This window comes from Oculina patagonica, chromosome 6, assembly GCF_052425735.1.
Source record: "Oculina patagonica isolate OP01 chromosome 6, crgOcupat, whole genome shotgun sequence".
NCBI lineage: Eukaryota > Metazoa > Cnidaria > Anthozoa > Scleractinia > Oculinidae > Oculina > Oculina patagonica.
In genome coordinates, this window is record NC_135763.1 from 29,146,141 (window position 1) to 29,216,651 (window position 70,511).

At 37.3% G+C, this 70,511-nt stretch overlaps 8 protein-coding genes and 1 long non-coding RNA gene across 11 annotated transcripts in view; 2 read left to right on the forward strand and 7 right to left on the reverse strand.

Annotated features, from left to right (window-relative positions):
- Positions 1–8,516, forward strand: part of LOC144658237 (galanin receptor type 1-like) — a 10,274-nt gene extending 1,758 nt beyond the window's left edge. Inside the window, exon 2 of one of the 2 annotated variants that reach the window (XM_078518631.1) lies at positions 6,284–8,516. In XM_078518631.1, coding sequence (XP_078374757.1) covers positions 6,338–7,393 — 1,056 coding nt within the window. In that variant the 5' untranslated portion in view covers positions 6,284–6,337 and the 3' untranslated portion in view covers positions 7,394–8,516. Of the gene's footprint in view, positions 1–6,269 lie in introns of both variants that reach the window. The other variant, XM_078518630.1, reaches the window with a different exon arrangement.
- Positions 8,517–14,716: 6,200 nt separating this feature from the next.
- Positions 14,717–18,173, forward strand: LOC144657743 (galanin receptor type 1-like). 2 transcript variants are annotated; one of them, XM_078518089.1, is made up of 2 exons: positions 14,717–14,995; positions 16,923–18,173. In XM_078518089.1, the coding sequence occupies exon 2, from the start codon at positions 16,977–16,979 to the stop codon at positions 18,012–18,014; it is 1,038 nt and encodes a 345-aa protein (XP_078374215.1). In that variant the 5' UTR covers positions 14,717–14,995; positions 16,923–16,976; the 3' UTR covers positions 18,015–18,173. The 2 variants fall into 2 exon arrangements, with proteins under 2 accessions (XP_078374215.1, XP_078374214.1); XM_078518088.1 differs by having other exon boundaries at positions 16,956–18,173.
- Positions 18,174–22,458: 4,285 nt separating this feature from the next.
- Positions 22,459–23,867, reverse strand: LOC144658771 (galanin receptor type 1-like). The gene has a single exon (XM_078519237.1). It carries the CDS (start codon positions 23,865–23,867, stop codon positions 22,842–22,844), a length of 1,026 nt encoding a protein of 341 aa, XP_078375363.1. The 3' UTR covers positions 22,459–22,841.
- Positions 23,868–31,664: 7,797 nt separating this feature from the next.
- Positions 31,665–37,105, reverse strand: LOC144657660 (matrilysin-like). Its single transcript, XM_078518016.1, has 6 exons — positions 36,865–37,105; positions 35,342–35,724; positions 34,416–34,729; positions 33,004–33,018; positions 32,546–32,656; positions 31,665–31,766 (listed from the first exon to the last, which is right to left on the reverse strand). The coding sequence occupies exons 1-5, from the start codon at positions 36,937–36,939 to the stop codon at positions 32,550–32,552; spliced, it is 894 nt and encodes a 297-aa protein (XP_078374142.1). The 5' UTR covers positions 36,940–37,105; the 3' UTR covers positions 31,665–31,766; positions 32,546–32,549.
- Positions 37,106–40,992: 3,887 nt separating this feature from the next.
- On the reverse strand, positions 40,993–43,345 carry LOC144656823 (uncharacterized). The gene is made up of 2 exons (XR_013571397.1): positions 43,153–43,345; positions 40,993–41,299 (listed from the first exon to the last, which is right to left on the reverse strand). It is a non-coding gene; the product is annotated as an uncharacterized LOC144656823 (long non-coding RNA).
- Positions 43,346–51,826: 8,481 nt separating this feature from the next.
- Positions 51,827–54,279, reverse strand: LOC144658321 (collagenase 3-like). The gene is made up of 4 exons (XM_078518735.1): positions 53,979–54,279; positions 53,278–53,654; positions 52,227–52,561; positions 51,827–51,969 (listed from the first exon to the last, which is right to left on the reverse strand). The coding sequence occupies exons 1-4, from the start codon at positions 54,072–54,074 to the stop codon at positions 51,965–51,967; spliced, it is 813 nt and encodes a 270-aa protein (XP_078374861.1). The 5' UTR covers positions 54,075–54,279; the 3' UTR covers positions 51,827–51,964.
- A 1,517-nt stretch (positions 54,280–55,796) lies between these two features.
- LOC144656941 (collagenase 3-like) lies at positions 55,797–60,734 on the reverse strand. The gene is made up of 4 exons (XM_078517199.1): positions 60,631–60,734; positions 58,782–59,158; positions 57,873–58,210; positions 55,797–57,301 (listed from the first exon to the last, which is right to left on the reverse strand). The coding sequence occupies exons 1-4, from the start codon at positions 60,721–60,723 to the stop codon at positions 57,279–57,281; spliced, it is 831 nt and encodes a 276-aa protein (XP_078373325.1). The 5' UTR covers positions 60,724–60,734; the 3' UTR covers positions 55,797–57,278.
- A 3,421-nt stretch (positions 60,735–64,155) lies between these two features.
- LOC144657994 (uncharacterized) lies at positions 64,156–66,617 on the reverse strand. The gene is made up of 3 exons (XM_078518325.1): positions 66,531–66,617; positions 65,335–65,705; positions 64,156–64,477 (listed from the first exon to the last, which is right to left on the reverse strand). Exons 1-3 carry the CDS (start codon positions 66,615–66,617, stop codon positions 64,156–64,158), a joined length of 780 nt encoding a protein of 259 aa, XP_078374451.1.
- Positions 66,618–69,876: 3,259 nt separating this feature from the next.
- Positions 69,877–70,511, reverse strand: part of LOC144656096 (collagenase 3-like) — a 2,284-nt gene continuing 1,649 nt past the window's right edge. The window contains exons 3-4 of the mRNA XM_078516322.1: positions 70,367–70,511; positions 69,877–69,947 (exon numbers count right to left, since the gene is read on the reverse strand). The exon at positions 70,367–70,511 is cut by the window's right edge and continues 180 nt beyond it. Of these exons, the coding sequence (XP_078372448.1) occupies positions 70,451–70,511 (61 nt within the window). The 3' untranslated portion in view covers positions 69,877–69,947; positions 70,367–70,450. The remainder of the gene's footprint in view (positions 69,948–70,366) is intronic.

The window sequence follows — 70,511 nt, forward strand, 5'->3', positions numbered from 1 at the left end:
GAACGAGCATTTGAAATAATAATTTATTATTTTTCTTGTAAATTTAAAGGATTATTTAAAAAAATAGCAAAATTTCAATGCCTCAGTAAGTCAGATAATATCTTAAATTTTCATCTACGATTTGTTGTTTGATTTGAAATGCTAAACACAGAAGTTATTGTATGCTGTAGATAAGCCGCTATTTATTTAACAAATGTATTAGTACAACTGGCAGTGGACAGCGGGCCAATCAACATATATGACAATTTTTAATCAGTCGCTCTGTCAGTTCTTATACATCACACAGTATTTGAAACGGGTTCATGACCCATTCAAGGATGGTGCGCAAAGCGTGGTATTTAGCCAATTCTTGAAAATACATATTATCATTTGCGAAAACAAAAACCACTGATGGAAGAAATCGCAACCCAACGAAACGTTAGCGATATTCTATGGAGCACTAGCTAAAACTTAGAAACAAAATAGATTTATTTTGTATTTATTTTTTTTGAAAACATATACCTTGATCACCGTTTGGAAGCTTTCTAAGACTTCTAAAAGTTATCAATTTGTGGTAGCACTAGGTGAAAAAAGTGTTCTCTTTAGTACTATTCACTGAAATAATTGCAAAGAGCTCAGGTTAGTTTTAATACTTTGCACAAATTAAACTCTTACGCTTTTATAGATATCTTAAGAATGGTATTGGAGACAAACTATACGGAAACAAGAACATTGAGAAGCTTGAGAAGCTTAAAATCGGGCGCTTTGCCTTGAAAGGCAGGGTTCAGTACAGCAGAAACCACGAAGCAGTTACTTAAGTTAAGCACTCAGTCCGACTGTGTTTGTGTAAGTCACAGGGCTTGCATGAGCTGTATTAGTGTGCATAATATAATATCTAGAACGTTGTCGAGATTGCATTATTACTTAAAGACATGATGGTTTCAATTTATAAATGTATCTCACACAATACAAATAAACGATTGAAGTAGACGAATAGACAATGTAAAGTTTTAAGACTTAGCAAAGTGCAGTGTATTGGTAATACTGTAAGGTGCGGTTTCACCTGAAGGTCGTGTGCTTTTCGGTATTTTCCAGGCATTGCACTTTGATGGGACAGTACTACAACTGTTTACCGGGAAACTACTATTGTCAAGAAAATGATCACAACTTGTTGATGAATGATTGAACATTTGTTTCATACCATTACTGTAATAGCAATTGATGAAGGCTTTTAGTCCTGAACCAAAGTATAAGGACTGGGAAATACTGAAACCCATTATCAGCCACCTTAAACGGAAATATCTTGTTGGTGTTTCAAGGAATCCAAGGAAACTTCACTCATCCCATGTATCTATGTATTGCGGTATTTTGTAATTTTTTGAGTGATTTTTGGGGATGTTTGGCAGGTGATAGTTTTTTTAGTAAAATTAGTAAAATTAGTAAAATTTAGACAACTAAGAAATATTGAAAATTTAATGTGAATTTAACATTGGAATTTGAAGTTAGAAATTGGCAGACGGACACCAAACAGCCCCGTGACATCCGGGAGTGTTTTTGCATGGGGGTCAACTGTGTGATGATGTTTCCATTTTTTTCTTCAATCCCCACTGATAAAGAACTGTTGTTGGTGTTATGTTGGTGTTATCACATGTCAAGCCTTTAACAAGGTATGAAAGAACACAAGGATTTAAATTATTCTGGTGCTCAATTTTTGCGTAACTAAAATTAATGTTACTCAAATTCCTGATGGATTCTGTCTTAAACTGTTACGAGCTTAGTATTTCCAAATTATTGCATGTCAATGTAAGGCAAGACAAGACATGCCTTGGTTCTTATGTAATTCTCTTAAAAACATATAAGATATTGACTATAATTTTGTCTGTGCTATGGCAATTCACAGTGGGGTGGTCTTGATGTGTCTTTAACTTGTAGACTGGACTGGACTAGTAAAACGCGGACTAGTAAAACGCGGACTTGTAAAACGCCTCTAGACACTTCGAATTCCTTGGCCACAATCATCTTACGGCTCTCTTCAATACATAATGTCTCAAAAAAACAGTAACCTGACAGAAAGAAGTCAGAAGCAAATAAGGTCGAAAGACCGAATTTGAACATATAACGGCAAATGTTCTAATGTCACGAACGTAGGAGTCGTGTAGGCCCGTCACCTTTATTTACCACATACTGCCCCCAAATTAAAACAGTACCCTCAGAAAGAAGTCAGAAGCAAATAAGGTCGAAAGACCGAATTTAAACATTTAACGGCAAATATTCTAATGTCACGAACGTAGGAGTCGTGTAGGCCCGTCACCTTTATTTACGATTGACTGTTGATTTCTGGACGGGCCCCGTTCTACCTCGTGCGAGCAATAAAAACGACTGCACTCAACAGACTTCAAGTAGTGGAAAGAAAGAAACATATGCACATAACTCATAGCATCAATCCCGTTGTTTTAGTAGGGGTTTGCAGAACGAACATGTGCTATACTGCAAAAACATCTCCACGCTAAAACAGACCATAGAGTGCTCAAAAAAGCTAGAAATATGCCGTCGAAGAAACACACAAGAGCTTCAAACACAAATTGTTTCGCTCGCTAAACCGTTTAGTTTTATCCGATTTACAAGCGCTTGTTTTACAAGTCCGCGCTCTACAAGTCCGTGCTTAATAAGCCCTCGTTTTACAAGTCCGCGTTTTACAAGTCCGCGTTTTACTAGTCCGCGTTTTACTAGTCCGCCTTTTACAAGTCCGCGTTTTACCTGAGTCCGCGTTTTACTAGTCCGCGTTTTACAATTCCGCGTTTTACTAGTCCGCGTTTTACTAGTCCAGTCCAGTCCTCAAAATACAGTATGCCAAAACTCCCCGCCCTCTAAAGATAAGTCCTTGACGGTTCTTGTCGTTTTTCGGTGCCTATATATTCATCTTCGGCATCTTTCTCATCCACCTCTCGTTCTGTCCTGTGTCTGTCATCACACGAAAGAAAAGCTGATTCTCAAAAAATCTGCCACAAAAGGAAATTGACAAAAACAATATGAAAACCATATATCGAAAGTTTCTTATTCTAAAATTTTATCATACGTCTTAATTCAGAGCTACAAAGAAGTTCCTCCTTTTGAGTTATTGATACTGTTCTTACAGTACCTCTTTCCACTAGCGAAATTTTACAAAATTCCTTCGCGGCGAAAAGGTAGCGCGAATCCAGAACAGACTCCAATCGAGAGTGGGTTAATTCTAGATTACTATTAATTAGCTATTACAACATTCATTTTTAAAATAGTTTCCCAAGCCGACTAAGCTAACTAAACGTCGAGTGTATCTTTCAGTAAACAAAACATGCCGTTGTGACGCCGGAAATCCAGCTCACGCATACTATACCCCGTGACTCACGCAAACCTCCGACATACGTGCTACTACAGTCATTCCTTTCTAAACATTTTTTTTTTGACCACCACCGTACCTTTCTACCCAAAAAACTCATGAAACCGCCCGGTTTTAACCTGTTTTAACCTTTCAAAAATTAGAGCGTTCGAAACTAAATAAGATCCGTAATCACAAACAACATACAGCCGTTTACCAGCACTCTTTAAAACTCCTGAAACCCTTCAAAATCAGGCAAAATAAATCTTTGAAATAACCTTTATCAAAGTTTCTAATTTTTTATTCAGTTCTATAAAATGCCTTTCATACACTACTGTCAAACAAAAATTTCAATTTCCTCAAAGTTTCAAGACAAAAGAATAACAAATATTTCGTGCACAATGTAATTTGATTAAGCCAATATTATCACGTCTAAAAATACTTCAAGCAATTCAGTGAAAACCCGTTTTTTTTTTTTCGTATCAACGAAAACCACTTTCGAATAATAAATACATGAAAATAACAATAAGATCAAAAGGAAGAAAGGAACCTTTCTAATTATTTGAAGACTTTCAAAGCCGTGATATTATGCATCCAATCCGCGATAAAATTTAATTACAACAAAATCCAAGTTCTCATTTTGAATTCCATTTTTTTCAGTTGATACCTTTATCCAACTTGTGAAAAATTCCATTCAAGTTCCTATTAATACTGTACATTCCCAATGTTTTGCTCAGGTCTTCAGAAGCGTCTTACTAACCAAATCTAAAATAATTCCAAAACATGCTGTACAAACATTCTACTCTTTGTGACAAACGACTTGACGACCAATTGTTCAGAAATGAAAATCGACACAGTTCTTGCTAAATAAAAAAAAAGTTTTACGGCGGAGTCAGGCTCAAAAAATATACCGCAAGATCACACCCCCATTCATAGTCAGAAACCAGTAAACCATCTAGTTTGCTAAAAAAAAACACACTGCGTGACATCAATGACGTTACCTTTTTCATTTACAAAAATAACTTTAACTTGTCAAAGTAAGTGCAATTTCACAATGGTGAATATCAGTACAGTATGGGGCCCAGTTCTCGGCCACTTTGTGTTTAACGCGTTTTTTCACAGTCCAGTTGAATCAAAAGAAAAAGGTATTTCCTTCAAACGATAGACTGATTCATGTGCTTTAAGTATCTTGAGTTTGATCGTTCAATTCGATATAGAAAGCTCACACGTCGAGTTTACGCGGAGGTAGGTGAATTTGCATTCCCAAAAAAGTTGTTTGTTTACGGCTCCAAATTCATGGATGTAGTTAAATTCGTATTTTATCCAAAAGCCCCCACCATACGAGCTAATTTTTGGCATGTGAAACGTAGAATAATTCACCTTTCTGCTTTAGTTAACTTTTCGTTGAACCGTTGTATTTTTTGGTCTTAATTTACTTCGAAATTTTTTCTTGCGACGTTTGCGTATTTGCCAGTTCTCGGCCACCCTGCTCGCTATCACAGCTTAGCGCTTGGTTTTTAATATAATTTCATCTGCTGCTGCCAGAATGAAAGAAATAAATGTTTTAAAAATAAAGTTCAATCTTATCTCTAAGTTTTGAGCTGACTCTTGTCTTGTCTATTATTTCTACAACACCTAAATCTTTCAAGACCTTTTCACTGCAAAATAAACCATCTAAATGCACGGGTCACACAATGCGGTTTGGCCAGAACCTGCACATAGGCAACTAGGCGCGTTAAAATCCTTCTTTTCTAAAGTAAAACAAAGCATCATAAAAATAATTTGGGATCGATATAGTATAAATAGGTTTACAGAGTGATTTTATGACTGTGAAAATTAATTGAGCATTTTTTACAGATAATTACGGACAAGCTTTTTAGTGGCCGAGAACTGGGCCAAGGTTGCCGAGAACTGGGCCCACAAATGGAGCTTTTATTTTTATTATTGCTCGGGCAAATTAATTTTTGACCGGTCGATAGCTTTACACCAAAAAGCTGAATAATGTAGCTAGCTCTGGGAGAAATTTCAAGTTCCTGCAGTTCTTCTGAGGTAAGAAATACAAGTTTACGTCAAAAGTGGCCGAGAACTGGGCCAAGGTGGCCGAGAACTGGGCCCACAAATGGAGCTTTTATTTTTATTATTGCTCGGGCAAATTAATTTTTGACCGGTCGATAGCTTTACAACAAAGAGCTGAATAATGTAGCTAGCTCTGGGAGAAATTTCAAGTTCCTGCGGTTCTTCTGAGGTAAGAAATACAAGTTTACGTCAAAAGTGGCCGAGAACTGGGCCAAGGTGGCCGAGAACTGGGCCCACAAATGGAGCTTTTATTTTTATTATTGCTCGGGCAAATTAATTTTTGACCGGTCGATAGCTTTACACCAAAAAGCTGAATAATGTAGCTAGCTCTGGGAGAAATTTTAAGTTCCTGCGATTCTTCTGAGGTAAGAAATACAAGTTTACGTCAAAAGTGGCCGAGAACTGGGCCCCATACTGTACTTTGCCCCGTAAGCTTTTTTCTCTGTCCTTCCGCCGAAGCAAAAAAACACAACCTGATTACACATTAACCCAAAAGTCGACCAAGTGTGCCTGCAACGATTTCCTGTCAAAACTAAAATGAAAACCATTGCGGTATGCGTCACCCGTAGCGGTTTTGTAGCAACCCCGAGCTATCCCCGTCTTTTTGGCCGCGCCAGGAGACTACGCTCTAGGACGACCAAAGGGTAAACCTTAAATCGGCCACGCCCGATTAATTAGAGCTAACAATTTTCGGTCCGCAATGTGTCTCTAGAACACTCATGTAAGAGTGAAAAATGAAGAAGAAATGATGTTTCGATATTCTTGTATTCTTGTACGTACAAGAAATGTTTTCATTGTTAAGATAGTTTTTAGCTCAATGTAATGGTTTTTTCTTTTTTCTCGTTTGTCCTCTATGCAGAATTGACCTTGCAGAACTGACTTCACGATCTTAAATACTGTGTTAAGTAAAAGTGGCACAGACAGAACATGAGCGTTCTCTACAACAATAGCTCCTTTACAAACTCCACTGCGCCGGCGCCGACGGGCTCACCTCCTCGATCAAATCAGATAGAAGAGGTTGTGAAGATGGTGACGTTTTGGATAATCATCATCGTTGGTATTATGGGCAACTCCCTTGTCATTGCAGTTGTAAAGATGTTCCGCAGTATGAGAACAACCACCAACTACCTCCTGCTCAACGTTGCCGTTGCAGACATCACCACCCTTGTGTTCACGGCAATCCTTTTTATACTCATCATGACAAATAACAGTTCATTCCCTTCAAGCGCTCTTGCAAGCTTCCTTTGTAAGTTTATCACCACCAACACCGTTGCTATAGTAACGCTTCTGGTGACCGCGTTGACGCTAACGCTCCTAGCTTTCGAGAGATACCACGCTCTGGTGAAACCTCTGATTGTATCTCTCAGGCTTACAAGTGACAAGATTGCTTACGTCATAGCTGCAATCTGGCTGGTTGCCATAGCATTGGTAACTCCCTTGTTTGCAACCTTAGATTATGATACAGAAAGGCGTTCTTGCTCTCACGGCAAAGCAAACTTCGAAATGATGATCTACATTGATTGCTTGATCGTTATTCTCACCGTGGTTCCATTCACGCTGATCGCCTTTTGCTACTCGCAGATCATCTATGGCATGTACTTCAAGAAGACAGTATGCCGTAGTAAAAGTGAGAGAGGTCACATGCGAGAGGAAACGAAAGAAAAGAGAAGATTAGTGACACTTCTTATCATGTTGACTGTGGTGTTTTTTATAGCCTTCATCCCTTATGGGATTTTGTTAATATTGAAAGTAAGTAAGGTAAACCACCGACATGTGTTGTATCTCCAGCCAGCCTCTCAGTATCTTACGCTGTTGAACTGTTCGGTAAATCCTTTTATCTACGCATTTCAAAGTTCTAGTTACAGACGCGCTTTTAAGCTCATTATAAAGAAGATGCTTTGTCGTGACGTCACTTATGAACTTTCTGAACTGATTGAAATGCGCACCCGTACTTCCGTACGAAGCAGCGTACGAAGCGTGTGATGAACTTTTTTACCTACGTGAAAGGGGTTCTATAAAAGTCTGCAAACTTATAAGATTTTAAAATATATCATGATACATAAGCTTTTAAAAGCTATAAACGTAAACATTGTTAAGTATGTGTTATTTCAGGTGAAGTAGAAATCAAGGACTTTTGGTCAGAAGTGTACCAACAACATTATTATTTCTGTAACCTTAAGTAAAAGAGGGAAATGGTGTGGAAGCCTGGCAAAGTTTTTGTTGTGTGTTTTTGTTCGCTATTTTGGGGGTTGACCCTGCACAAAACCTGCCAAAATACAATAGGTGGTTACGTGTGTTCATGCAACTAACCAATAGAATCATAGCGATTACGTAATTCATGCATAGTGTACGAGCGCAAACAAAATATGCGCAGGTTCGTGGACCTTCCATCATAAATCGTGGCCACTTTGTTTGCTCCTTTAATGTTTGCCGGGCTTCCGAGTCATTTCCCTCTACTCAGAACAATGCTGTTACCATTTGACTTAGAGCATTTAATAGGGCCATCTTGTCTACTGTTCTTGTAAATATTCATTTTTGATTTTTGTTTTTTATTCATATGAGTAATTGGCCAAGCGCGTGGTCACGATGGCGGGATATCGGCCATTTTTTCTGCGTATTTATGGTTCGAGATGTCAAAGTCAACACGCCGAGCAAGCTTGAACAAAAAAAAAAATTATTGTGATGTACCTTGTAGTATAAGGTGTAGTTATCAAATTAAGTCTACCATGCAACAATGTTATTATTACTGTAACCACGGACGGTGGATAACTTGATTATTTAGAGTATTTAATTTATATACTAAGGACATTTTGTTTACTTATCTTATAAATAATCGTTCTTTGTTTATTTATATGGTAATTGGCCGAGCGCGCGGTCAAGATGGCAGGATGTTAGCAAGTTTTTTTCTACGTATTTAGGGACCGAGACGTAGTGGAGATCCATAAACACGCCGAGCAAGCTTGAAAAATAAAGGATTTATTATATGACCCGAAGGGTGCCAACAAGATAGTAAATTTGTTTATTTAAGAGCCAGAAAACCAGCTACATGCAAACTCGATGGCGCGTCGTACTTCACCCTGATTGGGCCAACTGAAAAGTTATTTCATTTCGTTGTTCGTCGTTCATTTCGTTGGCTTACATTTACTTGTGTTTATAAGGAGATGTTAAATTCCTGAATGGGTCGAGTTGAAGTAAAAAGCGCTACAACAAATAAGAAAATTTAAAAGTCTTAAAATGGCTTAATTTGCACATTAACTGTCGCTTTTTATCCTTTGACGTTTTGCAAATGAATTACTCGCTTCTGACGCTGACGCTCGCTTCAAACGTTTGAGGTTTCGTTGTGAACATGCATGCTACAGTGCCTAGTTCGTAGCCTGTGCCGTCTTTATTCTTAACATTTTAGAAAAACTTACACAACAACTACGGTTCAGTTCTTCCTCAGGTATGTCACTGACTTCTCTGTTCTTGCTTTCTGCCGAAACAAACCGCTACCATGTCTTCATGCCACTTTTGCGTTTTAAGTTCTGTATCGAATGGCTGGTTTTCTGTTGCAAAATAAATTCAATAAACTCGCAACATTGTTGTTTTCTTTCTCTTTAAGACCTATTTCTTTGCTTTCAGACTCCAGATCGTTAGAAAGAGACAGAAAATCTTTGTGTTGTCTCGGAAAATAGTTTTCATATAGCCTGTGTACAGCCGTCCACCTCTACACAGGTTATTTTCATAGTGCAAATTTACGACGAGAAGCTTTTTGAGCCGGCGTCAAAAAATATTTTTTCGCGGAAACACAACAGGCCATCCCTAGCGGACAAGTTGGCTTCATCTTGACCGCTTACGTGGCCATTCACAGCACGAGATTTACCTCATCTTGACCGCTCGTAGAGTCATTCATATAATTATATTATTTCATTGCATCCCTAAAGCGCGTTAACTACCTCACTTTCCGTGGAGCAACTGTATTGGTCTCATAACGCTCCTCTTACAGACCTTTCGGTTACAATTACATCAGTTGCCTTAGGAAATATCCAACATGATTGGACGGATTGATGGGAAAAAGAAAACTGGTGATTTCCTGTCGAAAATATATACCCCCGTCTCGAACGGTTAAGTCGGTTACGATGTAAATATCAGATCAAATTTAACTTGTTGACGTATTATTACATCTAGCTCCTGTAGAAGAGCAATTCTTTGCAATCTCAGAAATTATAATCTATTTATTACAAACATGGTTAATATGGTTTAACTTATCATTAAAAATGTTTTGCTACTTCAACAATTATAGAGCATATAGGATAATTGCTATCAATTTTTAGGTTTTTTCTTCACAAATCATGGCACAGAACCTAATTTAATATTAAGAATACAAAAGCGGGAATATGTAATTTCTATGGAATTATTTCGAGGATTTTACAAACCCTTTATCTAATTCACTACCCTGCAGTGCCAATCAGAAATCTCCGTGGTTCAAATAACGTATAGAACTAACGTTATACAATAAATCAATACTATGATGTTTAACAAGCGCACGAGCAAAAAGGGACACTTTTTTCTACATTGATTTTCTTGTTTTTTTTTTCAATAAAATACTAGAAAATTCTTGACACATGTTGACAGGTATTTGCCAATGTTTAGGTGAAAGTTGCTTTTCAGTTGGCAATAATGTTTTCATTAAAAATTAAATTCAAGCAATGTTGTTAAGAGTGTGTCCATAAGAGGACCAGGCAACATGTGATACAGCTCATGTCACCGTTTTCGCCCAAACTTAGCATAAATGTTGGGTATGGTGAGCTATTTACTGTGGCAAAACATCAACTCAAAATATATTATTCCCTTCAAGTTATGGCACCTTTTGAAAAAATGGCCATTTTTCACTAATTTATGCATATTTAATTAGCTGACTTTGATTGACCAGTTCCACAAGAAAAAAAGACTTCTGAAAATAAAATTCACTGCGTTATATTCTGTGGTTATTAGGCTTTAAGTACAATAACTCACTTCAACCGTCTGATTTGATTTCTTCTCCTCAAACGGTCTTTTGGAAGGTACACATTTCGTACTGTTGGAAATAGCCTTTAACTAGTGCCCAATATCTCCCATGAGCAACAACTTATATACATTATTCTTACATGGGTAATGAAATCCATCATTAAACTTCACAAAAATGCCACAAAATGTCTGGGGACTTTAATATTCTATTAGTATTGAGGAACTAAACACACGTGACTTAACGATTTCTTGCTATTTCATCAAAATTCACCGAAACACAGAAGCCATTTATTTGCCTCAATTTGGCATAAAATCGGTACGAAATAGCTAATCAAGCATAAATCTATAGATAACAATCAAAATATTGGCGAAGATTGGCAGTTAGGGCATTTTTCGGAGCGTTTTCAGAGCCATATAATTCGGCAATGTTGTGATAGTAAATGTAAAAATAGCAGCGAAAGATTTTCTTCAAAAGCTCGCTCAATTCAACATTTAGGCACATCAAAGTTAAGAAACAAGAAAGTAATACTACATACATGCCACTTATCGACACACAGATGCTTTCTTTTGAAGAATTTGTTCTTCCTCGCTGCACTTCGATTCTTCGATCGATCTCAATTGACATGTACTGTTGCTTTGAGGCGCGCTGAACTTAGTCAATCCATCGTGGTTCATCCTTCGTGAAAGGTGTAAACAGGATGTCAATAAAGTCATTCAAAGAGCTGTTCAAAGTTCACGGAAGGACACTTGTCTCAGCCAGTTTGCATGAAATAAATTTAACTGGAAAATAAACAGCCGCCATGTTGAATTTCTACCTTTGAGCCTGCCGTTTCAGTCAGCGGTACGGGCGTTCACTGGGGCAAGTACGTAGTGTAGTCATCATATAGTTGTTTGACGAAATCCTATATAGGGATATTCATAAAAGGGATACATAGCCTAGCCCTACACAGCTATACACGCCTATACATAGCCCAACACAGCTATACACAGCTATACACACGCGTGTTCATTTGCTTTTCCTCCGCAAATGTTTGTTTTTGTCGGAATAAGTAGCGGATGGCGTTATCTACCCTCTGAACAACCGGGGCTTGATCTAAGCCTTATAAGTAGTGTGCGTTTCTTGTAAAAGTGAGAATTTTTTTCAACTTCTCCATTGAATTTTTTTGATAAATAGTTGAAGAGAAATACACTGGATGCAGTGTAATGTATGCGATGCAATCGGTTGATGCTCTGAAATTGAGCTCTGAAATGTCGGAAACCATTAAATAATCAGAGCAAGTTTTTCCATCTTATATCAGGTTAAAACTAGTATGTTTATTGTTTTTTTGTTGTTTCTGTCTTTTTTGGGAGGTGGGGGAGGGGGTGAATATGGACATTCGAAGAAATGGCGGTCAGGTTGTTAGCCTGGCCTGTGTACATCTATTCCTTCTGTTCAAATCGTCTATATTATATTACACTTTGGTAGCTAGGAGACTGAATTTGTACCCACTCTCTTTTTCGGGATCCCACAAAGTTCTCCATCTGTCCATTTACCGATAAACGTCATTACTGCAGTTTTGTTTTAGAAAAGGGCTTTTATGGGGACAAATTTTTCCTCTTGAGTGCCCACATTGCAAGTGACGAATTGCGGCTTCAAATGATAATTTTCTTCATCACCGACTCAATTTAAGTGGCTATGTGAGTTACAAAGACGCGAATGCAGACTTTTGTAGAGTGCTTAAACCCCGCATTAAAACTAAACAAATTTATTGCAAGACTAGGACTACGCAAGACGGCCAAACTTATTAGCTAATGTTTCAACCAGCACAGGTAGTCTTCTGTCTTTTTCGAGGTCAACGCGAGGAAAACCCGTTTTATTCTTTGTTGTTTTCTCTCTCTACATTCACACCTTTATAGATATATGTATATATTTGCTGCGCCATATAGACTGCGTCGCTAAAGGCATTTCGTACGTGAATACTTTGTTCAGTTCAGCACAGACGCTCCCCCAACTAAAGCACTTGCGCAAGAAACGATTAAAAAACCTACCTCGCTATCCACCGTATAGTGATTTATCCCGTGGTAAACGTTATTCTCCAATTTTGCTGAGTTATTCATTTTTCCCCATTTATGCCCCAGAGGTAGGGGAATTTGGTCAAAAAATGTAATCGTTATGCGCGGTATTAATCACTATTTCCGCCAGGGGAGGGGAATTTGAACAAGCTATAAAAAAAATACAAATGTCTGAAAAGTAACTGGGAGACGTTGACATTTTGATTTGTTTCACTGTGTAGCGTCTTTTATGCTAAAAATAATTGTTTATGCTCCAAAATGACGCTAAATGGCGGTATAAAACTGCTCCGACGTTTCGGCAATACTGCCTTCTTCAGGGTGCCACCCCAAAAAAGGCAGTATTGCCGAGACGTCGGAGCAGTTTTATACCGCCATTTAGCGTCATTTTGGAACATAAACAATTATTTTGATTTGGTTGCCGTGCATGCCGACCGTTGAACAGAAAAATCAAGAACTCTGTTTAGGTGAAAGTCAAATGGAACAGTTTTTTTCTGGAAAATCTCTTTGGAAATTGACGGAACGTCAGAAATTTTCTTACCATTTGTAAGGTTTCCCAGTTCTAGTCTCCCATCCTTCAAGTCTCCCACCAACGGAAAGAAATAACAGGAAACTGAGCTACAAATGGTAAGCGAAATCTATTTCGGTTAGTTTGCTAATTTTGGAAAGAAGCCTTTCCATTTTTCAGTGGTCATTCCAACCGGTTCTCTCCAACAAATGGTAAGCACCCTAGAGTTCGTTCAGCATCACATTGCGGTAAACACTTGGAGCTGTAGCGTAGGAAATTGTTTTCCCTACGACAATTTGAAAATATTTTCATTTTCATCACAAACGCATCCAACGAACACTCGCGGAGGAAAAGCAAATGATCGCGCGTGTGGTCACGCGTGATGGACGCGTGATACCCAGTGAACGGCCGTACCGCTGACTGAAACGGCAGGCTCAAAGGTAGAAATTCAACATGGCGGCTGTTTATTTTCCAGTTAAATTTATTTCATGCAAACTGGCTGAGACAAGTGTCCTTCCGTGAACTTTGAACAGCTCTTTGAATGACTTTATTGACATCCTGTTTACACCTTTCACGAAGGATGAACCACGATGGATTGACTAAGTTCAGCGCGCCTCAAAGCAACAGTACATGTCAATTGAGATCGATCGAAGAATCGAAGTGCAGCGAGGAAGAACAAATTCTTCAAAAGAAAGCATCTGTGTGTCGATAAGTGGCATGTATGTAGTATTACTTTCTTGTTTCTTAACTTTGATGTGCCTAAATGTTGAATTGAGCGAGCTTTTGAAGAAAATCTTTCGCTGCTATTTTTACATTTACTATCACAACATTGCCGAATTATATGGCTCTGAAAACGCTCCGAAAAATGCCCTAACTGCCAATCTTCGCCAATATTTTGATTGTTATCTATAGATTTATGCTTGATTAGCTATTTCGTACCGATTTTATGCCAAATTGAGGCAAATAAATGGCTTTTGTGTTTCGGTGAATTTTGATGAAATAGCAAGAAATCGTTAAGTCACGTGTGTTTAGTTCCTCAATACTAATAAAATATTGAAGTCCCCAGACATTTTGTGACATTTTTGTGAAGTTTAATGATGGATTTCATTACCCATGTAAGAATAATGTATATAAGTTGTTGCTCATGGGAGATATTGGGCACTAGTTAAAGGCTATTTCCAACAGTACGAAATGTGTACCTTCCAAAAGACCGTTTGAGGAGAAGAAATCAAATCGGACGGTTGAAGGGAATTATTGTACTTAAAGCCTAATAACCAAAGAATATAGTGCAGTGAATTTTATTTTCAGAAGTCTTTTTTTCTTGTGGAACTGGTCAATCAAAGTCAGCTAATTAAATATGCATAAATTAGTGAAAAATGGCCATTTTTTCAAAAGGTGCCATAACTTGAAGGGAATAAAATATTTTGAGTTAATGTTTTGCCACAGTAAATAGCTCACCATACCCAACATTTATGCTAAGTTTGAGCGAAATCGGTGATATGAGCTGTATCACTTGTTATCTGGTTCTGCCCTGTTCTCTCACGGGCACACTCTTAAAGGTTAAATTAAAAAAGAATGTTTCTTTCAAATTTCGACCTTTTGTACATCTCAGCGCGTGAGAGAAAGAATGAATCTGCGGTGAAACTGTTTGAACATGCACCTGTTACATATCAAGTTAAACCGCAAAAGCTGTACACTGACGAGAAACTTGTTTTAATCAAATTACCCCTTTTTAGCACCATTTTTACATTTAGCCGTAAATTCTAAGGCTCAAGTAGTTAAATCTCGAAAAAATGAAAGCTCAACAAGACTACGGGGTATCACCTTTGTACCGTTTGTTTTAAAATTGTTATTGCATATGCAATTAAAACGCCCGCGGGAGTAAGCATGGAACATTGTAACTTGCTGACCAATCAAATGATTGCATGTTTCTGCGATACAACATGAGGACATGTTCTGCAGGACACGGCCCATCCTGCTCTAGCCATCATCGTGTTGAGATCTGCTTTAACTTACTGTTAAGGCGCGCCTTTACAAATCAGGTAGGAAGTTGTTGTATTTACTTTATACATTGGTTTCATTATAATATTATTTTTAAGCCTCTAAAGTTTATATACAGATTTTGTTTCCACCACTTCATTCCCACAAATCACTCATTTGGTAATTAAAATGGACACCTCTCTTTGAATTCGTAGTATTCGGTGTAAATTGTTCCACCACTTATGCACTCTTCGCCTCATCAATAGCTAGAAATCGTCACCGACTTCAAATCTGTTGGCAATACCTGTAAAAGCATATTTTTCTATCACCTTTGCCTTCATAAATTATTTGAAAGTTGAACACGCATACATAATTTATTTAAGCAGTTGACCACAATATTTTTATGAGTAAATAGCTAACTAGGACAATGGAAAAACAGCAGAAGAAATTAAATTACGTTCCGAAAGTGAGTCATTTGCACGCTTTTATCGTGTAGCTGCAACACCGAAAAACCATAGAGATGCCGTGGTGCACTGCTTTTAGTAAACAATGTCCATGTGGTTAGGAGATACAACAAGCGCTCACAATGTTTTCAGTTCTTATGTAAATGTATCTATTGCTGAGCGTTCATTGAAGATTACTGCTTTTTTCCGAATTTCTCTGTATTCGCGCGATTAAATTTTCAGTTATTTTTTTTGTTTGCCGCACAAAATGACCTCACTCAACGAGCATCAACGCCCTCGGCAACATCGAGGTCTACACTGTTCACCCCGTTTATTATTCTCTTTTGGCTTAAAGAATAAAAAAGGAATAAATTTAGTGTTGTTTTCAAAACATGTTAAATTGTTTTTTTAATTAAACCTATAACCAGAACTCACTTTATGTGGTAAATTGAGGTTCGAAAAGGAGCGGGAATGGACGTACACCGGCAGTGTAACGGTAGGTTGACTCAAGTGTAATCGTACGGGAATATGGAACAACTCTGAATTCTTCCATGGCGAGATTACTACGACGACACTTTCACGACAAATTAGACTCAAACGGGGCACTCACTTGTAAGGAAAGCCATTACGTTACACTCTTGGGTACCGAAATTTAATCACGAGCTGTACGGGCAGCAACAGCTACAGCTCAGCTTGGTTCCAACAGCAGTTCAAAACTCCAACTTTGTAATCCAAAATGTAATCTGCGAAATGTATAATAGAAGTGTACTGGAAATGTAATTGCATGGAAAGGAACAAAACAGAGTATAATAAGTGCGCTAACATGAAGTTGTGTAGGGTAATTGCAACGGCACATTAAGTCCTTTGAAGCTAGCGCAATCTAATAAAAATTCAAACTTAACTCGATAGCCTATTGTTAAAAGTGTTTGTTACTTGTTCGAGAGAGCACCATCTTAATTTAAACTAGTGAATAGCTCATAATTGTGATAGAGTGTTAGTTAACGAGCGGTTCATACCGCCACATCGCACCTACAAATAATCAAGAAACTTAACATCATTTTACGACAATGTTTGTGCCAGCAAAAGTATCCACACTTAAAACAAGTCGAGTAAGAAACCTTTTTGATTTAACGGCGAACACAATCTTGTCAAAACGCTACGGTTCAGATCGCAACTAAACAGATTTGTTAATTAATCCTATCAGCCAAAAATTAATCTGTTAACTCCTAGATTACAAAGAAAAGTGTTTAATATAATAGACTATTGTTCGCCTCTTAAGTTTCGAGCTTTTCTAATTCGTGAATCTATTGTTTATGGCTATGTAAATCTGTTGTGTTCTTCGATAAAAGTCAATTAAGCTTTCGGATTACTCAGCGACTGCTGTTGGCTTTTAGAAGTGTTTTAACAATGCTAAGTTCATTTAAATATAGAAATGATTGTAATAGCCTTAAGCGTAAGCGTAAGCGAGAAAGACGCTATGACGTTTTATGTGTGGTATTTGGTTGTCGCAATGCATTAATGTTCCTTATTTTCCCTTATTTACCAGAAAGTGGTAATCTCACAAAGTGTCTTGTTCTAGAAGAGGAAAGCAAGCAGCGAAATGAGCGGTCCATTTAACAACAGCTCAACTGCAAATTTCACTGCACCGACGGGATTACCTCCTCGTTCAAACAGAACAGAAGAGGTTGTGAAGATGGTAACGTTCTGGGTCATCATCATTGTTGGTATTATGGGCAACTCCCTCGTCATTGCAGTCGTAAAGATGTTTCGAGGCATGAGAACAACCACTAACTACCTCCTGGTCAACGTAGCGGTTGCAGACATCACCACCTTATTGTTCACAGCAATCCTGTTTTTAATCATGAAAAGCGGCAGTGCAGGCAGTCCCTCCAGGACACTTGCAAGTTTCCTTTGTAAGTTTATCACCACCAACACCATTGCTATAGTAACGCTTCTGGTGACCGCGTTGACGTTAACGCTCCTAGCTTTCGAGAGATACCACGCTCTGGTAAAGCCTATGATTATGTCCCTCAGACTCACTACCGATAAGATTGCTTACGTCATAGCCGGAATCTGGCTGGTTGCCATAGCATTGGTAACTCCCTTGTTTGCATCTTTGGATTATGATTCAGAAAGGCGTTCTTGCTCTCACGGCGAAGCAAACTTTGAAATGATGATCTACATTGATTGCTTAATTGTTATTCTCACCGTGGTTCCATTCACTCTGATCGCCTTTTGCTATTCGCAAATCATCTATGGCATGTATTTCAAGAACACGATTTGCGGGAGCAAAAGTGAAAGAACTGACACTCCGGAAGAAACCAGAGAAAAAAAAAAATTAGTGACACTGCTTATCTTGTTGACTGTGGTGTTTTTTGTAGCCTTTATCCCGTATGGGATTTTGTTAATATTGAGAGTAAGTAAGGTAAACCACGCACATATTGTATACCTCCAAAAATATTCACAATATCTAACGCTGTTGAACTGTTCTGTAAATCCTTTTATCTACGCTTTTCAAAGTTCCAATTACAGACTCGCTTTCAAGGTCATTCTGAAGAAAATGCTTTGCCGTGACGTCACTTATGAAGTTACTGAACTGCTTGAAATGCGCGCCCGATGTTTTTCACGCAGTGTATGATGGCTCGCTACCCACCGCAGGCGGGATTTTTATTAGTCTACTGCTACTTTCATGTAAGGGAAATACCACATTTGATGTAAATTAGTAACTATGGATCCAATGAACACATACAATATACCATTTTAAAAGAATTGTCTGTGGTATGGCATAAATAATACTAACAGGCGTAGAGGAAGTCCCTGTTTTATTTTAAAAGCATTCAAAAAAAATAAAATAAAATAAAAAAACTTCGAAAAATATCTTATTTTAGCTCTATTGTTGGTATACCCCTGAACAATAGCTTTTTTTGCAGCTCTAGATGTGTGGGTAGTTGTCAGATATAAACTTGGCCTTAAAAGTGGAACTTGACTTTACAGATTTTAGGGGTAATTAATCAGGTTATATGGGGGGGGGGGGGGGAGGGGGGATGGGGGTACGATTTTATGCCTCACAAGAACACATCTCACCTAGACCATGTTGCTATCGAAAGTATATACAAATTGACCACGTATTAAGCATGTGAAACGTCTTCTGCTATATGACACTATTTATTGAAGTTCATAAAACTTAACATCATTAGTTTTATTAGCCTTATACGCAGACGTTCTTAGGGCTCGTCACGATTTTCTCCCCTTCGTGGGGGAGAAACGCGTGAAGATCTCTAAGAACGTCTGCGTAGGAGGCTAAAGTTTTATTTGATGCAGATGTTGCCTTGCTTCAGTAAGAAAGCAATGTATCTAGTAAACCAAAGAGGGGTACTGAAGTAGGCAATTACTTGTACATAGTACAAAATTTCGGGAAAGTGCGTCTTAGAACCACGCTTCACAGACACCTCGTTATATTACGGGCACTAGCCCTTCCCTCCTTTAGCCTCGGGGAAGGAGGACTTGGCAAAGTTTAATATGGGGAGGCACCGTACCTAAACCCAAGGGAAAAGGCGGCCTAGGGAGTAGGGGTGAGGCTGATTGAAGTGCTCCCCGCCCCCTCCCTGGCTTCGTCTTCTCTCGTCTCTGACCTCTACGTTTGCGACTCCAAGGCCAAAGACGCGAACAAACTTATCCATCTCTCGCCTATCAAAAACGCTTACTTTGCAGGCTACATATATGCTGGAATATGAAGACCTCTCTATCATTATGGAACTACCTACTTCACAATTTGTTATAAAATGGTCGAGGAATTGCGCGCGCTGTGATTAGTCAATTCGAATTCATTATAGTTCCATAAAGCACGCTGCATACATCACGCGCGTGCTTTATCGAGTTATAATGCACGCTGCTTACGTCACGAGTTTTAGCGCGCGCAATTTCTTTAACATTTTATAAAAGAAATAAAAAACTTGTTCCTCGTGCATTACTGAGTTTTATAAGCACTTGGGAATTTTTAAGAACACTCGAGAAGTGCGAGAAGCACTCGGCTGTGCCTCGTGCTTCTCTATGCACTTCTCTCGTGTTCTTAAAAATTCCCGCGTGCTTATATAACTCAATAATGCACTCGGGCGCGTTTTTTATTTCTTTATTAAAGGACAATTATTTATTTTGAACGAAGCATAAAGTAAGTTTATTCAACAAGCGCTTAATCCACATGAGTGAGAATATAACAGTGCAATAGACAAAGTCAGCATTTTGAAATCAAAATAATCCCTTGTAACGTATTGGTATTTAATAGATTAATATCGTTAAAGTTAAGGCAAGTTAATAAAAGGGACACACTAGCGAGTGCAAAACAACTAAAATTGTTTTTGGGATTGCTAAATCTAAGCCATCTTCATTACTTAGCGATTGTTTGGCAAATCTGTAAATAATTATTTGGCGTATTAATTCTATTCACTAAGGCCCCGTTTACACGGGTGCGGACAAATTTTTGCACGGACAAAAACTTGCACGGTTCCACCTTGCGTTTACACGGGACCGGCGGAACTGGACGAATTTTTGAACGGCTAAGTGTGCAAGTTTGGGACCTGAAAAAAGCAGGTCAAATTTTTGACCGGCACGGTTCCATATTTCGTACGGACTCGTGTAAACACTCGAACCGTGCAACTTTTTGCACAGATAGCGCGGTTAAGGTCTGGAATCTAGTTATATTTTGCCTGGTTGCTTAGCAAAAATGAAACATTTTGTTGCATTATGCCCCTATTTTGTTACATTTTGTTTTAAAAATTTAAAAATTTGAGGCAAAAGAAACCCAGAAAGCAATTCACAGATATGAGAAGACGAGCGGCGGCAGCCTGCATCGCTATTTTGGTACGCATCAGTACGTCGGGGGAATTTCTCCTTGTCGTTATGAGGGCACTTTTCCAAAAACATTTTGGTTACGTCTTGGTATTTGCTCCTGACCGTTTCCCAATCAACTCCTTCCCCTGCTTTTCTTGCTTTGTAGTCTATAACTACATTAAGCAACAAATTAATTTCTTCATCAGACCACGTAAAGTTCTTGTCTGCCGCTTCTGCCGCCATGTTTGATTTGCCGCGTGCTGCATTAATGGCAACATGATTGGCTTAAAACATTAGCGATAACCAATCACAACAGAGACGTAAAAAAGCCATTCAAATGCCGCGACTGGTCTAAAATTTGCACGGTTCCGTGTAAACACCACTGCAATCTGTAACAAAATTTGCACGGATCCGTGTAAACAGGCGGTCCAGGTACAAAATTCGTCCGTACAAAAATTTGTCCGGACCCGTGTAAACGGGGCCTAAGATTATCGTGCTCACATTGCTGAACCTCATTTGGTATATAGTAATTAAAAGTACATATATTTCTGTTACATATAAGCCCTACAACCTATTCAGACCGCGCTTTTTCTAAACTTTTTTTAACCTTTTGGGACGGGGGTCGGTGGGTGGGTTAGTGTGTGGGGCCTTCAGGAGCCCGCCCCTGTAACTTAAAAACCGCCGTAATGAAATAACAGAGAGAAATGGTCTGGTTAAAAATTTAGTCCGCCATCTTGGATTTTTGCATTTCAGATTATGATTTTACAAAAAAATGCTAGGAGATAACCTTAACCATATGTAACTTGATATAATGTAGTGTAAAATATAAATGGAATTATAAAACGTAGTAATATAGAATAGGCCAAAAATGCAAATTTTGTACAACATATCTGTCAAAAACCGGTTACCATAAAAATGTCAAAGTTGGTAGTCCGGCATGTGACACTAGCGTCAAAATATTGCCAGTAAAATTTTTAAAAAAGTTGCCAAATTTGTTGCTAATAGCTTTAATCGCTTTGAAGTAACACATTTACAAAGTTAGAGCCACCTGTTGTAGAGTTAGAGAGTTACTTCATTGAAAAACTACTAAGTCAGTACAGCAACGTATCTATTTACTAAAATTACCGTCATCACATTTCTGAAACTCATTTCAGTCGAAGATTCTACAGCTACTCTGTAAATTTCGAAGATAAATAAAGTATATGTATATATGTATGTATGTATGTATGTATGTATGTTCGTGTAGTCAAGTGAAAACATTATTACTGAAAAAATCAGTAAAATTGTGTATATTACACGAGATATGTAGATTATGTAGGTTAAACAAACAAGCTTAAAGGGTCTGTGTCGCGACTGAGTTTAGCCTATATTTTATTAAATGTCCAAATACTCGCTATGAAACTTAATGATAGTAATGAAATTACTCCCATGGATGAAAAACTGACAAAACCATAGCTTCATTAAAATCAAATATGTCTACCGGGCGTTATAATTAAAACTTGCAAAGAAACGCGATAAACTTTGAAAACTGTTGAGCCTAACGGTTTTTCGAAACCCATTTCAGAATCCGTTTTAATTTTCTTCATTTTTATTCTATCCGTACCTTCTTTTGTATTCGCTGTGCTGTTAATATGTGCATTTGGTGACCATTAACCTAAGTCTAAATTTGGCTAAAATCCGTGACACAGCTCCTTTAATATAACAATAGAGTTGATGTTCTTGGGCGTAAATATGTTTTTGGCCCGACGCAGGCTCATTTTAGCCCGACCCGCAGGCGAGGGCTAAAATGAGCTCTGAGAAGGGCCAAAAACATATTTACGCCCAAGAACATCAACTCTATTACTATTATTATCATTTCAGAGGGCATTTAGTTAAGAAATCAAAAACAGTAAGCGATATCTTGGACGCTGCCAACTTGCGAGTCGGCGTTTATTTCTGATTGTAAATCAGGTTTAAAAGTTTACAAAACTCGACAGAAAACCGCAATATTACTCAAAACAATCTTTGCTTGAAAAGGAAATTACAAAATGCTATCGGCAGCAAAGAAATAGTCGTCATTTAGAAGTGTTTAAATTAATTGTGCTGTTAACTGAACTGGTAGTTTGGAATATGCCTGAAATTCGACTGACTCGGAGTTTCTTTCTATGAATAAGACAAGCTTACACCTCGCCGCCTGTATTCTTCTTTAAGTTTCTAAATTCCTCTTCATCTAGCAAAGAAGACTGCGAATTTCCTTTCCCGTTCAGTTCTTCAACAATTTTGTCGTTATAAAGCTTAAAAACAGTTTGCAATTGCAGTTGGAAGCGTCTCGACTCAAATTAAACAAAGCTTGAAGTGATGCCAGCTTGTGCCAGCCAGCAAGAAAACGGCGCGAACGGTTGAATGGTTTTCAGTTCTGATTGGCTGGCCTCGTTATTTTCTTGTTTCTGTTTGGTCCACGGCAGCGGGCTAAAATATATTTTAGCCCGCTGAATTCTCCATTTTAGCCCGAAAAATACGCCACAATGCCCGATGAAATGATTATAATGGTCTATAAAAAACAACGTATACATGTACCTAGAATGTTGATAAGGGTAATGTGCCAGTAACAACTATAACTGGGCACAGTCGTCAATCAAAACAACCTCTCAAATGAGTCTCAGACAGTCGGGTCTCTTCTTCTCCGTAGCTCAATGGCGTCAAACTCTTCCCTGGTATCTTGGCAGAATATTTTCTTGAAAATGTACTTAAAGCAGCATCTGTAGTTGGTACTTGGTATAGCATAGATGAAAGGATTCATGGAACAGTTTAGAAGTGTCAAGTACTGTACACCTGTCTTAAAGCGGCGGAAGATTCGAAGTTTTTCAACGCTGCTGTTTGCCATTCCGCTGAACTGTAGAATTAGTGCTACACCGTAAGGGACAAAGGCTATGAAGAATACGGCTGTAAGCACCATGAGAAGAATCACCAATCTCTTCTTTTCTGCCATTTCTTCCTGGGAGTTTATCCCTTGACCTCTGTTGCAAATCGTATGTCCAAAATACAATCCAGAAATGATCCGGGAATAGCAGAAAGCGATGCCAAGGAATGGGATCAAAGTCAGGATGACCATGAGACAGTAAACGTAGACTTTCATCTCATCGAAACTGTTACCAGGCGAACAGAGGCTTCTCGAGTTTGGGCGATAGTCCATGGAAACGAAAAGTGGTGTGACCATTGCTATGGCGACCAGCCAGATGCCAACTATGACATAAGCAATCCTTTCATTGGTGATTCGCCTGGATGTTATTAGAGGTTTCACCATGGCGTTGTACCTTTCAACGGCTAGCAGTGTCAGCGTCAGTGTGGTTACTAAAAGTGTTACCATGGTAATGTTGTTGGTGTAGACAAACTTACAAAGGAAGCTGCCAAGAGCACCGCCTGGAAAGGGACCTTTGATCGGAATGAGGTGCATGGCCGTGAACAGCAGTGTGGTGATGTCTGCGGCCGCCACGTTGACCAGCAGATAGTTGGTAGTTGTTCTCATGCGGCGAAAAATGTTGATCACAGCAACGATGAAGGAATTACCTATGAGGCCCACTACTATGATGAGCCAAACGAAGACCAAACGCACTATTCTGTCCGGCTGGCTCCCAGTTGAATTGTGGTTATTAGCGACGGAGCTGTTGTTGAAGGAAGCCGACATAATATGCGTCGTTTACAGGCAGATACAGACCTCTTCTAATTCAAAACAGAGACGAAAAAAAGTTTAGATATGACATGGAAAATAAGTACAATCGAAACCTCATTTAAAGGCCACCCATTAAGCAACGCCTTTGTTAAGCGACCAGTTGTCAAATTCACGAAAGTATTGTCAGTATAATAATGTAAATAAAAGCCTTATTTAGCGGCAATTCACCTTTCCCGGTGAGGACCCGTCTATTGTTGTTATCTCTATTAAAGGCCACCTAGAATTAAATACAGGTCGTTTGTCTTTGCCTAAGAGTTCGGAAATAGGAAGTGATGACTGATTAAAACGTCCCGATGAGGACCCATCTATTGTTGTTATCTCAATAAGCGGTCACCTAGAATTAACTACACGTCAGTAGTTAGGCTTCACCTAAGAGCCCGAATCAGGAAGTGATGACTGATAAAAATGTTCACACACGCTTATAATCGTTTTAGCGAGATTGCATTGTCACTAAGCTAAGTGATGATCTTTTGATTTTTTGGCAAAAAAGTGATGTTTCTTCCACTTATTTCAATAATTTCTGACAAGCCCCTATTGAGCAGCAAACGCCAATAAAGCTGTCACTTGGCAGTTTCCCAAAGATATGGCCGCTTCATCGGGGTTTGACTGTATCCACAACGTTACCAAATATCTGAGATTTCCTCACCTGGGCCATTTTAACTGAAAATTATTAACGTTTTCATAGATCATTAAAACTGAAACAACTTTTACGACTCACTTAAAAAAAGTAATGCAAAGAAAGTAAAACTTCTAAGTGTCTTTCCGGATATCGACAGTAATTGTCATGTGCGGCCTTTTTGATTTGACATTAACTTACTCATTCTCAGTTAATATCTTCTTAAAAGCGTCGTATGGAACAAAACCGGCCTTCATTCACATGTTGACGAGTTTGATACTACCGTGAGAAAGAGGAGTCATTTATAATCTGGTGCTACAAAGAACCAGACTTGAAGCTTTAAATACGGCAAAAGGTCATTAATGCCATTAAAAATAATAAAAAAGTAAAGATGCATTCTTGTTTTCCCTACGACCCGTTATTACATTTTTGTACATGTAACACATTTCTTATTTCTTTATTAAAAGCTGGTAAATGTCTGTTAATTAACGTTAGGAAACGGAAAAAAGTAATTACCTTATAGATAGAAAAGGAATTCATCTAATTGCAATGAGGTTGTCATAGAAAAAAGGAAAAAGAAAAGGTCAAATAGGAATTAATTAAGCCCATGCATGAAAATCATTCGTAAAAATGGCCTCAAAATGTCTCAAAATAGGAAAAAACAATTTATGCTGTTACAGCATAAAAATGGACCCAAAGTGTGCAGATAAAAAACTCGAGAATTTTCTGTAAATGCTACCAGTTATGAAACTTCGCTAATTAATTCCTAGTTACGTTTTTCCTTTTTTCCTTGGAAATATTTTTAAAATGTATAATAATTCAAACATAATAGATTTAAAACGTTCGAAACGAATTTAAAAAATCACCGGAACTAAAATATACCGTAACTACGAGGTTTAGCTAAAAAACAGAAGTGCCTTCAAGTTCTTTGATCGTTTAGTAGCCTCGAAACTGAATGTTCACGGTTGAAATAACTGAATTTCTTTTAAAACATTAGGGATAATATTAATGTTCTTATTATGTGCTATACTTTCGGCAGTTAAGATTTCGGGAAGATTGGGTTAAGTGTACAGTATTTATTGCTACTAAATTTAATATGAAAAAGCTTTTACTTACCGACCGAGAGTTGCATTAGTGCTTCATGCTTAAAAGCAAGGCTCAAATTGGTTTTAATGCGTGGCGAATTGAAGTTTGTCTTCTGTGGCAGATGTTAAACTTCCATTTAAAGTATTAACTTCGCACAGTTCTTCAAAGGGACCGTAAACGTTTACTTTAAGAACATAATGCCCTAGCTTATATGTTCAGTCCACAAACCCCAGATTTGTATTATATACATTCAGATGTCGCTGATAAAGATAAAATCATGGCAAACTAGCCGATTTGTCATTTCCGATGGAAAAGATTATGTTGAGCTTTCTGTGCCTTTTTTAAAGTGGAATTGGTAAAAAAACCTTGATTTAGATATCTTATTGTTTTTGAAAACACACACAACAAAAACAAAAACAAAATAGATATAGAAACCTATTTTCCGGTAACGCTGCTTTGATAAGATTTATACGTTGTTGTTAGTCAAATATTATTTGTAAAGTCAAAATTATATAATCAAAACATGCGAAAAAAAAAACTACGGAAAAAAGAGAACACATTTTGACAGTTGTTGACACAACTGCCGGCTTTTTAAGATGCAAACAAAACATAGTTCCTTAGCTGAAGATGGAAAATAAACTTACTGATCCATTAGCTCTTTTTGACAATTTATCGAAACACAGTAAAATGCAAAGTGGGTTCGCTAAATTAATCGAAATTTATGTTTATAGAAACTCCAGCAAGACAGGTGTATGTTACCATTATCCTTTTAATAACTTATCATATAGGCATCGAGAATTTCGTTTCCAAATTCAAAAGCGCTGTGTTTGAGCTGACTTCCTTCTAAATGCTAAGCTGATGAATGTACAGTTGAATCCCGAAAACTCGAACCTTCAAGGGAAATCGAAAAAGGCTCAAGATATCGGGAGTTCGCGTTATCGAGGGTAAAGTTAGTAAGAAAACAACCTGGAGGGGAATCGGAAAAGGTTCGAGTTAGCGGGAGGTTCGAGTTATTGAGGGTTTGAGTTATCGAGATTCAACTGTAGTTCATTTGAATATTAATAAACATGGAACGGAAAAATAATTTTTACATTTTTGACAGGTCAGAAACATAATTATTTCAAAACCGCTTACTTGTTCAACGGGCAAAGTAGAAAACCAACCGTTTTCGTGGTGTATAGTAAAAATTGAATGCTCTCCTTCAAAGATCATAAGAAAAAAATCATTCTCTTCGACGAAATAAAGACAAGAACTTAATTGTTACAACTTCAAGTCTACATCCACTTTCTATTATCCACGATGATATTTTGACCTTTGATGCTCGTTTCCTACAAAATGTTACTCAGAGCACTTAATATAGAATGTAATGTGCTTGTTCTATATAAATTGGTAGAAATAAATAAGTATTGAACCCCAAAAGAACGAAAAGTAAGCATGGAAAATATAATACTTACGGTTATCCTTAATTTTTCTTGAGCGCAGAAAATATAATGACTCGAGATAACGCGATAACACGGAATACGAAAGATGATGACGCAACGGACATAAACCTGTTTCGCCAGAAAATACTTATTTTCTGTGGGAGACAACCAATAACAAGCCGTATAAGAAAATTAACGGATGTTTTATAAGAGAGTTGATAAGTGACTTATGTGCACATAGAGGAAGTACGTATAAGTAACACAAAAATTCCGAACGATTACATTATCTTCTGATGGTCGTCAATATTAAAAATAACTGAAGATCTTTGAGAGTTTTCGAGAGTAAAAAAAAGTATTTTAAATTTTTATGTATTGGCCTGAATATCCAATCTGAAAATAATTAAAATTTAAGCAAATCAAGATCCGTTAAGCCGGACTAGTTTGTTATCATATACATTTAATCTGCAAGCGGTATATTAGTTTGCTTTGGATGTGCCAAACTTGAAAGGGACAAAAGTTGTGTTTACACGTCAAAAGCGTGATGATTATTTTCTTTTTTGCTTTATTTCATTACCATTTCTAGACTGATTAAAGGCCATTGTTGGTTGTTTGTGTATATATACTTTAATTTCAAAACATACATCGAGTTCTGTTTATTACTTTTTCGAAAACACTCGCTGTGTTGGTAGAGGTAGAACGCGTTAACCTTATTACCCCAAATCTTATCAGTTTCAAAAATTATTGAAAACTGGAAATTCAAATTATTAGGGAAAAGAGAAAAAATTAAGGTTTTTTCGGTCTCTGCGGGCTGCAGGTGATTTTTTGCGAGTAACGGGTCAATGCCGCGGGTCACTGATAAAATTCCAGGACAAATTTTGCGAGTTAACTGTAACTTTTATCTTCTGTAAAAATAAAACGAGTTTTCCGTTAGTGCAGCCTTGAATGGTATATCAAAATAACTACGGTGTAACGACTTTCAAGCGTGGCTAGTTCCTAAGACTTTCCAACCAGTCACGGCACAATTTTGAAACAAGTGTCTGCTTTACTATAGAATATCTCTGACTTAAGGGAGAGACTTAAGCGGCCTTCACACGACAAACTATTGGCCAACTCATGTTGGCAAACTCCAGTTGGTGTGTGTGAACGACGCAGCAACGGCAAACAAGTTTGCCAACTGTTGGCGACAAAATAAAACTTGTCTCTATTCTCACCAACAGTTTGTCAACTGTTGTTGTGTCGTTCGCACACACCAACTTGAGTTTGCCAACTTTAGTTTGTCGTGTGAATACCGCTTTAAGGACGTTCACACAAACAGACTGTTTGCATCGAACGCACGCCAAGAAAAACAAAAAACAAAAAGAGAAACAAAAAACTGGACAATGACAGCTCCGGTGGTCGCTCCAATAACCTTGCACAGATGTAACCCTTTTCATGCTCAGTGACCACAGTTTTTTTTTCGGTAGATCATTTTCTCTGCCTTCTGTCCAAATTTTGGGTGAAAAATTAAAAAAAATCCTTGTAGTTCAAGTTAAGAATTTTTTTTAATTTTGATAACTACGCGCCATTGAATTCCTCTCTTCTTTTAGCTCTACGGTGTTTTCAAATTATCTTTTTTTAAGTGTCGAGGTTTTTTATTGAAAGGTTCACATCAATTATTTATGCAAACGACCTACTTAAATTATATTTAGCTCTCTATTGATTCATCTGATATTTTTAACGAAAATTCACGGAATCACAAGCACCGATTTTTCATAATCGGAGTATTTTTCCACACGCTTGATCTCTAAAACGAAGTAGGTGAATCCCAATCTTTGTTTGCATTTCTGACGTAACTAACTCATTATATGATTGTAGGAAAAGTTTTTAAAAAAAATCATGGAGTAGAACATTTTCAGCACAATCGGAACAACTCGACGGATTCCAGCAAAAAAAGTTCAAAGCCAAGAACAAGTCTGAACCTAGTCGTAAAATAATTTTTAAGCTTTGTACGGACGCAGAACAGCTCAGAGCTTCCCAGTAACAAGAATAATTTCAAACAAAGTTGCAAACAATCCGAACCTAGCAACTGAAATAATTTTGACCGCAACAACAAAACAAATGAACCCAGCGACAGAGGTTTTTTATTGTTACTTATTTTCGCGGGGCCTAATTTTCGCGAAATTAAAGATCCGCGAAAAAAGGTTCTCGCGAAAAATAACGACGCGAACTTTAATACCCTTCTATATAACTTGGTATGTATGTTATGTATGTCAGTTCACTACATAATTATCTTGGTAGAGTCGTCAAAAAAGCTCTTCTTTGAAACACAGGAACATGCCAAACTGTTTTAAGTTTTTAAGTTTCGTTTTGTTATATGGTTTTGTTCAGTGTCATTGGAAACTATTGCTGTGGAAAATTAAAATCAGATGTGCAATTTTGAGACTTACTGTTTGTTAATGCAGACCAGTATTTTGACAATTTTCGCGAAATTTAGTTCCTTTGATCGTTCTTTTTTGGCCAAATCGCGACATTTAAGTCCCGCGAAATATGCCCGTTCCATTTTCGCGAAATTAAGTTCCCGCGAAAATAAGTAACAATAAGGTAGTTCTGAAGGCAGCAGGGGGACAATTAAAACTCTGAATTATCCATGACCGTCGACTAAAATAACTTTCAATACTGTATCACAGCATGGAAAAATAAAAAGAAGCACAGCACATACCTTCTTTTTCTAAACGTGATTCCTGAATTTTATTCAACGAGCAAGTCTGAAACCCACATACATATTCCGCAATCGTTTGGCCTCGATTATTCTGCAAAAGTGATTTATTGGCGCTTATATTTCTAAGGTTAAATGATTTTTTTTTTGTTGGTCGGGAGAGATCACACCACTAAGTTAACACCTTTTCACCTCATTTTCACCTCGTTAATTTCTTCAATTTATCATGTTTAAGAAGAAAAGAACTAATTTATCATGACTTATTTTGCTATTCTAAATAGTTAGTAACACAGCTGATATCACAATATGGTGTATAGTAATTAATTAAAGTGCTTCCCATGGGCTGTCAGTGTAATTTTAAAGAAATAAATAATCAATATTTCATTGTTACCCTATATTGAATTGGACGCGATTAAAGCCATCTTTCGTTTTTGACACAGTGAATTGGTACTAATGATAACACAACAAAACATGCTTTGGTTAAGAAAGGTGATTCATTAATTGATCTGCATGAAAATGATCCGTGTCGATGAGAAAAAATTTCTTTGAATGGTTCTGCACGGAAACTCGATTCGACATGGAGGCAAAGGGCGAATCGAAAATTGCCTATTGCTTTTGCTCATGCCATTTTATCCTGCGACTGTTTTAAACCGAGGTTGGAGTCATAGACAAATTTAAAACATGAAAACGCACATTTGTTTTTACTTTAAACTTCTTTTAGGTTCTAATAGTTTATAGGATTTCTATTAGTTCTTTTCTATCATTAAGACAACTTTTGCTTTTTCAAGTGACTACAACATCGCGTTGAGTACGTACGCGGAATTGCGCAGAACATGTCTGACATTTGTGTGGCATGGGGATCTCATTTTCGCGGGTTACGGATCGCAGGTCGTTTTAATTGCTGCGTGTTACAACTTGTCACGCGTTTTTTCTTTTCTTTTTTCTTGCACGCGTGTGCTTGCAGGATATATACTTTTTCAAAATTACCCACCCCCCCTCAGAAGTAAAATGGTTGGCCCCTGAGTAAACAAATTCCTAGATGACTGCTGATTCAAAGACAGAATGTTTACATGTTTGCACAAAGAATTAACTTTCTCCACTACACGTGAGTACAGTGAATTTACAAAACCATTAAACCTTTTTTCTGAACTGTTACTTGCCATAAGACGCTAAGTTTAAAGCGTTCAAGCAGGAATGACCAGACTTCGCGAAATTTCTTAAAAGTTATCGGGAACCACGTTTGGGAGTTATTAAAATGAAGGAACTGTAGGGTGTTTTTATGGGATAGATATTAAGTGCAATAAATTAAATTTCTTTATTTGTATACTACACTGTTTGTGACCGGCAATTCATCATTGGAGCCTGTCTCGTAGTCTTTGCAAAATCGCAAGTTGTCTAAAAGTTGTATTGTTTATAAAATAAAGATCTTTATCTTTGCATATTGGTATCAAATTGATATTTATAATAAAGTTTACTTCGTGTTCCAGCAGCTACATGTATTCTGGCATCCTTAATTTAGAGTGCACTCAAAAATTGTTCATCAAGTGACAACACCAGGGGTGATCTTGAATTTGAAAAAAAAAAAAGGACCAAGAAAGGTAACCACAGGCGAAAAAGCCAACTAGAGATGGGGGGGGGGGGGGGGGGGACCTAAGTCCAGATGCATAAATCTTTAACAGTCTGCTGATGTTAAAAGGTCAATGTGTCAACCCAGGGAACACCTTGCCAAAATATTTTTGCAGCCCAAAAGGTTCGTGAAATTTTTTTGGAACGATGGTCTTGTGTAGGAATTTTTTTCGAGCACATAACTGCTTGCAGGATTTATTTTTTCAAAATCACCCAAATCCTCCCCCTCCCTCAGGAGAAAAATGGTTGGCCCCTACAAAGGTAGTTATGTGCTAAATGAAGTGTAAATCATTCATCAGTTGGTAAGGTTGGTTTCAACATTTTATTTCTAATAGAGTTGTTTTACTTCAAGATTCTTCAAGATCCTTCTCACTTCCGTTGCTTTCTTTTAACTTCCTCATCATGGACAACTGCAAAAAAAAAATATAACAGTTTTCTTCGGCATTAATTTTACAGACCTTTGACAAAACCGATAGTGATTACCCTGCCCTAATTTCCAATCAAAATGTCTTCAAATGTCTTTTTTATATCTGAAAAGCCGGGTTAAAAGAAACACACTCAGTTGTTTTTCATCGATGATACGTTGACGCCGTTTTATTGCGTCGGTTTTTAAGGTCATTGCCCTGAAAAGAACTGACCTTTTACCACTCGCCTATTGTACAGGGACAAAGGGGCCCAGATCGTTAGGAGCGGACCTGATCCCGACCCCGAGACGCGCCGAGCGAAACACGAATTGATCCACAGAAGACGACGCACACCCAAAAATGAGAAAAATTGATAGGTCACCGACCGTTACGAAAGCGACAACCCCCGGACAAGCCACAAGAAAAGCCGCCATGTACGGCGCGAGCGCGCGCGCACGCGACGCGCAGTAAGGATGCGCAATGCAATACAGGGCAATGACCTTAAAGTTCTCTCAGGCAAAACACGAACGTACAATTCATCTTCTTTGTGAATTATGACATTTCTACATATATGTCAAAGGTCAATTTGTAATAGTATAATGGGACCTTAACGGTGTCTGAAGTCGTATATAATTTGCCAGTCATCAGGTCTCGTGAGAGAAATTTAAAATCCGTGTTTGGGAAAACCAACTCATTTTCATCGCTGACATTGTAAGGTTCAAGCTCTGGAATAAAGTAATTCACTGCACACATGCACTAACAGCTTAAATAACAACCTGTTATACCTGTTTAGCAGAAGTTGCAAGTAGCTCTGCAGTGCTTTCTCATATAGCTCTCAATCTCGTTGCATCTGTGTCGGAAATTAGCACAGTCGTTCCTCTTGTCTTCGCACGCGCCTAAACGTGATGTATTGGCAAAAAGGCGGTATAATATGTGAGTAATTGATCTGATTATTTTGTATTTCCACTAAATTAATAAAAAATAATCAATCATAACACGAGACAAGCGATGAATCACAAACAAGTAGCCCAAGTGTTTTTGGAAAGTTGTAAAACTGTATTCTACGGCCATTTACAAAATTATGAAAGTTAGGGAAATTAGAAATTAGGCAAAGTTATCACTGAATTTTCTAGCTAAATCAATAATCGTTTAAAACTAAAGCAAAAAAGAAACAAACAAACAAAGAAACAAACAAAAAACAAACAAAGAAACAAACAAAGAAACAAATAGTAAAAAATATTACCTCCACTTCCAGAGCCTGAAGTTAAAATAAAACAAACATGTCAGAAATAATTTTGAACACATAAATCATCTATTTAATTCTACATTTATTATATCCTAGTTGAAGGTCCAATTTTCGCGTAAACTTTTGACGTACCTTTTGCCTTTTTACAATACCATTCACTTCAAATTTACAAGGTCATGGTGGGCTAGGGGGTTGAGAAGGATGATACCACGGAAGACTGCACGGGTCAAAAAAAGGTTTAAGCTACGAATAGGCGCAGAACCCATAAGGGTTGAAACGTTTAACGCGCGCGCACAGTGTTTGAATATTCATTTTGCTAAGTACCATATTTGGAAACCCGAAAATTTGTACACGAATGCTACACGTAATGACACGCGCGATATATTGTTTTTGGTTTTGCGGTAAATTGCTTGAATTTCGACCTAAACGCTGTAAATTTCTTACAGAAACTAAAGAAATACATTAAGTGTATCCAAGAGAAGTTCTCCAGACTACTTCAAGAATATGAAACAGGAGAATTTAACCAAATTTAACTTTATTCAAGCAAGCTTGTTCAAAAGCAAGATTACGCTAGCGCGCGCTGTGAATTTAATCCAAATATAGTAATTTTGATTTTCCAAATATGGTACTTAGTGTAGAAGAATGTGCAAACGCTTTGTACAATGCGAATCATAGGGAGTTACACGTTTCAACCCTTATGGGTTTCTGATAGGCGCCAATACCAAAAGACAACTAATAACATCGCTAATGCTGACGTTTTTTAAGTAATAGCTCAAATTAGGTAATTATATCATATTTAGGATCTATTTTTGCTTTGTTTTGCTTCTTATTGCCTTTTTACAATACCATTCACTTCAAATTTACAGGGTCTTGGTGAACTAGGGGGTTGAGAAGGATGAAACCACGGGACACAGACATACAGCCCAGGGCGGAGAGGAGGACGGGCCGCACGGACAAACGGGAGGAGGGGAGAGTGGGAGGACCCCCGCATGAGACCCCCCCGCCACCCACGGGAGACTCCAGGCCGAGGAAACAAGATGGCGGCCCGGAACTGAACGATCGACCACGACCACGGAAAAATAGGGGATGTGAACAGTCTAGAAGACTACAGATTGTCACATCGACATCAGGGTTTTTAATAACATTGTTAAGGACAGTATTGAAGTGTTTAACTGGAGGAAATGAGCAGGAAGGCGCATGAGTGCTCAGAGGCACTAGCTTCTAGGGGGGGCCGGGGACATGCTCCCCGGGAAATTTTTTAAATTGGACTCTCAAAAGTGCCATTTCCTGCGTTCCCTCACGGGCATTCCCTCAAGGGCACCCTAGGACCCCCCCCCCTCCCCCCTTCGCTACGCCCCTGAGAAAAAAAAAAACAACAACTGCCCTTAAGTTTTATGAACACAACTTACCATAAAGTGACTGTATTCCAGCAATGTCGTCGCTATGTAGCTTCAGATCCGGTTTATATCCCAGATAAGATGGATACATAACGGCATCCCGCACGCTGGAATGCCTAAGACCAAGATTGTGCCCAATCTCGTGAACAGCGACATACAACAAGTTGGTACCTTCATCGGTCAGGTCAGTGAACTTTTCAGCCTCGTCAAAATGAAGTCGACCATCGGATGGTGCAAACGCATGCGCCAGGACACCACCTTCTCCATCGAAAGGGTAACCACATGTATTTTCTGCTTCAGTGCCTTCGTGACTTCCAGGTCCAAAGCTGGGGATAAATTAAAACCGATCAGAAATATTTCGCTAAGGTATCTATAAAAGGGTCAAGACATAGTCAACATCTTTAGATGCAATACTAAAATGTTGAGGGCAAATCTGCACGAATGCATGAGAAGCGATGACGTTTCACAATGGGGGTGATAATCCTAAAATTGTCAAAAACTAACGGAAAAGATAGCGACCTTGGTGAATGTTTGTTCAACTAAAGTTTAACAAAGGAATCCGATAAACGATACAAGGTCAAACGCTGATTTGAATTTATTTACACCGGCCTTTTGTTTTGAAAGAATTAGAGATTTCCGCCTACGAAATGTAATAGAACTCGTCAAATATAATTTGTCTCCTTCGAATATACTTTGCATTAGTCATTTTTTTTTAACTTCCCAGGAGTATTTGGGGTTAAATTTGAATTCTAGTCACGTAACGTTTCTTCCCACTCATCGCTCGATCGCGCACAACAGTCTAAAAGATCCCGTCCACTCGCCCGATGACATTAAGCGATGACTTCATCACTTAATTAGATAATGATGACGCAGTAGCTTAATTGAAAATGGAAAAAGGGGGTTATCTTCCTTCTTAACGTGCGTAAGCTGTAGTTCACCTCATCTTCAGATCGGCCCGGCTAGGATCATAACTGCGCGAGAACGTCAGCGGCGAGACCTCACTCCAATACTGAAGGGCGCGTTTAATCACTTGCTCTTGTGTCGCTCGCGGCAGATCTTGACCGTGCTTCAGATAGTATGTTAGGTGTGTTTTGGACCATTTGGAGCCGAACACGCTAAATCGCCGTTTGCGAGACTTGAAGGTTCCGTCTTCGACATCCGGGACTCCACACCGTGGTTTCCTCATCATGTTTAAGGTGGCGCTGTCAACTTTTCCTGTGACTGGTAAACTCATGAAATGCTGGAAATTTCGGACGGCTGTTTTAAAGTCGTGGTTTCCAGATCGGGTTGGAGAAATGTAGTGGAACGTTTGAAGATATTTCTATGAGATAAGCAATAGAACTCGGTTAGTGTTTACAGAATCTAGGAAGCATTCAGAAAGGACGTATATGTAATAGATGCACCTAATTGCAATAAGGTTGTCGCAGTAAAAGGAAAAAGGAAAAAGTCAAATAGGAATTAATTAAGCGTATGCATTAAAAATTTATTCGAACAATCGGCCTTAAATGCCTCAAAATACGACTGACTCGGTTAGTCTTGTTACAGCATAAAAAAGTGGACTCAGTGCCCAGATAAAACCTCGTGAGTTATCTGTAAATACTACCGGTTATAAATAGTTATGAAACCACGCTAACAATTCCTATTTAACTTTCTTCTTTTATCTATATTCTATGATAACGTTATTGCAATTAGCAGGGCTGCAAATAACAGTGAGTCATCGGACATTGGCTGACCAAAATTTGCTCATGTCCGACAAAATCTGAATTGTGGTCGAACATGATTTCCGGACAATTTTTGATCATAAATCATAAGTGATAACTTGTAAGTGGTAAAATTGAACCTTTTGTTTTTGGTGGTGTCCGACCACAATTTTGTTTTGTCCGACCAAGATGGTATCTTAGTAGGACGTATGTCCTTTTTAAGTGAAAAAATTATTTGCAGCCCTGAATTAGGTGTCCAAGTTTCTCTATTTTGGTGATTATTTCACAAAAACTGTTGGCAGTATAGTTACTAGTAGTCTCGTAGTCTACGAGACCCGCGAAAAGTTTTTGAAAAGTTTCTTTTTTCATTAGATTAGCCTAGTTTTACATATATCACGCCATCGCAATGTTAGTCTACTGACGGAGCTTGGACTTTCCATCATAAGTTGCAATTGTTAGAAATTGAACAGCGTTATAGTTTGTTTAAGCTCTCGTCTGCTTTAGTCCAACAACAAAAATTCTCGGTTGCAGGTAGGCAGAACATGCTTTTTACTGCATTTTTACTGGTTTACATCCGAGTCTATAAGATTGAAAAGCTTTAACAGTTCTGAAACATACATAAACGAGCCTTTAAGATTTCAGCTTTCATTAAATTAAAAATGTACTGAAAATGTAGGGGTAGTCAGTTTAAAGAAATTTGAAGGTCTTTAACATTAACAAATTAAACTAGGTAATGATGTTAAAGTAGTTCTCTGACTTACGTATGCTTCGTCCTCATCACTCGCAAATACTGCAGCGTACGCCACAAATAATACTAGGAATCTAAAGAACATCATGGTTATTAATATTTCTTCTCTGAAAGAGTAGCAACTCACAGAAGATTTGAGTTCAACTATAAACCCATACGCCTCCCTCTCTCTTTATATATAATTCGCGAGAGCCCTTTTTGTGATGAAAGATACTATTCAATAGTAACAAAATAAACATGCCAGTTTACTGAAAAACAAGTTATGAAAGCCGTGCCGATGTAATTTTGACAAATGCGTATACAGGTGCAAATATTGTAAAGAAAGGGAAAGGTGCAGTGCACATGTGTTTATTTAACCTGGTAGTACAATACTTGAGTAGGTGTGCTTTTTGCAATGTGTTTGAAATGGATTGGGGTGACCTGTTCCTGAATCCTGAGTTGCTTGAAGAACAGGCAGATTACACAAAATACGCACAAAATAAACCGCTTGTTCTGCAGGCTAGCTCCTGAGATTCCTTCATACCAAAGTTTTCGACTTCTCTTGGAGTTACTCTACCATGCATGGAATTTGCATTACGTAAAATTGCTTTTTTTCCTGAAATAATAAAAAAAAATTCTTGCCAATAAACGTGTTTTATAGATAGGCCGATTCAAGCATTTCAACTAATCAGAGCTCTAGCACATTTGACGATTGATAACTACATATGAAATATCATATTATTATTTGAACAATACTCAAACTTTGATGATCACCTGTAACCTGGGCACATTTTGCACCCAGCCTGTGTAAATATCGTTTGCCTTTGGCGCTTGATTTTTCTCACTCGATAGATAGATTCGACCCGAAGCCCGAAAAACATTTCATCCTTCCTACGTTCGCTAATAGCTCTGTATAGCTAGGTCATAAGCATGAGATCGTAATTCTCTTCAAAGCGTGGACGAACTAGGCGCGCGAGACAAGATGACTTTTCGCAACTGCACTGTAGCTTAATTGTTTATATCGACCGGAAAGCTGAGCAAATGTCTTTTCAAAAACGCGTTTAAGTTATTAAAATATTAATTTCTTTCCAAAGTGGAAATTTTGTTAGCTGTCTAAATCCAAGGTTAGCAAAGGCAAAAGGTTGACAAATTTTAAAGCAATCTGCTCATTGAAATCTAAATCTTGTTTTTCTTTTCTCGTGTTTTAACGGGAATGAGTACAATGACTCTAAAAATTAACAGTTATCCAAACGTGATCATTTTAAAGGTGGTTTTGAAAGACATCTCGTTAGATTGTGGCTAGCAAATACCAAAGGTGGACAAATTTTAAAGCAATCTGCTCATTGAAAATCTAAATTTTGTTTTTCTTTTCTCAAGTGCTTTTAACAGTTATCCAAACCTGATCATTCTAAAAGAGGTTTTACAAAGACATCATTCTCTGAATGTTGTAAGCAAAGTCCAAAGGTGGGCACATTTTAAAGTAGTTTGTCTATTGAAAATCCAAATCTTGTTTTTCCTTTCTTACTGTTTTAACAGTTATCCAAACTTGATCATTTTAAAAGACGTTTTGAAAGACATCTCGTTAGATTGTTGTTAGCAAAACACAAAGGTGAACAAATTTGAAAGAAATTTGCTAATTAAAAATCTAAATATGTGCTCCTTTGTAAACGGTAGTTTTTCCAGCTATCTCAACCTAATAATGTTTAAAGAGGTTTAGAAAACATCTTGCTAGATTGTTGTACAAAGGTGGACAATTTTCAAAGTCATTTGTTTAATTTCTTCTCAGTGGTTTAAATGAGTGTTGTCAGTTTGCACCGTAATGCCACATGAAGCATCTTGCTGCAATAATTTTTTGCAACAGCAAAGAAATATTTCGTTTTCTAAATTAAAATTGCAATGATGTGTATTTCATCAAAATGAAAATGATGTTCGGAATGAAACGAAACGAACAAGATTTATTAACTCTTCTCCGATAACAAACATTAACGTAATACGCGTCGACAACGATTACAAAGGTCAAATGAAGCCGTTGCGTAACATGCGATAACGTGCACAGTTTTGGCGCAATGTGACGATTTTTAAGAGTCGTTTTATTTTATCTTTTCGAATAAGTGCAAAGAGGTTTAAGCAAGTCATTAGTCATGCTAAGGTTCAACAGTTCAAATTAAAATTGATGAAAATTGTTGCTTTTATGCGATCAACAATCACATATCATATATTTTAATGGAAAGTGACAATTGATCAGACTTGATCACATCAACTTTTGGTTCAATGAAATACCGCTTCAATTTTTTGATACGTTACGTGATAGATTAGCCATTCAAATGGTTCCCGGGGTATTACACTCAGACAAATACACGTCTTTTCCCGTTGGGGCACTGTCTGGCTCAAATGCCCCCCTCCATTAATTTATCAATAAAAAATATATCGAGTCTCGAAGAAACTGTAGATACGCTAGCTTAATTTATTGTCCTGGCAAAGTTCTGTGATCAAAAGACCAGTTACACATATTAACCAGAAATTTCGTGTGGAATAACATACATTCGAATATATAATTTTTGTTTTCGATGCACAGTCTTTAAAAGATTTAAAGCAGTATTAGTAAAATGAAATAATTTATTTCGGGTTGATGCTGCTTTGATACGTAAGTCTTAAAGCGTGTTTGAAACCAAATCTAAAAAGCAAAAAAGCTAAGCGGGATTCAAACCATAGAATATGTGTGCTCGTGGAGTGACTCGATCAAATAAAAAATATATTTCCGTCTAAGGGACTGAACCATCATTAAAATGGTGATCTTTTCCCAACAATCAAAGGTTTTCCCCTCACTTAGCCGTAAACACTATTCTTTTTCATTTTTTGCTGAAGAATTTGCGGAGATTTCTTTTAATAAAAACGTTTTGTGGCTTTTTTAAGGTTATTCCACTGAAATAGAACTTGCACTGAGATTTTTTTGCAAAACTTTGCCCATCGACTGTTTATGTTATAGAAACTTAAATTTTGAAATAAAAAACGACATTGGGGGGTGCCCACGCTCGTTTAGGAGCAACAGCACCTTGTTTATACCCAACAAATCCTTATAATATCACCATGATTATATTCACGATGGCTTGCTAAACTCACGTTTCCGACAATTATTTTTTATTCTACACTGAGAATTGGTCCGTATTTATCCTACAGAAAGAAAGTTACTACTCAAATAAAAATGACAGAAAAACTTATAGGTTACCGCACTCGTCTATGAGAAAATGATGAATTTATCGCTTTGGCGAGGTCCAGCCGTAAAGAAAAAGCCGTCAGTTTTTGGTGCGTGCGCGCTAATCACGCGTGGAATTATGCGCAGTAAAGATGCGCAATGCAATTCTGTGGGAATAACCTTAAGAGGTTTTAATCGCACAAAAACGTGAGTCATGTTTGAAGCCATTGTTGTAAATTCCTAGGGAATAACCCCAAACATTTTATAGGGTGTGCAGCCCGTTCTTTTAAACCCCTACCCAATTTCAGAATCAAACATGCTAATTGCCGATCACATTGTACTACTGATGAAAGCAGCACTGTCGAAACGTCGTGATTTTTATCCACGTTTCACAGCGTTTTAGTTTAGCAATTTTCATATCACTATACTGGCATGCGCAGGACATTTAATTATTTATCGATGCTATTTTCTGTACCTTAGGGACGGACCATTATTTTCTTGGAGGGGGGGGGGGGGGGGGGAAGGAAAATTTTCCTTTGCAAACTTTTTTTTAGTTTATGCACCTCTGCAAACATTTTTTTTCGAAATTCTTACTATTTTTTGTTATAGATATCGTTTTTGCAAACAATTTATTTTGTCTTTCCAGGCCCTGCAAACAATATTTTTCAATATTTTTCATCCCCCCCCTCCAAAAAAATAATGGTCCGTCCCTTATTTTAGATCTGACTCAAATCAAAAATCTATAATCTGCTTCAGACTTAAAAAATTAACAACTTCCACTCTTCGTAAACTTCAGACCACATTGATCGAGATTAATATATCTCATTCTCCGAATAACATTAAAAGATCAAAACCTACCCTGTTTGACCTCACATAGCTATTAAATAAGGAAGTATAACTCCCTCCCCACTGCCCCGGATAAATACATGATCTTTAAAAACTAATAACAAAAATTAACAAGACAAGAACTCCAGCTTTAAATCTTGTTTATTTTATGATATTTACATTATTTATGTTGATTTTTTCCGTAAAGTTCAGCAGATAATGTGTATATCATTTTGTTCTTTCTGCAGTAACAAACGTTAGAATTCATTTTAACTTATTTTAATTTATTTTACGGACGCGATACATTGCTAAGATCGAGTTTTTATTCGTTGTAGGATTTTTCCTTAATCAGGGATCTTTCTTCCATGACGTGGTCTTCAGTTTCTTTGAGTTCCCTTCCGCAGTCCAAAGATCTTGCAGCCGCACAGATCTGCCTTGTCGTGCGTACCATCTACAAAACATGAAATACACAAGCACAAGATGGCTGCATTCACTTGGTTGAAAAGAAGCTTTCAGGGGTAGAAGCTTTCCCCCCCAAACAGCCCAGCTTCCCCCCAGAAAAAATTTGTGATAATTTATACAGTACATAGATAAATCAATATATCATTCAGGTCAGTGTACATGAAGTGAGCATTCCATGTCCCAGGACACTATATGACAAGGAACATGGAGTACTGTAACTGCAGGCTAAGTTACCATTGAATGAGTTGATCGAATATTGACAGCATGGACAAATTTGTAACCAGAAAATACACTCAAAATACACCAGATTGCATCTCAGCACATATCTATTTAAAAAATTTTCCGGGGGGGCATGCACCCGGACCCCCCTAGAAGCTCGTGGCCTTTGGCCACTCGCAACTTCTCCCCCAAACGAAAAATCCTAGACAGAACCCTGATTCTTGTATAGTTGATATGAAGGGGCGTAACGGGAACTCGAAATATAACTGTGTGGGAACTAATGCGGCCAAATAATAATCCACTGTCGGCCATGAGAGTCTTGTTCAACGCATATTCTAGAATGCGTAGCAGTCGCCTGTGATTTTTTTGGGCGCGCTTTTTGGGAAATGCACACAAGCACCTGCTGCGCAAGCTATACATCTTCGAAATTATGATGTAGTGTCGCTGTTTATCTTATAGACAGAGACACTCATCGAGACAACAAACTTATTTAGGTAAAAAAAGAGCTTTGTTCGAGTTTGATGAATTTTTTCTGTTTATTAATTTTTAGAAACTGAATATTTCAAGGTAGATATCAGTGCGACATACAATACGTTTCTTCGCTAAGCAATCAAAACTTGAGTTTGCTTTAAACTTAGCAGGTGCATGTCACATCTGATGGACGCTGTTGTTTTTCTTGACATGGAGTGTACGATTCTTTAATTTTTTATAGTAACGCGTTCTCTTTTAAAATTCACTCAATAACGTTTGACGTTTTGTTATTTTTTCTTTACGGGTCATATACGACCGTTAATCAGTCATTGCAGCAAAAGCTCATACATTGCATCATTGTCTGCCCTTTTGAATGAAGTTACGACAACGAAAACAAAGGTATCAGCCGCTTGATCCACAGAGTGGCAGCAGTGAGATGTGTTTTGCTGTTAAATTTAAGTCTATGCTGCATGATACAATATCATTTTCGTAGATGAGGAGGGAGGGGTGGGGACTCACAAATGATAGGAACGGGGATGTTCATCGTCTCGCTAAGGGGTGGAAATTTCGGACTATTGATCTCGCTTAGGGTGTTCCGGGCATAACGCCACCATTTTTAGCCAAAATGATCTTGTCTAAGGCTACACACAACAAAATATACAAATATAAATTCTATTCTTAGTTTTTTGGTATCTTTTTGGGGTCAAGAAAAACCGGCTTTAACCACACCCAGACTGGTCTCTTTTAGGGGTTCTTTTCAAAATTTCCGACGAGCATCTCCGTTCCTTTCATATGCGAGTCCCCCCCTGGCTCAGTAGTAAGCGCAGACCATAGAGAAGAATATATATTCATAACTGTTATTCGCAAATAAAAAGCTTCTACCATTGCAGAGATTAAAATATAAGCGAGAAGAGCAATAATATTATTGGAAGCTGCAAGCGTTATTAAAATCAACATGTGCACCGAAATACACAGAAACTGGAGAGGTGCTTACATCATACTGATTTGATAAGTAAAGCCCTAAAATTATGTATGTTCAAATATTTTACTTCTATTTCATATGTTTAGCCTGCAGTTACAACCAACTGACTGAAAAATCAGATTACTCCTTACATTTATACGTCAGTATGCAATTTCACATGATACCCTTACCTCAATGTCTCTTTTGCTATTTTCGGTGATGAAACATGTTGTTTGATCCACTAAAAGCGAGGCTATGAACAAAATGCCAACTAAAGCAACAGTTGCTTGAAGCTTCGCCATCGGCCTTCGTGTATGCGTTGTAACAGCGGTTCTGCTGTATTGCCTCGTTGGAGATTCTGTTGTCTCGCTAGATGAAAGCTTTTGCGTTTTTATACATTTTCACATTACCATCTATGGATGATTATAATATGTTAATACAGAAATTATTGTGACATTCAAGTTAATCGACCTTGGTTAAAATTCTTCTTAGTTTATTTGATTTAAGTTGAGTGATTAACAGGTGGCTGGATAAATAAAATGATCTCCTTCTATCCTGATTTTTCAAGTGTTCGTCCATTTAAAAACTGCATCTTCATTTCGCTCTATGCACTTCTTTCCTTAATACGAGTTTGTTATAAATAATCCGAATCAAGCCGGTTACTGGTGATCTTAAGCTGAAATGCTGATACGTGAAGACGAAGCCATTTAGATTTACCTTGTTAACGCGAGAATAACTTCAGTAGAGTGCAACAAGAAGACAATTAATTAACTGTAACCTCAGGGCATTTACATCGGTGTGAAAACCTGTTAAAATTTTCTATTTTTTAGCTATTGTTTCCCTGCTCTATATTGTTCAATGACCTTTCTTCGTCTTTCTTTGTTCTAAATTAGTGGCAAGTCTAACAGGTTTTTACACCAAGAAGGAACGGCAATTGGCACTTTAAGACGGCGTCAAGCAAATTTTTGTAAAGCCAACAATTAAGTGGGAAGTATAACTTAAGCAGGCTTTCATTAGTGGTTCAAGGATAAAACAATTAGAGAAGAGAAAGGTCAAGTATAAAAACAACACTTACCTTATTACAGAGGCACTCCTTTCATTACAGAAATTTTTTTGCGGCATCAAATTTTCCCAATATTTTTTAAGCCGAGGAAGTTGATGTTACGAAAAAAAATAATTACTATTGTTCAATCCTTTTCCTTTTTTGGCGATTGAATGGGAAAATGTACATTAAATTGGCAGACCCTTTAGTATGAAATAATTTCTTAACAATATCCTATCAACACGATCCACAAATGCTTTAAATTTTCTTCTCGTTTCATTGACATAACCGCAAAGAAATGAATGAAAACCGAGTGCCCCTATATTTCCACCTGTCTGCCAGAAGTCACATTCTCGTCCTTCTAGAGGCAGCCATCCTTTCTGACAGCACTTAGGTCGGATTTTTGGTACAGAGCAAATTTGCCAAATTTAAATTCGTTATATAGTTTCATGCTGTTATTCCAAATAGATTTAAGAGCGTCTTTCTGCATTTATCAAAAACAAACACTTTTTGTCGAAATAAAACAATTTGAATTCACTAATATGCTGGCAATACAGACGAACGATTCCCTTTCTTGGTCAAAACATGGATGTAGTAAATTTTGTTTAATTTTGCCTACGAAACTTGATCAAATTTTAATTAACAGTAGTGTGGAAATTGCGTGGATGTTTTCTCCCGCCATGCTACCCATCCTCAGTATAGAGTGAATCAACGTTCATCGTACGCATGTTCCATTTATTGTTCGTTAATACACAATCTTCGTTCACTGTCCAAAATCCACTCGCACAATTGGTTAAACTAGATCACGTGATTTTTCTTTACCTCTCATCAGAATACTCCGACGGTGCGTTATTGACAATAATGTACAAAAATCGTGGCCTAAAGAACACCACCCGAAAGCAATTTATTGCAAAATTTTATTTAGTCAGTGACAAACCCCTTTGCCTCGTTTATAGCAAATTATTCAGTCTCTTAACTGTCAACTTAAATCACACTTTAATCAATGATATCAATTTCAATTTTAATTATTATTTAACTAATTATCACTCACAACAATAGACTTTTTTTTAGCTTAGGATTTAAATTGCCTATTACAAACCACATGATTGCCGACAGAGAATATCCTTTATCTATCTGAATATTGTGAATTGTTTAAATTTGAAAAAAAAATTCTCAAAGCTAACATCACATAGTCTAAAATGGGACAACAAACTAACGAAGCCTGAAAGGTCTATTCTCAGTCCTCTGTCTCGGATTTACAACCCTTCTTACAGAAGGGTGAACACTACAAAATATGTCTGGAATGTTTGTGTTGAGCCAATCACGTTCCATCGGCCACGGAGCAACTTTAGTTCTTATTTTGTTTCAGGATACACACTCTGTATTTTTCAGGAATTTAAAGAATTCACCTGCGACTGCAAAGACCAGCCTTTAAGACCAATAATTACGGTGGGCGCGCTTTTTCATCTTGCGCGCCAACATTGTGGAACAGTCTCCCGCTTGATGTGAGAAGTGCTCCATCGGTTGACACTTTTAAAACTAAGCTTAAAACGTTTTTATTCAATAATGATCTTTAGTATTTTTTTTTTCTTTTCTTTTTTATGAATTTTAGTATTTTATATGAATTATAGTATTTTTAATGAACTTTAGATTTTAAGAATTCAGTATTTTTATCCTATTGTAATTTTTAATATTTTTACTTGTAAGGACATTGAGATTTTTAATGTAATGCACTGGAAATAAATTATTATTATTATTATTATTATTATTATTATTATTATTATTATTATTATTATTATTATTATTATTATTATTATTATTATTATTTCGTATCGAGGGCCACATCCAGCACAAGGTTTCAGGGATTTTTGAAAGAAAAAAAGGACGGTTACTCTAGCGACGTTATAATCGCTTCGACTTGGTTCAGCATGAAGACACGTCTAGAAATAAGATATAAACACGATAAACACGATAATTAAAAAAAAAATGTGGAGTTTTTGTTACTGATTGTAAATCCTTTCGGTGGAACAACGGATTCAATTTATTTCGGCAAACGATTTCAACTTTTAGGCAATCAGAGGTTCCGTGATCGTTAGACGGAAAACCGTAAAGGCTTCAGACAAAAAATTATTCAAAATGTTGGTGTGATTGGTACCTCAATCGCGCAATCGTTTAGTTTTCGCTTTTGCTTCCCGCCATCTCGTTTCGCTGTTATCGAAGAAACGAACCTTCCTCCTATCAGTGTTTAGGTATGCTATAACAGTTGGGGTGAGATAAAAACCGAAAAATGAAAGCTTACCTCAACTGATTGGTTCGCTACAATAGAAACGATAAAATCATGCAATCCTTGCGTGACGCGTTACTTGGAATGATTGTCTTTTGTGCAGTAATTTACCGACACTGTCTGAGAAATTTTGCGACCTGTCTTAGAGACTAATTGCCGTGAAACATGGATGTATTTTGCAATCTAAAATTACGCACGCTTTCACCAGTACCTCCGGCGTCTTTTGCTCACATCTTTAACACAAGGCTCTTTAGTGCATCTAGGCCCTGACTCGTCTCCAGTCGTCTCTTATGCGAAAATTACAAGACGCGAAGGATGATGGAAAAGAGGAAAGGCGAAAGACGACTGGCGGATCCTGTTTCCAAGATGGCGGACGGATTAATGGCGATGTTGAGATAACCTGTGGTTATCACTAGTTATAGGAAATTAACGCTTGTGTTTATTAAGGTATTTGAAATGAACTCGACTTAAGTTAAAGCGAATTGAAGAAAAAATTACTTCCCAATACAGGAAATAAACGCGAAAGAGGGGGTAACATTTCAAAACTAAGGAAATTAACGCGACGAACACAAAGAAAAAACTGATTGAGAAAAAAGGAACAAATTTATCTCAACACTATGCATATAATCCTTAATGTAAAGGTTAAGCGAAGGAGTCTGACCGCCTCCAGTGTTCCAAACAGCTCTATAATAGCTGCCTCCTGATTATAGGCAGAACAAGTCATCTGTATTCCCTTTGTATTATTCTGCTCAATCATTAGCCAGCTATCCTGCACTGCACACGGAATTATCGCCGGTATAGTCCGTCTAATGCTTTTTTGATGAATTCAAGTTTCGATCGATTCATTCCAATGTTCCTTCAGTACCGCCCTCGATGTGGTGTTTATTTCCTCCTGTTTGTAAGAGTAGACTGGACTCTAGTACTTCAATGGCCGCTTTCTTTCTGATCGATCGTGTCGAAGCAGTTGAAGTCTTTTGCAGATTACTTATAGACCGTTTTTTCAGTAGAGGTAAGAAAGAGTGGAATCATCGTGGGAAAGATTTCCGCAGAGCACCCTACATTAATTATGCATACAAATATTCCATATAATCCTTCACACACGAACGGCAGTCATGAACAGAACGAGAGTTACAAAATTGTATGCATAATTAATGTAGGTTACCCTGCGGAAATCTTGCCAAGTCCGCTGGTTACACATGACAACTCATCTCAGGGCCTCGTTTGAAGACGGATATTTTGGTGGCTTTATTGGAAGCGCAATGGGTGTCGAGAACGAGAAAGTTTTATTATGTCCGCTAAGCGGTCTCTTGTTAGTTCTTATTAACCGAGCAGGAAGTCTGTAGAGAATCTTGACTGAGATGTACAGACCGAACGCAATGAGTTCTGTACCCACAACAACAGACTTTTTGTAGCTTTGTATGTAAATTGCTCAATGATCTCAGTCATTTCTGTTGCATATTAAATTTATTCCTGTTGTTTCCACCTTACCTTTAAGAGGCATTTCATTTTGGAACCCTCATACAGCAAAATGAAAACTCAAAAAGCAGCATTCGAACATGGGTGTGATAAAAAAATCAAACTTTTACGATGGGAAAGAAGTTATAAAGCAAGATAAGGCAACACGCAACACCGGTGCGACTTGTAGGGTAAAGGAGCATGAGAATGCCTTCAGCGTCGCTGAACTTTTAAGTGACCTGAAAGAAATCAAACAGGAAAAAGTATAAAATTATTGTGTGTCATCTGACCAGTATTTTCAAATAGTATTTTGTTAAAAATGAATTAAACAACTAGCCAGTGAAAGCTCAAAACACCTATTATGCAGAAAAAGGTTTGACAGCTCCGTGTGGGTTATTGTAAAAAAATTCAAACCCCAACTGAATGACAATGGTGACAAGATTTTCCTTTCTAAATCCTAGCTCCTGCTTGGATATCCTTACCAGTAACCTCGCCTACCCCTCCTTATGCCTGAATTTTCATAATTGTTTGAGCGTGCAAGTTAATATCGCCTTGTTATTTGGCTAATTGTCCAAGAAGTTTACAGAACTTTTAATAAAAATAATGAGATAAGAATGAAATATAATCAAAGGTTTAGAAATACATAAGCAAGTAAACGATAAGATTGAACGACGTTTCGGAGTCATCATGACACCATTTTCAAGTTCAAAAAATGAAAAGAATAAACTATCAGAAAATGTTCACTTGAGATTACCATTTTAAAGTATGCAAAGTCACGCAAATAGTTTGGCTCGGATTGAGTCTGATTGGACATTTAGAGATGGTGATAATTCTCTGAGTAGAAGCATTTCATGCACTAAACAATCACACACTTATTTTTGCACTTCTTGAGGACATGAAACTGTTTGTCAAGGTCTTTCGGGACAATACAGTGTTTGTCTCTATAGTGCTTGCCAGTGGAAGATGATTTGTTGTTGTGCTCGCCCACGTGAAGGTGCAAATGCCTCAGTGTATATCCTACATAACTTGCATCCAATGTGACTTGTTTGACACAGTACATTGTATTAAAAGACAATGTTAAATATTGTTGTTTTTTTTGTTTTGCAATTGATAATGACACCTTCGTTGTGAGTAGTAGCATGTGGCAATTATTTAATAGCAAAGGATCTCAATGGAGGTTTAGGCTGTTTGAATAAAATCTGTTTAATCTTGTGTAGTTTCTTGGATCGAAAGGCCACATCAACTACCTCCATTGTACATGTCGAGGTGCTTGTAAAAAAAATAAAACCTTTTACACAACATGGTATAATAACAGTAGAGAAGCTAAACTCCTGCTAAATCTTTGCATGGGGAAGTGAAGTCAAGAATGGAGTAGACTGTCCACAGCTTCTCTAATTTTCAACGCAAAAAGAGCGAAAAGAGCGTAAGTGTGAGCACGAAGCGGGGTTGGAGGGGGGCGCGTATTTTTCGATCGATGAACGTGCGGTGAGAACGAAAACGGCGAGGGAATTGGACGCTAGCGGAAAGCACTCGCGCTCCTTTCGCCCTTTTTGCGTTGAAAAAATAGAGGCTGTGGACAGTCTAAGAATGAAGAATGTCCTACCCTTGCATATACCTAAACTTGGGACATCCCTACCCTTTTATATACCTGAAGTCTGAAAAAGGTACACCTTTCAGGCAGAGCCGCCTCGCGCGTAAAGGCCATTATAGGGAGTACCCCCTCCCCCCGGGGGTGTCTGTTACTAGGTATTTTGCTATATTTGAGCTCATGTATTTCTTTGTTTCCCTTAAATTTATTATTATTTTTTGTTTATTTATTTTGCCTGTCTTTGCTTCTCGTGGTTTTATGAAGAGTTTAGAAATATATTCTCACCAGGCCAATTGCCAATTGGACCCAGATGCACTAAGATATGGGAGAATCCGCCTGAGGCTTTGCGAGTAGACAGTTCATGAGAAAATATATTCCATCGCTGCGGGGAGGAGGGTGGGGCGAAATCTCCTAGAAGGGTACCGGGACCTAAACTTCACTGAAACTGGCTGAATGATCAAGCAGGCTGCTCTTAAATAGAAGGGTGAGGTCTGTGGGAATGCCTTGTACTCCTCTGGGTCACGCTTGGAATTTAAGGTAGTGCGTCGTGGTAAATTTTGGCTTTTGTGCATGTTTTCCCTACTGGGAATAGCTTTTGATCGTTCCATTCCTATGTTTCATTAGTCCTGTCCTCGGTTTCGTGTTGTTTCCGTAAGTTGTGGCGAGTATACTGGGCTCTAGTACTTTAATGGCCGCTTTCTGATCGATCGCGCCGAAGTCCTGCAGTTTACTAATAGACTGTTTTCAATGTTTTGCTTAAGTAGAGGTAAGAACAATTGCAAATATTGTGTTTAAGGGACCGTTGAGTTAGTTTGCGATGAGTCCATGCCTTATGGAGTTGAAAAACAAAACAAAATCTTTTCTGAATCATGCTTTGAAACATTAGCTAGCCTGCGAATACTCCCGCTACTACTAGTCCATCAAAGGGTTATTCCCAGCATTAAACTTGCTGGTACCCATGTATACACATAGTTAAAGAGAGGCACTTTGAAATGAAAGTGTCTTACCCAGGAACACAACGCATTGATCCTGGCCAGTGCTAGGCCACCGCGATTAAATACGTTTTTTCCACGTTTTTGCTTGTTTACAAGCTAAAATAGTAGAATAGGGGTTATGTGGACAAAACTTGGAACCACATATTTGTAAACTCTCAAGGGACTTTTGTAATTTCTCAAGGGACTGTTTTAATTTCTCAAGGGATTACTTTCCGCTGTGGGTGATCACTTGCGATCTCGTGGAAAAAACGTGACTTGTCACATTTACAAACGTTATATAACAATTTTAAAAGTGACATGTTAGCTTTCTTATCTCAACGCACGTGTGTCTGAAAGGCAATCTATAAAAAACGTCGCACAAACAATGGATTGCGTAACTAAAACACGAATAAATAATCACTAGCACTTACATCGTTTAAAACTTACAAACGTCAAAAATAAACAATACCAAAAAACTCACTCTTTTCAAAGATATTATTGAAGTTAAAACAAATGCAAGAGATGGGGGCTTCTTTTAGCTTAGGAGCGGTTAAAAATTAGGCCAAATTTGGTCGCTACATGCAAGCGCCATTCTATTTCGTCATCAGCCTAGGTCGTTAGGGATGTTGCATGAATCGGCTTTACAACATGCGATCATATCTACGCAGCTCGAGTGGAATTTCAGTCAAAGACAGCAAAATTCTGACTAATTATTAAAAACGTTGCAGCGCGCAAACGAGATACATCGGATATTTTTCCGCAAATTTTATAAACTTTGCATGCAGTTTTTGTATATCGATTCAATAGAGAAAATGTTCTGGAGATGGAGTGTTTATTTCTTGTTGAAGATGTTTAGTATGAAAGAAAGGGGAATTAGTCGTTAATTGCGATAATCGAAATAAATATTAATTGCTCGCGTGAGCAATGCCTACCTTTAGTTTACAACTGGCGTTTATTCTGGGCTTTAATGTGTTTACTAAACAGCTTTAATTGTATCGCATTCTTACAGGCAATTTGTAACGTGCATAAGATACCCCCACCCGCTTTCCTTGATTGTGCGAGGGTGAAGTAAACTAAACGTTGCCATCCAACGCAATCTTTTTTATTTCAAGCCATCCTTTTTTTTTCTTTCCAATGTATTGTTCCCTCTGTGGAGTCTTTTTAACTGTTAATAAATTCAAGGTTGCCTTTGATCTGAAGGCAGTTTTATACCATACAAAAAACTGACTTAATTAATGGTCACATGGCTCCTTTAACTTAATTATATAAACCATCGACTAACGTATCTTTGACTGCCAGCTTCGAGGAATTATCCTAAGCCGAATCGTCATAACGCGATAATGCTGAACATTCGCACATTCATTCGGTTCAGGTCAACTTTTCTTGAAACAACCATATACAATTAACTTTTATCAAGAAATAATGTGCCTCTGCGTTATACAGTGAACAGACAGACCTTGAAATAGTTTGAGTTTAGCTCTTAATGATCCTTAAACCAACAAGAAGAAATGCACACACTAAATGAAGTATTATGTTAGCAGTTTTTTATTGGCATCATTACAATGAAATGAAATAGCGTTGCTCTTGTTGATTCTTGGCTTTTCCTCCGCGAGACCTAACAACTTTGAACAGCATCATTCCTTCCAAAAATGAATAAAGTTTATCCTGCAACGATAGAGAAAAAATGAAGTATTATCAGAAAAGTCAATGGGTAACTTCGGCAAAAAGATATAAAAAGATATAAAAGGCACTTTTTTCTTTCACTTTCATTCATTTCTGAATTAAAAACAGAAGATTTCAACCTAACTACCCCTGCAGATCACTTTTTTGTGCATAATGCAATTAACAGCTTACGTTTCTACAAGGCTATTTACATGCAGTAGAACCACGTTCATCCTCATTCCTTATTATTGAAGACTCACCATACAAGGATCGGATCCCATTGATGTCATCCTGGTGCAGTGTAGGAGCCCCTGTACTCGCTGTGGGCCACATGACAGAGCCCTTGACGTCAGAGTGTTCCAGACCCAACGCATGGCCGATCTCATGTACAGCTACAAAGAGCAGTGATCGGGAATTCTTTTCCCAAAACCACCACCCAGACGATTTACCGGTTTCAGTGTAACGCTCTTCGTCGTCGAAATGAATTCGTCCATCAGTAGGAAAGTAAGCATGGGCTAGGACTTTTCCTACTCCATCGAATGGATAGGCGCATTGTCTTTCACCAGTTACACCAGCATGGGTCCTTCTGCCAAAGCTAAAATAAAAATGAACATTTTTACGACAAACCTCTGAAATGTGCATTACCGATGACATGTACTTGCCAAGAGTTCATGGTCAAATTAAAGCAAAAATTGTATTTTTGGGGATATGGTAATATTAAAAACACCACCAAAAATCAAATTGCTTAAGTATTGTCTTCTTGTCACACAAACTTTAATTACGTAAACACAAGGTTTTTTATAGTCTAATTAAACTACTTATCTCATCTCATCTCATCTCATCTCATCTCATCTCATCTCATCTCATCTCATCTCATCTCATCTCATTCATTCATCTCATCCATACATCTCATCTCATCTCATCTCATCTCATCGCATCTCATCGCATCTCATCGCATCTCATCTCATCTCATCTCATCTCATCAATCATCTCATCTCATCTCATCTCATCTCATCTCATCTCATCGCATCTCATCTCATCTCATCTCATCTCATCTCATCACATCTCATCATCTCATCTCATCTCATCTCATCTCATCTCATCTCATCTCATCTCATCTCATTTCATCTCATCTCATCTCATTTCATCTCATCTCATCTCATCTAATCTCATCTAATCTCATCTCATCTCATCTCATCTCATCTCATCTCATCTCTTTTCATCTCATCTCTTCTCATCTCATCTCATCTCATCTCATTTCATCTTGTCTCATCTCATCTCATCTCATCTCATCTCATCTTATCGTCTTACCTGATTCTAAAGTCAGCTTTGCTAAGATCGTCAGTCTTGGAAAACTGCAGCCGTGGCGCCACGTCACTCCAGTATTTAAAAGCTCTGGCCATAATCCTTGCTTGATCAGCATGTGACATATCATCCCCATAAGTCATATAATACTTTAGAGTGGTCTTGTACCATTTACCCAAAGTCGCGTATCGCTTTTGGCGTCCTCCGCCGTCCACAACATCCGGGACTCCACAGCGCGGTTTCCTCATCTCGTACAATGTGTCCTCGTCCAGTTCCCCGGTTACAGGCAGACCGAAAAACTTCTGAAAGTTCTTGATTGCTGTGGCAGGGTCATGATTACCTGATCTAGTCGGTGATATGTAATGGTACTGCATAAGATAACCCTGTTGAGTTAAAAGAAACAATTATAAAAACTACCAATGTAAAAGCTTGACATCAACCTTAGATTTTTTTTAACGTAAGTTGATTTTATTGTACGTGACTTGATTGTATATTGCTGTAAGTTGATTTAGTTCTACCTTAATATGAGTTGTTGTCCCTTGAGAACAATTTTTAGCATGTCAACAAAAAAAATATTAAAAATATTTTTCTGTTCAACAGAGTCTCATTCAACATGAGTTGTGCTCAACTAAATCTTATTACGTCCCATAACAGCTTACATAAAAATCAACATTAATTTATAAAATCGTCTAAATTTATGCATTTACCATGGCAAACTGTGTTTCGTCTTCTTCATCCTCCACATCATCACAAAAAGCTGTGCCTGAAAAAAGCAAAAAGAATACCACCCATACGACAAACATGGTTGTCCTTTCCCGTTCTCTAGCAAAAGTTATGTGTCTAACAAAGAATGAAGAAACCCGCTTTTTGATGGGTTGACGTGGAATTTAGCCTATTCACTAACTTAATAAACATGTATTTAGTTGTATTTACTCAGAATCGGTGGAAAGAATAATAAGCCAATTAGTATTCTTTTATCAGTAGTAATCTTAGTGGATGTTCACAAGCAAAAAATATTGAAACCTCAGTTCGTGCGAAATTTCCTGGAGCCATGAATGCCCGGAAATTGTTTTGTCAAAATAAAAGAACATTCATGGAAACTCTTTCTGTGTTTTAGTCGTTTTTCAAATCTTTGTAAAGTCGTCGTTAACATATACCTTTTTTAGCCTTGCATTTAATGTGCATGTATTTTCAACTTTTAGCGAGAAATACGATTATCAAGATTACCAATTGAATTTGTTTAAAAAGTTTCAACTGCAATAGGACGTTATAGAGCGATAAAAAATCTTATTGATTAATAGTTTTTTTTTACAAATAATTAAAAAAAACGTATTTAAGACAAATCAAAACGACGAATATTATAATTTCATGAACTGCCTAAGTCTTCTACAGTTGTATTAAACATTAAAAATGATGCAATGTGTAAGCTAGATAACAGAAGAAAGTTCTTTTTCCTATATTTTAAATTTTAGGGAGCGAGAAAATATAGACAATGCCAATACCATAAACAAAAGAAAACATGTTTATATATAAACTTTGCAGAAGCATTGTCACTGGGACAGAAATTGGCCCCAAAAAATGATTCGCTTAAGTTCTATACTAAGCAGCAACAACTTGAATGAAAGCATTACGTGTAGTCAAGAAGCAAACAATAGCCTTTTTGTATTCTTTTTAGTATTTATTCAGATTGGTTCGAATAAAAGGACATTTTACATCAGATGTAAACTATAATTTAGAACAGGTCTTGTTAAAATTAAAATCAAATACACAATTTGAATCCATCTTCTTGCTTGCAAATGATATTGATAAAAAATGGCCATTTTTCCCCCCTGAAATCGACTCAAAGTGAGATTCGTTTAGTCTTAACCCAAAATAGAAGTTAATACCAATTACCGTGTATTCCAAATGATAACAGGGTTGACATAGAGATCTAATTTACAATTTTGCCACAACCAAGAGTCGGTCAAATTCGGTCCAAATTTACATGTCGTGTTTATACTAAAGCGAAGGGTAGTAAAGACATACAATAGCTCAGTTTTATGTTTTCTTTTAGCTGTTTGTTCAGACTGGTTCGATGAAAAGAAAAGAAGCTATCAAAATGTTTCGTCTGTCAGTTGCTGGAACATGTAACTTAAACATGCACAATACCGCGCGGGAGGATTATTTGAACAGTACAGTTACTCTTGTGCAGGTGTTTAATTTTACAATTATCAAGGGGTTTTTAAAATTGATTTTTTGTTATTTAACACAATCCTACCACACAATATTATTGGATTTTAGCACTTACAATGCAAAATGTTGAAAGTATATATTGATGCCTTGATTCCCTTTTAAATCAAGTTAACGTTTAGACATTTTAATGCCTAGATATTTAAAAAAATATCTACATTTCTATTCTTTAAGACAACTATTTCTGTGTTTGTAAGTTTGCGATGATTTACACAGGGTAAGGCTTTTTGGATTTATTTTTTTGTGGGGGGAGGGGGGGGGGGGAGACAAATAAGTCGCAAGTTTAAAAAAGACCGTGCAAAGTTACAGTTTATTAATATGTTTCGGATGTTCAACATCCATCGTTAGTTACAAAGACGCAAAAAGAGCATATATTTAGCGTCAGAAACATGAATACATACAAAAGGTAACTACAGTATGAAATGTTGTACTTACAAAAGTCACAAAAATCAATAACCAATTAAATGTACCTACAATAAGGTAGGAATAGCAGAAAGAAAACAGTAAATGTAATTTTCTTGCTAGAAATTGTTATCATTCTGTGTGAGTAGCTTCCTTGATCTTTAGTTGTTATAAAGGGCCGAAAGTCGATTCAACGATTAAAAAATCCTTGGGGCCTGTTTATGAAGAAAAGTCTTCCCTTTTAGACTGGTTACCATACTTGTCAAACACCCCCGAACGATATTACTTTTCATCCATTTGTTCGTAAAGAGCTGGGAACCATTTAAAGATTTTTGCTTGGTGTAAAACGTTTCTCGCATAAATGTTCCGCGGCTCGGGAGAAAGGGTAATCTTCCTACCGAGACTACTTTTCTTGATATAAACTGGCCTTTAGAAGAAATATGGCGGAAATTAAAAAAAAATTATCATGGCTTATAATGCGTGATTGTCGACCATCCTCGATACTAACAAACAATAACTAAACTAATTTAAATTTTTAAATCCTGACAAAGCGTTTGGACTAAAATTGCTGCTTTCGTTTTGTCGAATTTTGCCAGCCAAGTATTTTTCTGGTGTATGTATACACACTGTACGCTTATGCTTGTAAAAACTTCGCCTTGATATTTAAACGTGGTAGTCGCCAATTATTCTATTGCATTGTTATCATCCATCAACCTCAGATCACTCAAAACGATTCTCCTTAATTCTTGTGACATGAACTTCATCTTTTTTCAATATGGTTTGAATCACAATGATGGTTATATTCGTCCTACACTGACAATATTTTAATGGGACTCTTCCTCGCACAATATATTAACTAATGCACAACCCAAAAGCATTCAAACAAATTCAATTTTAGGACAAACCTTTGAAAAAAAAACCTTTTCCCCCCCTCCCTTTGTTTCTAAGAAAGCTACCTCGAAGAAAGCAAACCGAAACTGAGATCATTTTATCTTTCTAAACAATAGAATAAATGTAAGGTATAGTTTTTTTTTTTTTGTATCACGGTACCCAAATTCGCCCAATTCGACATTAGGTATTCTCTAGGTTTTTCTTCTGCCTTGATGTCCTGTAGTATCAAGTTACTGCCTTGATATTGCCTGATTCTCAGCCGAATCTGGGTAAGACGAATTTCGAATCGTACCTTTTTGGTATGCTAGCGCCCCGGCGGCATGTCAGGCGAGTTTGGCCTAGCCAGTCGAGGTAAAATAAACATAACGAGACCAAATGGGCCTGATATGCCATTAAAGGTTAAGTGTACCAAAAAGTTAGATTAGATACAATAATCACTTTCTCATCCTTTAGAACTGGAGGGCTATCTTGAGACGTCCGAGGTTTTAATCTTTAACCGACGGAGAACCTGTATCCAAAAGAACAATGAGAATTTTTTTAAAAAAATGAATTGTAGAATTAAGTACATACATGTATCTCATAAATAATGTGTCACAATGCTATTCTGAGCAAACAAACTTCTTCAAACATAAAGAGAGCAGCATTTAAAGTAAAGGGCAGAAACGATCTAAAGAAACGACTAAGCATTATATAAATCCAGGGTAACGTCTCTCATTGGTTCTTTTCTGCGAGGGAACGAAGCGTAACCGAGCAATCATTCTAAAAATTCGCTGGTTTGGTGCTCCTGTAAACTCAGCAGCATTGCATTACGTTACGTTAATTACAGGTCGAATTGTTGTTTCTAAAGAATGGAGGAAAACCGGAGAACCCGCAGAAAAACTCTCTGAGCAAGACGATAAAAAACAACAACAAACGCAGCCCAGCACATATGGCACCGGGCCGGAATCGAACCCGTCCCACATCGGTGGAAGGTGAGCGCCATCACCACTGCACTAACCCTGCTCCCCATGACGGAGTGTTGATGGAGTGGTCAATTAAGATAATGGTATGTTTTATATTTTTTTTTAATCAAAACTTACCATACAATGAGTTAATCGCGTCAATATCATCCTGGTCCAGTACTGGTTTTCCATTCCTTGCTAGCGGCCACATGACTGAATCCTTAACATCGGAGTGCTTCAGTCCTAAAGCATGACCAATCTCATGAACAGCTGTGTAGAGAAAGCCACGAGACTGCCAGCTATTCCACCACCATCCTTTGACTGTCCCACCAAACTCTGTGTAGTACTCGTCATCGTCGAAATGAATGCGTCCTTTAGTAGGGTAATACGCATGCGCTATCACTCCCCCAGGCCCATCAAAAGCATAAGGACATGGCTGTTCGCCTGGAACGCCATTGTGCTTTCTTTTGCCAAAGCTGAAAAAAAAAATTATGTATGGCTTTTGCGTGATTGGAGACCTCGAATACCTCTTGGTTCGTAAACACGCAAAAAAATAACTTTGGTCAACATCAAGTGAGGGCTGAACTGTGGTCAAACTCAATTTAAAATCCATCTTAATTTTTTCTCGCGCGCGATTGTTCTTTGGCCAACATCCAACATGTTAACCTTAATTGTGGTCAAACCTACTTTGAATCCATCTTAACTTTTCTCGCGCGAGATTGGTCTAAACACGTCACGTGACACTGCTAAAATTGGCGAATATCATATGGTATCCCTCTAGTGCGAGACGCGGTGTTCTAATGGTCAGCGCGCTGTACTCCGGATCGGAGTGGTCCATTCAACCGGAGAAATACTGTTCCATTTGCCACGCGGAATACCCGAAATCTCTAACCGGTATTTTTGGTCCTATGGAAAGCGCCACGTATCTACTACTTGGTTCAGGAAATCGTACATATTCTAGAAATGTTAAGAACAATGAGTTTAATAAAAGACTTAAAATATAATAATAAAAAGGGAACCATGAATAATTAAACAACCTAACCTGACCTGATTCTAATGTCGGTTTTGTTGTAGTTGTAAGTTCTTCTAAACTTCAATGTTGGTGCCGCGTCACTCCAGTATTTAAAAGCCCTGGCGACAATTCTCGACTGATCTTTCTTTTTTAAATCGTCCCCATAAGACAAATAATAAGTAAGATTTGTTTTACTCCATTGGCTATATGTTGAGTAACGTCTCACACGCATTCCATCGCCGCCCACATCCGGGTCGCCACAGCGTGGTTTCTTCATCTCTTGCAAGGTGTCATCATCTAGTTCACCGGTGACAGAAAGGCCAAAGAACTTTTGAAAGTGCTCTATTGCTTCTGTAGTGTTTCGCTTGCTGGAGTTGTCGGATGGTAGGTATTGAAACTGTTCTAAATAATGCTGTTAGAAAAAACAAAAGGTCTGAATTGCTGCAAAGGACTTTCTATCATGATAATAATAAAACGATTTTAAGCTGATCTAAAAATTTAAAAGATGTTACAAAACGGAAACGAAAAACTAGATTTTCGGCAACCCTTTGTTGCCTTCATCAGAGTTAATCGGGACACTTCATGCATAATGCATTTTTGTATGCTGATAGGTCTCCATGGATGTTCCCAAGGTTAAATCAACCTTAGGGAAAATGTACATGATCGTTTACAAAATTAATCATTGTCCCGGTTAGAATGTAACGCTTCTATCCAGAACATTAATTTTGTAAACGAGCATGTATTCTTTAAGTCTATTTATCTTGGGAACATCCTTGGTGACTGACGGTACATGAAAACTCACTATGCATGAAGTGACCTGATAAAGGCAACAGAGAGTTGCCGAAAGTTTTCTTTTACGCTTTTGACATCTCTTAAATTTTTAGATCAGCTACAAATCGTTTCTTTAGTATCATGTTCAATACTAATCGCCCAAAATAAAAACTTTCTATCAACAGTAAACTTTCTAATACTCCTTAATGCATTTATTTCTATTTATGATTCAGCGCTCCACTCCGAATTTACACAAAATTTGCACTCCGATGTCCAAAAGCGTAACGGGTAGCTATCATTCTCAGCGCAATATGTTCTTGTAAGATCGTGGAAAAATCTTAAAAATTTCAACATCATTACAATACATTGCAAAAAGTTATCGATGCACATTATACTGGCAAACAAAAATATTTCTCTTTATTATTGTTCAAAATTCGAACTAGAAATTACGCGGTACAAAAGCTTTGCACATTTGAAAGAAGCCGGATTCAATTCGACTTATGACATTCTGATGTGAAAATTCTGATGGTTTCAAGATGCCAAATTGTGATATTTGTACAATCTTAAACCATATCACGGAAGAAAGTAATTAAGCCTTAATGATCTTGAGCATGATTCTTCGAGCATGATATTTCATGATTCTTCTGGAAAGATATTTGAAAATTGCAACGAGTGTATCTGCACCGCGAAATGAAGGGAAAAGTGTAGTTATGCTACGAGCCTGATCGCGTTAATCAGTATAATTACTGGACGAGACGCTTATGCTTAGCTTTATAATAATATTATAGTAAGTTTCAATGCATGATATCCGGCTCAGTTGTTTGCTCAGAAAGAACTTTTTGTAAACGATAACCAACAACAAATCATCTTTAGTGATACCCCTTCATCACTTCACTTACAATCTTTAATACCGTACATTTCTTTTGATTCAAATTGGAAACAGAACTTCTAGTTGACGATTTTCCCATTTCTCGTCAACTGACTTGTTGCCAATAGGTTGACATTGCAAGGAGAAATTCGATTTTGGTCAATCTTGGTGAGACTCGAAGTCACGTTGTAAATTACTATTATCTCTCCTAATTATAAATCTCAATGATTAATCTGTAAACCTACCGTAGCAAATTCTCTGTCGTCTTCCTCGACTTCAACTTCACATACGATTCCATTTATTAAGAGCAACGAGACAAATGGAAGGAAGAGAAACATGGCCGACGGTTTCTCAGTGTATAAATAAAATATCCTGAATGAAATATGCTTTTGTATGAAATCAATTTTTTGATATTGTATGTATTTGCAATCTGTAGTCATGCAGCCAAACACAAGAGTCACTTTCCAGATATGGACCTGATCAGGAAAGGATATAGTGTTTATGGTATTGTTCGTTTAGTTGAACCTTCAAGTTCGATTCGAAATTTGCACGTGCGAACTGAATGCCTGTTGTGCAGAACAAGTAGCTGCGTACATATTTCAAAATAATTGAAAAGGCAAATTGGCTTTTTTTTCTTTCTAGAAAAGGTTACAAGGTGGAAAAGGTGGGCATGTCGCAGCCTAGTTAAAGTTATGCTTTCAATGGGCTTTTCTTTAATCACAATATTAGACTATTGATTTTAGCGATAAAGACCGATTATTCTTTCTTTCACGATAAAAGAAAGTAACAAAAAAGGTCGTCAGGATTTACAAACGTACATCGTGTTTAGACTAACTTTCAAGGCTTAAGTTCTGATTCTCCGTAGTAAATAACGACGTGAAATCCAGAAGAGCATTAAACAAGTTCAATATTTGCCCAGAATTTAGGAAATGCGTTTTACAATAACACATTGGAATATCTTTAATTTGGAACAGCTAAGTTTACATGAATTATTAAACTTGAATTATAAAAGCAAAACACTTAATGTTTCCGAAAATAACAGCAAATGTATCCGCTGGTAGAAGATGTAACATTTGAAGCACATGTGCACAAAATGACATATTATAGATATTGTTATATTAGAACAAGCAAATTTGTGCAAAATTTTTGATATGTCGGTAAACAGTGTAATCGCGATTCTCGAACTCTCGATTTCTCAAACCCGTTTTTGTTTTCCTTGGACTTTCGAGTAATCGGTATTCCATGTTAATAATGGCCATATGCGACAGAATCTCATAACCTTTTTTTGCAAGGGGTACATTTTTGCCGTTTTTACACGATGCGAGATACTTTGAAAACATCTTTAAATTCTTCGATGGTCAACCACTTTTGGGTAATGTCATATTGGATCACAAATTCATGATCAACAACAGTCCATTGAGAGGTTTTTAAATAGCACCTCTTCTGCCTGAAACTAATATAAGAAAAAAAGAGAAGAAAGGACAGCACAAAAACCAGCGACCCTTCGAAAGTCGCGTCAAAATTTGTGATCATTCATAAAATCAGGGATGCGTTGGGTTTTGTTAGTACTGTTCAGTTGTGCAGAAGTTTTTTGAAAATATACATGGCACTTTTTTGCCGGAAAAGTGCAGTATTAGAATTTTTTAATTCTTTCATGCTCCATGTCGACGCATGCTTTGTAAAACAATTAAAACGCTTACTAAACCAATCCATTGTTCTCAGTTTTCAAAAGGCGAAATAAAAATGTACAAATTGCCCCTAGAAAAATGCTACATCATACGTTAATTGCATTTGGAGGTGGTACAATTTTATTTTTAAATTTGCACGTTTACAGTAATTAGCCTGTACTGTAAACGTGCATTATAAATAATAGCTCCTCTTCAGGTAAGGTGGTGGAAAGGAACTATTGGAGATGCAGTTTGGAAATAAAAATGAAAACATTCCAACGACAACGACCCAGTTTTTTTAAGGCTGCATTATTTATAAAACTGTCTTTGACTTAAGCTAGAATCCTTAAAACTCATGCTCCCAATCGTGAATGGATAAAAACAAAACAAAAAAAATAGTTAGTGGAATCACGTACAGAGTTTGCATTTCAGTAGAATCCTACGCAGTTTCTCGAGCTTTGGAGGGAAGAGAAAATTAGTTGAGAAATCGAAAGTAAAATTGCAATGTTCGCGTATGCAATTCTTAAGCATAGAAAAACGACTCGCGAAATCCAGGGTAATAAAGATCTTGATTCCACTCCTCTTCCACTTATTATTTATTTTCTGTTTCTTTTTTTGACAACAATACGATACTTTATTTAAAAGATGAAATGTAAACGTGGGAAATATTTCTTTCGTTTAGCGTTTTATTCATCTAATCAATATAGACTGCCAGTAAAATGCTAAATATTTGAACACCATCTTTCTGACGCAAACATGCTTTCAGATATGTAGCTTTTATTTCTTTCATTCCGTTTCACTTTTAAAATAATAACAAAGATAACATTGACAGTTATTATCTGTGTACACTGCAGACAGCCTAGAGGCTTGAAAGCACATCATAACCAATCTGTAAAAAAGGAAAAAAAACATTGCAAAATTGTTGTTTAGTTGTGACTTTTTGTTGAAGCAAATATACGGAAAACACGTGAAAACGGAATCTTCAGCAGCAGCGCCATTAACAACAACAGCAGCACTGAACCGATCGCAGCAACACAACAGCGGTTTTACATGAATAGAGTATTCCAGATGTTTTTATCTTTTATATACTAAAAATCTAAGAAAAACGTGAGCCAAAAAATAAAGCATACATAAATAACGAAAGAAAACCGAATCTTATGTCATTATCCGTTAAAGTGACTGTGTCACGGATTTAATTAAGGCACGGGACATGACCATAAAAGTCGGTGAAATATTAAAATAAACCCGTAAAACTGTGAAGGAACATTTCAATAACATAGCAAATACGAAAGAAGGTACGGATTGCCAAAAGTGGATTGCGATTTGGACTTTTGAAATGTTATTGGGCTGAAAAGTTTTCAAAGTAACTTTAAATTATATAAAGTCTGGGAGATACATTTGAATGCATTGGATTGGAAGCTTTTGTTTTGTTATTTAGATTTTTTTAGAAGTACCGTATTTACTCAAAAAAGCGCCGCCCCGAATAAGCGCCGCATTTGGGACAAAAAAGTTAATAAGCGCCGCCCCAAATAAGCGCCGCAGTCCCGATGCGGTGCTTATTCGAGGAATTCCGTTTATCTAAAAACAGCACTACAAAGCAACTCTTAAACAAACTTGGACATTTTTTTCCATAAGAAAAGATGTCTTGCAGTTCAAAGTGATCGTTCTACTGCTCGCCCATTAGTCTTTCTATCCAGAATTCTTACAATACGTAGTTCTGTAATGTTGTGAAGGTATCGATCTTTGCCAGGACGGCTAGTGCCACTTCTCTCTTCCGCAAGAGACGAATGCTGACAATCAAAAGAAGCTATTTTCAATAACTGTAAAAGATTAGATTCTTTGTGGCGTCCAAATTTTAAATAAGCGCCGCCCTCAAATAAGCGCCGCCCTCGAATAAGCTCCGCACTTGAGGCGCGAAAAATTTAATAAGCGCCGTGGCGCTTATTCGAGTAAATATGGTAATTTATTTGTAAACATTTAGTTTCATAGCAAGTATTTGGCAATACTTTATAAAGTAAATTTAACTCAGGGGTGGCACAGTCCTTTTAGGTTTTATGATTATATATACATACACTGCACATGCCATATCCAACTTTCGATGCCCTAGTGAAACAGGTATCTTATTCCAGCAATGTCCTCTGCAGACAGCTTCGGGATACCTCGTTTGGGTTCAGGCCACATAACCGAGTCCTTTCGAGTAGAATGGTGCAAACCCAAGGCGTGGCCGATTTCATGTACGGCGTTGTAAAGCAGCCCTTGAGATTTGTTCCAGAAGCTTCCTTTCTCTGTGAAGTACTCATCATCATCAAAATGAATTCGTCCATCGCGTGGTGGGAACGAATGGGCTACCATGCCACCTTTTCCGTCAAAAACAGTGGTGCACAGTGGCTCATATGGCGTTCCAGAATGCCTTGTCTTGCCAAAACTAATGAAAAAATTATGAAAAAACACGTTAAGTAGGAAAATAAACAATAAATAAAACAAACAGGGAAATAAAATGGAAACAAACAAATCAACAAAAAACAAACTAACGAAAAAATATCGTGCAAGTCCACTGATGTATCTTTTAGGCGAAAGGACTGAAATAACTAATATCTTCTATACCCTGTTTTTAACGAGGACGCAGAATTTGCTCCCACGGACCCCAGAACCTTTTACATTTTTTTAAGCAAAGGTCTCCAGTTTTGCCCAGGAATGCACGTTAGTATTTTTTACAAAGTACTTCATTTCCTACTGGGCGTTTAGGCATTTTCATACACTTCATATTTAATAAATTGTGTGTGTTATTAATAAGGACACTTTGAGATGCCTTTTATGATGAAGCTGAATCTTATTAACTTGCATTTCTGGACATATCATCATCATCATCATGTTTTTTTTTTACCCCTTGGATTTTAGAGTAGCTTGTTCAGCTACACAGCACGATGGGCAAAGACCAGACCACAACACCGGGGACTCCATGCCCTACTCTTTACTTCCCCTGCTGACCATAACACTGAAGATGCAGGAGACAGGGCCTCCGGTTTATCGTCCTTATCCGAGAAGACTAGAATATCTAACCATTTGCGGATGTCATTGCAAAGGCAGCAAATTCTTCTCAGTTAGTTTAAGACCCTGAGTATCGGTCCTGTCTAGGACTCGAACACAAGAACTCCCGCACGGTAGTCCGGCGCTCTATCAACTGAGCTAACCGGTCCAAACAACACTTCTAAATTCCAACTCAATCTAAATTCCAACCGTGTCTAAATAAAGGTATTTTTTTTTCTAGACTGTTTGGCATACCTTATTTTCAAGTCAGCGTCAGACGTGTACTTGGTCTTAATAAACCTCAGTTTTGGTGCCGCATCACTCCAGTATTTAAGGGCTCTATCAATGATTCTTATCTGCTCGTGTTCTGGCATATCCTCTCCTTGGTAGAAAAAATATTTGAAAGTAGACTGGCGCCATGGTTTGTATGCTGTGTATCGCTTCACTCTTCCCATATCTACATCAGGGACTCCACAGCGAGGTTTCTTCATCTGTTCCAAGGTCTCGTCGTCTAGGTCGCCGGTCACAGCCAGACCAAAGAATTCCTGGAACCTTTTGATCGCCGTTTTCATGTTTTGATTACCAGATCGGGTTGTCGATAGGTAATTGTATTGCTGAAGGTATTTCTATTAAACAAAATAAATAAATTAGGAAGAAGGGTAAGACATCCCACGGTGTTAAAAATATAGACAGTATAAAGTATTTGTCTGAGGTTTTTTTCGCCAGTTACGATATACCTCTTGCTGAACTAAATTGCGTCTACACAAGCATTTTCTTCGGTGGTATTTTGTAACCGAGTGTCGCCCTTTTTCGAGCATTAAGTCAACTTTACACTTTTCAAAGCCTGTACATCTGTGTACGACGTTAAATCTCCTGGGCTTCAAAAAACAACAAGAACAAAAACAAAAAAGGAGATTTAACATAAAATCCGAAAAATTGGAATGTCAACTAGGTGGAATGTGCTAGTTATAATTTTACTGGTGAAAAATGTATCTTATAGTCTAAAGGTATGCTTTTCTTGGGCTCGTAGTTTTAATTGTTATTTATAAGGTTCCGTTTAAAACACATACAAACTAGCAGAGAAGAACATATCTTTAAGTTTTGACGCTGGCCTTCCCTCGCCGCGGAAGATTTACGTAGTTATTAAAAAAATGTAATATATCTTTAGGGGACACTGTCACCAGTTTCACTTAAAAAACTCAAGAGCCTAAAAGCGAAAAACAAGTTAAGTCTGATTTTTTCAACTTTTGTCATTGTGGACTGGAAAAACACTTAAAAATACAAAATGTATTATGGCACCCTTCTTCCTTCAACGACAATTTATTTAAATTGTCTTCTCTATGTACTAGCTGCATTTCATGTACGAGAATACCCATTCGCCAATTTTAGCACTTTTCACCGAAAAACATTTAAATTATTCCCCGTGAAAGTGTCCCTTTAACAAACCTTACCAAAGCAAAATCATTGTCATCGTTTTCTACTTCGCACAATGCGGCGCGAGAGGCGATTACCAAGACGAAAACAACTGGGAAGATCATATCGACTGGTCACTGGAACCTGGTATATGATAACTTGATCTTATTTCAAATTTTATTTCCTTTTAAAAGAAAATGTACTGCAGCTTGTCAAACACAGACTTCGCGGATTCTTTGTATTGAATATAATAGGCTGGACTTGAGAGGCGATTACCAAGACGAAAACAACTGGGAAGATCATATCGACTGGTCACTGGAACCTGGTATATGATAACTTGATCTTATTTCAAATTTTATTTCCTTTTAAAAGAAAATGTACTGCAGCTTGTCAAACACAGACTTCGCGGATTCTTTGTATTGAATATAATAGGCTGGACTTGAAAATTAAAATTATTAAGTAGTTTCATTAAATGAAACTGCTGAAATATTTTGTTGACAATAATGTTGATGTTAAGTTTAGAAACATTTTTGGTATTAAACAATTTGTACGACAAGAATGACAAACTTTGTAAAAAAAATATTAAACAAAACACATTTTATATAACCTTAACTTTATCATTTCACCACAAATAATACATGGCTCTTGAGCACTTCGTATACTTTGAATTTACGTTCTATTTATTGATTATTTTTTTAATATTTCATGCCGGTGCTAGTTTCATGGAGAAATCAAGTGCTTTAGGTTTTATTTTTTTATTGGTCCAGTTGTCCATAAGGTCAATATACAAAGGATATATCTTTACGGGATGTCATTACAAGGTTTTTAATTTCATTATAGGTGGTCTAAAGATCGATAATTTTTACTTTCTTTATCAAACAATGCAATTCATAAAAAATAAGAGGTTTACGAAAATCTTGGTTGCTTTTTATTTTTTATTAAACAATGAATGCGAAGACTCTTAGAATACTTATCGAATGTACATACATTTGATGAGAAGAAAACACTTAAAAAGTAAATTAAATCTCTTATTTTTTTATTAGTTTTAGTCATTTGTTTAATTATCTGAAAGTTCGGTTGGAAATTTATATCACAAACAGAATTTTTTTCAAGAACAATATTATCACTTATTTTTTGTGATATTTTGGATGGAATAAAAATTGATCCTAACCGTTTTATACAACATAAACTTACTAAACTTAACCACAAATATGAAAATTTCTATTTTTATTGTTGTATATGGCCTGAATTTGACCATCAGTACTCTTAATTGAATGATCCTGAACAACCCAAATCTCTACCGTTTTTGTTTGCTTTAGAAAAAAAATTAAATAAGCGCTTTTTCCTTTGCTGGTAATTATTATTTGTTCAGTTTTACAGAAGGGTAAATTGAAAAATTATATACAGTTTTCTAACATTAAATTTCATTATCAACTTTTTTTAGCTACATTATAGAGCGTTCTTGTATTCGATCCACCACATCATAAAACCGATACTGAAAAATTGTGCTGCAAATAATAGATTTTCGAGCATTTCTTATAAAATGACCGTTTTGCTACTTTCTGGATATGGCCATGAAATTTTCTTCAAGTGCTATACTTTGATCAATAAAATGCTGAAAAAGCTTTATATAAAAGATTCTCAAATATTAGTATCTAGCAATTGTTTAGTTGTTCATAAGGTCAATAAAACGATAATGTAAATGGAATTTTTAATATGTTTTTTCTCGGGGTTTTGTAGGGGTAATAGTACAAATACCACAAATTGTGGCGATTGAAGTAGATCTTTTTTTAAGTTAATTTCCTTGGTTATATTATAAAAACATCTGCTGTCACAATATTCTGTTCTGTGTGAATGTGTATTTCGTATGTCTTACGAAGGACGAAACTTATCCATCCTAAATGTGAAGTTATGAAAATATGAGAACCATGTGTTAGCGTGTTGTGAGCGTGCTATCACCTTTGTCAATGTTTTCCCGTGGAGGGTCACATATTTGAACTGCGAAATGAAAAAAAAAAAATAAATGCAAAAAAGATCCTGGCAGTTATTAACGCAACTAAAGCATTTCTGAAAACGAAGCCTGAAATAATCAGGCTTGCTGAGATTCGAACTCTGACCTCTGCGATTCTGGTGCAGCGCTATTACCAACAAGCCAACTGGGAGCTAGTCATTGAATTGGTTCGTAATATACCCAGGAAAGATGAAGATGAAATTATGAATATATGAAAAGCATATATTTGAACTGCGAAATGAAAAAAATGATCGCAAAGCGCATCTTTTTCGAAACTGCTTTAGTTGCGTGTGCGTTATTAACTGCGAGGATCTTCTTTACAATTTCCATCCTAAATGTGTTTAATATACTATATTATACAGTCTGAGAAAAGGCACCACCATTTTTTTTATTTTGGTTTGGCCTTAGTTAATTCAAATGCTGAGTGCAAAAATGTTTCAATGTATAACATATAGAATAGCGACCTTTAAATTTGACTACGAGAACGAGATTTAGTACGTGTACGACTTTGGAATTTCGAGACAGTTCAGCTGACAATTGCATCCCCCAAACTATAACTCTTTCCTGTTGCTTACTAACGCAAAAATTAACGTTAGGGATAAGATTGGTGTGACAAGAGATTATAGGGGGCACACGAATTTGGTTTATAAACTCGTACTGGTACTCAATTTCGTACTCGAAGTGCAATCTAAAGGTCGCTAATACCAACTGCTGGGTAGCAAATGTTTTTTGCAATATTTCTGTATCGTGCTTCATAACAGTTCAGATGTTCGGGAAATAGAGCTGGGGAGAGGGAGAGGGAGAGAAGTACGCTTAAAATAAGTTTATTTGCGTAAAAATGTTCTTTTATCAATGCTTTCGTACAGAAAATCACAATTCAAAGACGCGGATAAACTGAGAGCAATTTCTGTACTAACACCTCAGTAACGAGATCAACCTCCTTCCCAGGGACTACTCCGCTTTCAAGATGGCGGCTGGGTGCGATCAAAACTAGGCGGTTGCCTGCGAGCAGGCTCTCTCTTCGGGACACGCGTGCTCGCTTCGTTCGCGTCGTTGCCCCAGAATGGCTTACGTTGCCCCGAAGAGAGAGCCTGCTCGCGGAGTAAACTGGCGGTTGTAAAATGAACCCTTGAGAGTAAGCATATTTATTGATATGAGTTGTCTTGTAAAAATCGTGATCAATAGGCGATGAACGTCTTCGAGCTGCCAATATGATACATGTATATTATTTCTGCAAAAGTAGCCGTGTAACGAGAAAGGAACATAAGAAAGGGTAGAGGAGCTTGGTTCTCAGGTATTATACTTATTCCAACAAATAATAAAATCACAACTTTTTCATTGAACTACAAGCGTTTTTATTGACATTCAATTTCATCCAGTCTCAGTTCCATTTGGAAAAAAGCTTCATTCTTCGAACTTTGACATCATCAAAGGCATAATCAACCTAAAAATAATAATATTTATCATTTTTAGCGTGAACTGTATTTCTTTATCTTTAAAGTATTTATTAGCAAACTTTAAAGCCTTGCCCCTTTGTAGAGGTAGAAAAAGTAATCATTTGCCCAATTCACCTTCGGTAAGATTCTTTAACACAAAGTCAGGATTTTGCCTTTTTACTTTAATAAATCCTTAGATAAATTGGTGGGTCTTTTCATGATTTTTTTAAACATGTAAACAAATAGTTAATGATAAATTGTCCTACCCTTTTCTATATTCAAAATCGTGAGCCAATTAATATTCCTCTTGCCCGAACAGTAAATCCACTCTACGTCCAATAACGGAAGAATCCATTCCCTTCAGGGTAATTTTCTGTTACACTATTTTTTAGTGGCTTACATAATTCACGAATGGCATGATACATACCGTATAAAGACCTGATACGGGCAATGTCGTCTGACTGCAACACAGGTCTACCATATTCAGAGGCCGGCCACATCACTGAACCCTTTACGTTTGAGTGAGTGAGTCACTCATCACTAACGCATGACCGATCTCATGGACAGCAACA

Bases quoted from the DNA above. Each gene is read 5' to 3' on its own strand.
- LOC144656941 (XM_078517199.1), bottom strand. From the start codon at position 60,723: ATGTTTCTCTTCCTTCCATTTGTCTCGTTGCTCTTAATAAATGGAATC. The intron at 58,211-58,781 runs GTCAGGTTAGGT...TTTTTTTTTCAG, and splicing joins AAAACCGACATTAGAATCAG to CTTTGGCAAAAGAAAGCACA. The intron at 57,302-57,872 runs GTAAGTTTTGAT...TTTTGGATACAG, and splicing joins CGCGATTAACTCATTGTATG to GTTCTCCGTCGGTTAAAGAT.
- LOC144658771 (XM_078519237.1), bottom strand. From the start codon at position 23,867: ATGTCGGCTTCCTTCAACAACAGCTCCGTCGCTAATAACCACAATTCA.
- LOC144657743 (XM_078518088.1), top strand. From the start codon at position 14,879: ATGTTTCTGCGATACAACATGAGGACATGTTCTGCAGGACACGGCCCA. The intron at 14,996-16,955 runs GTAGGAAGTTGT...GTCTTGTTCTAG, and splicing joins GGCGCGCCTTTACAAATCAG to AAGAGGAAAGCAAGCAGCGA.
- LOC144657994 (XM_078518325.1), bottom strand. From the start codon at position 66,617: ATGATCTTCCCAGTTGTTTTCGTCTTGGTAATCGCCTCTCGCGCCGCA. The intron at 65,706-66,530 runs GTAAGGTTTGTT...TTTGTTTAATAG, and splicing joins ATGACAATGATTTTGCTTTG to AAATACCTTCAGCAATACAA. The intron at 64,478-65,334 runs GTATGCCAAACA...TTTTTTCATTAG, and splicing joins GACGCTGACTTGAAAATAAG to TTTTGGCAAGACAAGGCATT.
- LOC144658321 (XM_078518735.1), bottom strand. From the start codon at position 54,074: ATGTTTGTCGTATGGGTGGTATTCTTTTTGCTTTTTTCAGGCACAGCT. The intron at 53,655-53,978 runs GTAAATGCATAA...TTAACTCAACAG, and splicing joins ACGAAACACAGTTTGCCATG to GGTTATCTTATGCAGTACCA. The intron at 52,562-53,277 runs GTAAGACGATAA...TTTTTATTTTAG, and splicing joins AAAGCTGACTTTAGAATCAG to CTTTGGCAGAAGGACCCATG.
- LOC144657660 (XM_078518016.1), bottom strand. From the start codon at position 36,939: ATGATGTTCTTTAGATTCCTAGTATTATTTGTGGCGTACGCTGCAGTA. The intron at 35,725-36,864 runs GTAAGTCAGAGA...CTTATCTCATAG, and splicing joins GTGATGAGGACGAAGCATAC to AAATATCTTCAAACGTTCCA. The intron at 34,730-35,341 runs GTGAACTACAGC...ATTTATCCCCAG, and splicing joins CGGGCCGATCTGAAGATGAG to CTTTGGACCTGGAAGTCACG.